The sequence below is a fragment of the Pristiophorus japonicus genome, unplaced genomic scaffold (assembly GCF_044704955.1).
Source record: "Pristiophorus japonicus isolate sPriJap1 unplaced genomic scaffold, sPriJap1.hap1 HAP1_SCAFFOLD_705, whole genome shotgun sequence".
Classification (NCBI taxonomy): Eukaryota; Metazoa; Chordata; class Chondrichthyes; family Pristiophoridae; genus Pristiophorus; species Pristiophorus japonicus.
In genome coordinates, this window is record NW_027254619.1 from 102107 (window position 1) to 174195 (window position 72089).

Consider the following 72089-nt stretch of genomic DNA (forward strand, 5'->3'; position numbering starts at 1 on the left):
AACAACTCTCTGTGGTAGGGAATTCCACAGGTTAAGAAATCTCTGAGTGATCAAGTTTCTCCTCATCTCAGTCCTAAATGGCTTACCCCTTATCCTTAGACTATGTCCCCTGGTTCTGGACATCCCCAACATCGGGAACATTCTTCCTGCATCTAACCTGTCCAGGCCCATCAGAATTTTATATGTTTCTATGAGATCCCCTTCTAAACTCCAGTGAATACTGGCCCTGTCGATCCAGTCTCTCCTCATATGTCAGTCCTGCCATCCCGGGAATCAGTCTGGTGAACCTTCGCTGCAGTTCCTCAAAAGCAAGAACGTCCTTCCTCAGATTAGGAGACCAAAACTGAACACAATATTCCAGGAGAGGCTTCACTAAGGCCTTGTACAACTGCAGTAAGACCTCCCTGCTCCTACACTCAAATCCCCTACCTATGAAGGCCAACATACCATTTGCCTTCTTCACCGCCTGCTGTACCTGCTTGCCAACTTTCAATGACTGATGTACTATGACACCCAGATCTCGTTGCACCGCCCCTTTTCCTAATCTGCCACCATTCAGATAATCTGCCTTGGTGTTTTTGCCACCAAAGTGGATAACCTCACATTTATCCACATTATACTGCATCTGCCACACGTTTGCCCACTCACCTAACCTGTCCAAATTACCCTGCAGCCTTTTAGCATCCTCCTCACACCACCACCCACTTAGTGTCATCTGCAAACTTGGAGATATTACACTCAATTCTCTCGTGCAAATCATTAATGTATATTGTAAGTAGCTGGGGTCCCAGCACTGAGCCCTGCGGCACACCACTAGTCACTGCCTGTCATTCTGAAAAGGACCCATTTATCCCTGCTTCCTGTCTGCCAACCAATTCTCTATCCACATCAGTACATTACCCCCAATACCATGTGCTTTAATTTTGCACACCAATCTCTTGTGTGGGACCTAGTTAAAATCCTTTTGAAAGTCCAAATGCACCACATCCACTGGTTCTCCCTTGTCCACTCTACGAGTTACATCCTCAAAAAATTCTAGAAGATTTGTCAAGCAGGATTTCTCTTTCATAAATCCATGCTGACTTGGACCGATCCCGTCACTGCTTTCCAAATGTGCTGCTATTTCATCTTTAATAATTGATTCCAACATTTTCCCCACTACTGATGTCAGGCTAACCGGTCTATAATTACATGTTTTCTCTCTCCCTCCTTTCTTAAAAAGTGGTGTTACATTAGCTACCCTCCAGTCCATAGGAACCGATCCAGACTCGATAGACTCGTTGGAAAATGAACACCAATGCATCCACTATTTCTAGGGCTACTTCCTTCAGTACTCTGGGATGCAGACTATGAGCTCCCGGGGAATTATCGGCCTTCATTCCCATCAATTTCCCTAAAACAGTTTCCCGCCTAATAAGGATTTCCTTCAGTTCCTCATTCTCACTAGACTCTCGGTCCCCAAGTATTTCCGGAAGGTTATTTGTGTCTTTCTTCGTGAAGACAGAACCAAAGTATTTGTTTAACTGGTCCGCCATTTTTTTTCCCCCCATTATAAATCCACCTGCATCTGACTGCAAGGGACCTATGATTGTTTTCACCAATCTTTTTCTCTTCACATATCTATAGAAGCTTTTGCAGTCAGTTTTTATGTTTCCAGCAAACTTCCTCTCATACTCTATTTTCCCCCTCTTAATTAAAGCCTTTGTCCTCCTCTGCTGTATTACAAAATTCACCCAGTCCTCAGGTTTGCTGCTTTTTCTGGCCAATTTATATGCCTCTTCCTTGGATTTAACACTATCCTTAATTTCCCTTGTTAGCCACGGTTGAGCCACCTTCCCCGTTTTCCTTTTACTCCAGGCCGGGATGTACAGTTGTTGAAGTTCATCCATGTGATCTTTAAATGTTTGCCATTGTCTATCCACCGTCAACCCTTTAAGTATCACTCGCCAGTCTATTCTAGCCAATTCACGTCTCATACCATCGAAGATACCTTTCCTTAAGTTCAGGACCCTAGTCTCTGTGTCACTCTCCATCTTAATAAAGAATTCTACCATATTATGGTCACTCTTCCCCAAGGGGCCTCGCACAACAAGATTGCTAATTAGTCCTTTCTCATTGCACATCACCCAGTCTAGGATGGCCAGTCCTCTAGTTGGTTCCTCGACATATTGGTTTAGAAAACCATCCCTAATACACTCCAGGGGAGGGAAGGAGAGGGGAACCAGTGAATGTAGAACTGAACCCAGCCGGAGTCAGCACCTTCAGGGGAGGGAGAGAGAGGGGAACCAGTGAGTGTAGAACTGAACCCAGCCAGAGTCAGCACCTTGAGGGGAGGGAGGGAGAGGGGAACCAGTGAATGTAGAACTGAACCCAGCCAGAGTCAGCACCTTCAGTGGAGGGGAACCAGTGAGTGTAGAACTTAACCCAGCCAGAGTCAGCACCTTCAGTGGAGGGGAACCAGTGAGTGTAGAACTGAACCCAGCCAGAGTCAGCACCTTCAGTGGAGGGGAACCAGTGAGTGTAGAACTGAACCCAGTCAGAGTCAGCACCTTCAGGGGAGGAGAGGGAGGGGAACCAGTGAGTGTAGAACTGAACCCAGCCAGAGTCAGCACCTTCAGGGGAGGAGAGGGAGGGGAACCAGTGAGTATAGAACTGAACCCAGACAGAGTTGGTGGTGAAATCTGGGAGCGGAGGACAAGCTGTCTTCAGACCTGCGATGTGTTTGAATTTCAGGACCGGGAGGACGGAGCGTGTATGAGATGGGGATTTGCAGCTTTGGAGGAACAAGAGAGGAAAGAATGTTGCATGGAATCTAGAATTGTCTGTTCTGAATTTCTGTCCTGTACTTGCAGTAATGATTTTTGTAAACTTCTTTTCCAGGGTATTACAAGGGCAGGATTTGCAGACGGATACTGAAACCAAACATCACATCAACATCTAATGGAATCATTCGATTTCTCAGGACCTGAATATCATTGGCCTTTGACTGTGGAAGGAGAAATGTTTGCCAATTCTGTCAGTGGGAATAGATTTCAAACATCATTGTGACTGGAAAAGCACCAAGACACACACACCCGAGTGAGAGTGTTCTAGTGAACTGACTGTGAAAAGAGCTTTAACCAGTCACACAGTCTGAAAAAACATCGCATCTTTCACAGCGCGGAGAAACTGTAAATGTGTTGTCTGTGTGGAGGAAGCTTCAACTGATCGTCCAACCTGGAGACGCGAGAACACCCACACCATGGAGAAACTGTGGGAATGTGGGGACTGTGGGAAGGGATTCAGTTTCCCGTCCCACCTGGAATCTCATCGGCGCAGTCACACCGGGGAGAGGCCGTTCACCTGCTCCAAGTGTGGGAAGGGATTCACTCAGTCATCCAACCTGCTGACACACCAGCGAGTTCACACTGGAGAGAGACTGTTCACCTGCTCGAAATGTGGGAAGAGATTCACTCAGTCATCCAACCTGCTGTCACATCAGCAAGTTCACACTGGGGAGAGGCTGTTCACCTGCTCCAAGTGTGGAAAGGGATTCACTCAGTCGACCAACCTGTTGACACACCAGCGAGTTCACACTGGGGAGAGACCGTTCACCTGCTCTGTGTGTGGGAAAGGATTCACTCATTCATCCAACCTGCTGACACACCAGCGAGTTCACACTGGGGAGAGGCCATTCACCTGCTCTGTGTGTGGGAAGGGATTCACTACCTCATCCAACCTGCTGAAACACCAGCGAGTTCACACTGAAGAGAGGCCGTTCACCTGCTCTGTGTGTGGGAAGGGATTCACTCGGTCATCCCACCTGCTGAGACACCAGCGAGTTCACAAGTGATTCCAGAGTTTGGATTCTGCTGTTATTGCTGCTGTTATTCAAATCCTTCTGAACTGTTTGTTTCTGCTGATGTTACTAATCCTTCAACTCGACTGGAGTTTAATATTTTGATATTTCAAATAACAGTGTCGATATTTGATGTCTCCAAGATAAGAGGAGACTAATTGATGTACTGTTTCTGACTGCTCCATTTTTGATCAGGGCCCAGGAGAGGCGAGGGCCCAGGGGCAGCATTGGCCAGCCCACACTGCGAACCGTGGATAGTAGGAGCATGTGTGCACACTAGGTCCGTGCAGCAGAGCTTGGTCTCCAGTCACCTTGGTTAACCCTTGCCATTGGATCAAAACCTAGCTCTGTCAAGCCCGTGTGCAACAGCCACCCGACGTTGAAAGAATCCATGCACAGGCATCTTCCACCCTTTAGTATGTAGTTCGGGACCTCGAATGTCAGGTCCCTCATTGAAACACCTGTGAACATCCCTTTTTGGTGAGGAAGTGGGACATCCTCGATATGAGGGACGGCCTAATACTATACCACTATTTTTTAGCCTTTTCTCCTTTCTGACTCTAGATTAGTTCAATTCTCATACCTTCGGTTATTCAGAGAAATCCCAGCTCCCCATACCTTCCAGAAAGTCTGTTATCTAACTCCTTGAGTGACAGAGAAAGATCGGGACCCTAAGAACATCTAGAATCTGTTATAAATATGTTTCAAATCCTCACTGGGACAACCTGTCTATTTCTTTTCAGTTGAAGTGAATGGAAGATGAGGAGGGGTTGGAGAGTAGGGATGGAAGAGAAGTTAGGGTGGGAGGGGGGGGGAGCGTTGGAGAGGAGTTAGGGTGGGGGGTTGAAGAGTAGGAAAGTAGGGGTGAAGGAGGAGTTGTAATGGAGGAAATGCAGCAGCCAGTTTGTGCACAGCCAGATCCCACAAACAGCAATGTAATGATGACAAGATAATCTGTTCTCAGTGATGTTAGTTGGGGGATACACATTGTGCAGGACACCGGGGGAGAACTCCACCTGTTCTTCCTCAGAATTGTGGCCGTGGGATCGTTTATGTCCAACTTAGGGACTAAACGGGACATCGGTTTAATGTCTGATCTGAAAGACGACACCTCTGACCGTGCAGCACTCCCTCTGTACTGGCACCTGGAATCTCAGCCAAGATTATGTGCTCGGGTCTCTGGATTGGGAATTGAACCCCGACCCCCTGACTCGGGGCCGAGAGTGCTACCACTGAGCCAAGGCTGACATGTTCTGTTCCCTGTTCCCATTACACTAGACTGTGTCTGTGTTATTACACTAACCCCACCCATTCATACTGCAGTGGGCCCTAACTCTGTTATTAGACATTCGGCAAAGCATTTACTACAACAACAAAACAACCAAAACTTACATTAATATAGCGCCTTTAACTCAGTGAAACTTCTCACGGCGCTTAACAAGATCGATATCAATAAAAAAACATTTTTGACACAGAGCCACAGAGAAAGATATCAGGACAGATTCCCAAAAGGTTGATCAAAGAGGTATATTTTAAAAAGAACCTTGAAAGAGGAGGTGGAGGTTTTGGGGAATTCCAGAGCTGAGAGCTTCAGCAGCTGATGGCACGGCCGCCAATGGTGGAGTGATTAAAATCGGGGATGTGCAAGAGGACAGATTTGGAGGAGCGCAGGGAACTCAGAAGGTTGTGGGGCTGGAGGAGATTACAGAGATAGGGAGGGGCGAGGCCATGGAGAGTTTTGAAACCAAGGATGAGAATTTTTAAATTGAGGCGTTGCTTAACTGGGAGCCAATGTAGGTCAGTGAGCACAGGGGTGATGGGTGAATAAGATTATAGCAATAGGCCCTGACTTGCACACACTATTAGATGAGACCCAATCTTTGTTTTGTTGCACTAGATACTGGCTGTGTGACCATCACACTAGATCCAGCATTGTGTTCAGTATAACACTCGAGTCTGCCTCTGTTATTATTGGATCAAACACTGTCTTTGTTACTCTCACAGTGGGCCATGCATTTGCTGTTATTACTCTGGACCCTGTCTCCATTCTTATTGTATGGGCCCGTGTCTCTGGAATTGTTACACTAGACCCGGCCTGTGCTATGATTGGAAAATAACCTGTCACTGTTATTCCAGTTCTAGTGCACACCTCTATTATTATAACTATAGATCTTATCTCTGTTGTATTCAATAGAGTATGTTTCTGATATTGTTAAGTAGACCCGGCTTTTGTTAATGTGACACTATCACCTCTTTCAGTTATTATTGCAAAAAAACTTTAGATTTTTAAAGACTTGTTTCTAGTGTAAAACAAGGCCTTGTTTCAGTTATTAATGCACTATACCCTGTCTCTGTCTCTGTTTCTGTTACACGAGACCCTGTCTCTGTTTATATTACACGAGACTGTCTCTGTTTATATTACACTAGACCCTGTCTCTGTTTATATTACACTAGACCCTGTCTCTGTTTATATTACACTATACCCTGTCTCTGTTTATATTATACTAGACCCTGTCTCTGTTTATATTACACTAGACCCTGTCTCTGTTTATATTACACTAGACCCTGTCTCTGTTTATATTACACTATACCCTGTCTCTGTTTATATTATACTAGACCCTGTCTCTGTTTAAATTACACGAGACCCTGTCTCTGTTTAAATTACACGAGACCCTGTCTCTGTTTAAATTACACGAGACCCTGTCTCTGTTTAAATTACACTAGACCCTGTCTCTCTTTATATTACACTAGACCCTGTCTCTCTTTATATTACACTAGACCCTGTCTCTGTTTAAATTACACTAAGACACTGTCTCTGTTTAAATTACACGAGACCCTGTCTCTGTTTAAATTACACGAGACCTTGTCTCTGTTTATATTACATGAGACCCTGTCTCTGTTTATATTACATGAGACCCTGTCTCTGTTTATATTACACGAGACTGTCTCTGTTTATATTACACTAGACCCTGTCTGTTTAAATTACACTAGACCCTGTCTCTGTTTATATTACACTAGACCCTGTCTCTGTTTATATTACACTAGACCCTGTCTCTGTTTATATTACACTAGACCCTGCCTCTGTTTATATTACACTAGACCCTGTCTCTGTTTATATTACATTAGACCCTGTCTCTGTTTATATTACATGAGACCCTGTCTCTGTTTATATTACACGAGACCCTGTCTCTGTTTATATTACACGAGACCCTGTCTCTGTTTATACTACACTAGACCCTGTCTCTGTTTATACTGCACTAGACCCTATCTCAGTTTACTGAACCTCAACCATGTCTTAGTTATTGCGGCACTAAACAACATCCACAAATATTGGAAGAGGTTGAGGAGGAAACAGTGAAAGTAACAGTCAGAAAATAGAAGACTGGAGACAGAAACAGAGCAAATTTCACTGGATAGTTGCAAGTGTTTCATTCCTTTCCAAACGAAGGACATAACCAGTGAGAGAATGAGATATTTATTTACCTCACGGCAGGTATAGGTACAGTTTCACTGTTGCCATCACTGGCACCAATTATTACACGAGGGTAAATCTCAGGAGCTTCTGTGTGATGGTGAGGTGATCACTGGACAATAAAGCTCCGAGACTGGTGGAGGGCTGCTCATTATCCCCAGTGTGATTTAGTCCCCTTTCCCACTGAATACTGCGGACAGACATGGTCACCTTGGTAACAGAATGGTCAGTGTGACATCACTTTCTAAACAAGACCACACAAGACAATTGGTTATCAATAAATGGTAAAGGTATTAAACACTCTGCAATTACATTGTGAAGAAAATGGAAATAAACTGCTGGAAAATAATTGCTGAAGATAATAATTTATCTGTGGTATTGACTAGCAAACTTTAAGAATGATGTGTTTTGTTTACACACACACAAACATATATATATATATCAAAGGCTCTGTGTGCGCGCTTTTCAGTTGTTCTGCTACACCCGATGTAGAAATTTTCTGTGGACTTTTGGACCCTGCGGCAGCCTATCCGGCGGTGCTTGCTGGGTCAGGATATAAAGATACTGCGCGCTGTTCCTCCTCCCACTGCCTGGGGGAATGGGGCAGATATTTAAAGGGGCAGGGACTCCCCTTTCTCTGCCTATTTATAGTTAAAGGGACAGTCCAGTTTATCTTGGGGTGTCGGAGGACTTCACTAACAGAGCTCCCATTAACAGTTGCTCCCTTCTGTACTGTGCAGTGATTGTAAAGCTGTTTATTTCAGTGACTTGAGCCTTTCTAAAATGTCTCACTGTTTTTGATGTTCCAGTAATGAAGATTTCGGTTAAAGGTGGAGTAAAATTTGTTTCAAAATATTCTGTTCTGACCCTCCCTCAACCCCCCAAATTTTAGAACACTCTGCAGTACTGACTGGGAAGTTCCCAAGTTCGTTCCTTGATCTGGGCTGTTAGTTGATCTCAGCCAAGGTAGCAGTTCAAGGGTTATAATTGTCCTCAGTATCACTGGGCTAAATATGAGTAAAAATCAGCCAGTGTCCCTGCTCTTCGTACCGATCCAGTGACCTCAACTGGGAAGTGTGTGGATGTCATTTGAGGACAGGATTTGAGGCTGTGATGCCTATCACAGTGGAAATCCTGCTGGCACTCATTGAGTCACCTGACGGTGAGGCACTAGAGGTTAACTAATGTCTGTGGAATTGCACACAGCCAGATTCAGCATTTTCTGGAGATAAAAAATCTCAGATGCTGAAAGGAATGTTGATTTTAGACAGTGAGGATGGAGGGAGAGTGTCTAGAATAAGGAGGGACAGGAGGGGACAGAATGTTCTGTCGAATCTAGAATTGTCTGTTCTGAATTTCTATCCTGTATTTAAAGTAACAATGTTTGTAACCACCATTTATTTGCAGGGTATTAGAAGGGAAAGATCTGCAGCTGGGAAACTCAATCCAAACATCACGTCAAGATTCGACAGATTCCCGGATTGATCAGGATCACCTTCTCATCAGCCTTTGTAAAAACACCAATCACAGCGGGGAGAAACAGGACACGTTGTGTGTATGTGGATACACCTTCAATCAATCGTTCAGCCTGTGAGACTCGTGCACCCACCTGACTCAACACTGTAAATGTGGGGACAGTGGGAATGGATGGTGTACATGGAAAGTGATTCAGTCGCTCAACTCAGCAACTGACGTTCGAGGAGTTAGATAACAGACTTTCTCCTGTGAATATAAAGCTGGTTTATTGGGCCGTGATGTGTTTACTTATTCATCTTGTTGACTGTAAACCATCGCCAATTATTTGATGTGATCAGTTTTTATGTACATATATTTAAAAATACATTTGCTGAGTGGATTCAAATACAAATTGAAACCAGGTTTGCAGTTGTGATGCTCCAATCACACAGCGAAGGTGAGAGAGATGCTGTGGGGCACACGCTAAGTCCAGTATCTGAAAGTGAGTAACAGACTGGGTTTTGTGTTTAGTGATCCTGGGCGTGTTACCAACACCTTCCCTGGATACCAAGGCTAGGAGAGGCACTCTGGAAGGTATGGGGAACTGGGACTTGTCCCAGAGAGTAACCGAAGATATGAGAACTGAAATAATCTAGAGTTAAAAAGGAGAAAAGGCCCAAAATGGTGCAGTTGGTAACAGAACATAAATCAGTCTCTTATAGTGGAGACATCAAATATTGACACACTTTGTTATTTGAAATATCAAACTATTAAACTCCAGCCGAGTTATAGGGGTTATTAACATCAGCAGAAACAACCCCCAACTGACAGAATGAACACGATTCAGTCAGGATGCGATTAACAGCAATTACAGTAGAATCCAACTCCTGCAGTCACTTGTGAACTCGTTGGTATCTCAGCAGGTGGGATGACCGAGTGAATCCCTTCCCACATATAGAGCAGGTGAATGGCCTCTCCCCGGTGTGACTGCGACGATGCATTTCCAGTTTATAAGGTTGGGTTCAGTTCTGCACCCACTGTGCGCAGATGAGAATAAAATCAATGAGCTGCTTATTTTCTCTGCTGGATACTGGGCCTTCTGTGCTGGCCCAATGGGGTTAGCCCGGACTGGCCCAATAGGGTGATGTAATGACCAGAACTTAGTGAGTACTCCAGCTGTGTCCTAACTAGTGTTTTACACAGTTCGAGCATAACCTCCAGAGGGAGATGGGAGTCTGGAACTTACTGCCTGAAAGAGCAGCAGAGGCAGAAACCCTCATCGCATTTACAAAAGTACTTGAATATGCACTGGCAGTGAGTTAACCTACAGGGCTACGGACCAAGAACTGGAAAGTGGGATTAGGCTGGATAGCTCTTTTTTGGCTGCACAGAGATGATGGGCCGAATGGCCTCGTTCTGTGTTGTAAACTGCTGTGATTCCATGTCACCAATCCCCTCCTGTCTGATATAATGTTGCGAAGCACAGTGGAAGGCCAGAAGATTGGGAAATTTTTAGAAACCAGCAAAGGACGACTAAAAAAATGATAAAGACAGAGAAGATAGCATATGAGAGCAAACTAGCAAGAAATTTAAAAACAGACAGCAAGAGCTTCTACAGGTATATAAAATGGAAACAAGCGGCTAAAGTAAATGTTGGTCCCTTAGAGGATGAGACTGGAGAATTAATAACGGGAAACACGAAAATGGCAGAGATTTTGAACAAATATTTTGTATTGTTCTTCACGTTAGAGGACACTAAAAACATCCCAACAGTTGATAATCAAGGAGTTATTGCGGTGGTGAGGTGTGAGGGGGGACTTAAAACAGTCACTATCACGAGAGATAAAGTACTCAGCAAACAAATGGGACTAAAGGTGGACAAGTCCCCTGGACCTGATAGCATGCATCCTAGGGTCTTAAAAGAAGTGGCTGCAGAGATAGTGGATGCACTGGTTGTAATCTATCAAAATTCCCTGAGTTCTGGAGAAGTCCCAGCGGACTGGAAAACTGCAAATGTAACACCCCTATTCAAGTCAGGAGGGAGGCACAGAGCAGGAAACCATAGACCAGTTAGCCTACCATCTCAGTAGGAAAATACTGGAGTCCAGCATTAAGGAAGTAGTAGCAGGACAATTAGAAAATCATACTGCAGTCAGGCAGTCAGCATGGTTTTATGAAAGGGAAATCATGTTTTGACAAATTTGCTGGAGTTGTTTGAAGATGTAACAAGCAGAGTGGATAAAGGAGAACCAGTTGATGTTGTATATTTGCATTTCCAGAAAACATTTGAGAAGGTGTCACACAAAAGGTTACTGCACAAGGTAAGAGCTCAAGGGGTTGGGGGCAATATATCAGAATGGATAGAGGATTGGCTACCTAACAGAAAACAGAGTCAGCATAAATGGGTCATTTTTCGGTTGGCAAACTGTAACTAGTGGGGTGCCGCAGGGATCAGTGCTGGGGCTTCAACAACTTACAATTTATATTAATGACTTGGATGAAGGGACCGAGTGTAACATAGCCAAATTTTCTGATGATACAAAGATAGGTTGTTGTGAGGAGGACGCAAAGAATCTACAAAGGGATATAGATAGGCTCAATGAGCGGGCAAAAATCTGGCAGATGGACTATAATGTGGTAAAATGTCAGGTTATCCCCTTTGGTAGCAAAAATAAAAAAGCAAATTATTATTTAAATGGATACAATTACAAAATGCTGTCGTACAGAGGGATCGAGGGGTTCTTGTACATGAAACCAAAAGATTAGCATGCAGGTAAAGCAAGTAATCAGAAGGCAAATGGAATGCTGGCCTTTATTTCAAGGGGGATGGAGTATAAAAGTAGGGAAGTCTTGCTACAATTGTACAGGGCGTTGGTAAGACCACACCTGGAGTACTGCGCACAGTTTTGGTCTGGACTTGTCTCCATTCCCGTGCCAAGGGGATTGCTACACCAGACGGGAGGGGCAACATTTGGGGACAAGGATTCCCCAACAATTCCCATTCCCCTTCTTTCTGGTGGATAATGGAGGGGCCACTGTGTGTAATGTGCAAGTCAGTAAGAATTGTCAGCAAGCTCTTTCTAATTGGAGATTTTATTCAGTGGAAACTTTCACACACTATTGTAGATTTTGTACCAAAAATCAACTTAGGATTAAAGTAAAAGTTCATAATTTTATTGCAAACTGAATTTCTGTTGAGAGTCGCTGAATTAAGGGGAAAGATAACACACAGCGTTTCTTAAATGGACACTGCAGCCCCGAGAACACAATCAGCAATATATCCAGAATATTAAAGTCCAGCCCAGTTATAGGGTTATTATCAGCAGAAACAAACCCCAACTGTCAGAATGAACGTGGTTCAGTCGGGATGGGATTAACAGCAGCAATAACAGCAGATTCCAACTCCTGCTGTCACTTGTGAACTCGCTGGTGTGTCAGCAGGGTGGATGACCGAGTGAATCGCTTCCCACACTCAGAGCAGGTGAATGGCCTCTCCCCAGTGTGAACTCGCTGGTGTGTCAGCAGGGTGGATGACCGAGTGAATCCCTTCCCACACTCAGAGCAGGTGAACGGCCTCTCCCCAGTGTGAACTCGCTGGTGTATCAGCAGGTTGGATGACTGATTGAATCCCTTCCCACACTCAGAGCAGGTGAACGGCCTCTCCCCGGTGTGAACTCGCTGGTGTCTCAGCAGGTGGGATGACCGAGTGAATCGCTTCCCACACTCAGAGCAGGTGAATGGCCTCTCCCCAGTGTGAACTCGCTGGTGTGTCAGCAGGGTGGATGACCGAGTGAATCCCTTCCCACACTCAGAGCAGGTGAACGGCCTCTCCCCAGTGTGAACTCGCTGGTGTTTCACCAGGTCGGATGAAGAAGTGAATCCCTTCCCACACTCAGAGCAGGTGAATGGCCTCTCCCTAATGTGAACTCGCTGGTGTATCAGCAGGTTGGATGACTGATTGAATCCCTTCCCACACTCAGAGCAGGTGAACGGCCTCTCCCCAGTGTGAACTCGCTGGTGTCTCAGCAGGTGGGATGACCGAGTGAATCGCTTCCCACACTCAGAGCAGGTGAATGGCCTCTCCCCGGTGTGAACTCGCTGGTGTCTCAGCAGGGTGGATGATGTAGTGAATCCCTTCCCACATTCAGAGCAGGTGAATGGCCTCTCCCCAGTGTGAACTCGTTGGTGAGCTACAAGGTGGGATGACTGAGTGACTCTCTTTCCACACTCAGAGCAGGTGAACGGCCTCTCCCCAGTGTGAACTCGCTGGTGTATCAGCAGGTTGGATGACTGAGTGAATCCCTTCCCACACTCAGAGCAGGTGAATGGCCTCTCCCCAGTGTGAACTCGCTGGTGAGCTACAAGTTTGGATGACCGTGTGAATCCCTGCCCACACACGGAGCAGGTGAATGGCCTCTTCCCAGTGTGAACTCGCTGGTGTCTCAGCAGGTCGGATGACTGAGTGAATCCCTTCCCACACTCAGAGCAGGTGAACGGCCTCTCCCCGGTGTGAACTCGCTGGTGTGTCAGCAGGTCAGATGACTGAGTGAATCCCTTCCTACACACGGGGCAGGTCAACGGCCTCTCCCCAGTGTGATTGCGTCGATGAATTTCCAGCTCTGATGGTGATCTGAATACCTTCCCACAGTCACCACATTTCCACCGTTTCTCCATGGTGCGGGTGTCCTTGTGACTCTCCATGGTTGGACGATGGGTTGAAGCCTCGTCCACGTACAAAACACATTTACCGTTTCTCCGCGCGGTGAATGGTGCTATGTTTTTTCAGGCTGTGTAACTGGTTAAAGCTCTTTCCACAGGCAGTGGAACACTCACTCGGGTGTGTGTGTGTCTCTGTGCCTTTCCAGTCAAGCTGACATTTGAAATCTTTTCCCACAGGCAGAACAGGCAAACATTTCTCCTTCCACTTTCAAAGGCCAATGATATTCAGGTCCTGAAGAATCGATTGACTCCGTCAGATCTTGATGTGATGTTTGGTTTGTGCTTCCTGTCTGAAAATCTCCCCTTCCAATATTCTGTAAAAGGAGATAATAAAACTCATCGCTGTCAGTACAAGACAGAAATTCAGAATAGACAATCTAGGGACCAAGTTTCGACAGGAGTTGCTCCTATTTTTTTGGAACAACGAGTTTTTTTTTGAGTATCCTAGAAATCGCAATTCTCCCCATTTAGTTTGCTCCAGTTTCAGTCGGTTAGTTCAGTTTTTTTTTAGTTCAGTTTCTTTTTGGTTCAGTTTTTTTTTCCAAAAGAGGGCGTTACCAGCCACTTACGCCTGTTTTGGCCATTTAAGTAAGTTTAGACAGCGCAAAGTTACTCCAAACTAACTTAGGCCTGAGTCAATGTCCACTTTGATATGCTCAGAAAAACCTTGCGGACACTTTAGCAATCAGGTGCAGGTAGCCAGAGTTAAGGGGAGAGGGAAGTGAAGTTAGAGGGAAGTTAGAGGATTTTCCAAAGCATTAAACATTTCACTTTTAAAAATAAAGAACCATCATCAATAATAAATGATCAATAAATCAATCAAAAAATAAAAAAAATAAAAAAATCAATAAATAAAAAATTATAAGTTCCTACCTCACCTACTGCAGCACCTATGCGTTGGGGAGCACCGGGAGCCCTCCAGCAGCACACGGCCCACACTCAGCCCTGCCTGCCTGCCTGATTACATTTTCAAGGGGAAGAGCTCGGATGTGCCCCGCCGTCGAGGAGGTGGTCGGGCAGCCCCATCATGGAGGAGGTATTTAGGCAGGTCGGCGAGGAGGCCTTGAGGTAAGAGCAGTGGTGGCGAGGTGAGGCCCAAGGTTGGGCAGCGGCGAGGGGTGGTGAGGCGAGGCGCGAGGTTGGGCAGCGGCGGGAAGAGGGATGGTGAGGCGAGGGATGGTGAGGCGAGGCCCGGGTTTAGGCAGCAGCGAGGCGAGGGGCGGTGAGACAGGCAGGCCACTTGGCCAGGGATAGGGTCACCCGGAGCCACGATGCGCTGGGAGGGCCAGGAACGACTGCGCATGTGCACAGACTCCACTGCGCATGGGCGCAGCTGCCGGCACTTTTTTCGGCGAAGGGCTGTAGCTCCGCCCCCCACTGCTTCTGCTGCACTGCACCCAGTCCAAAGCAGGCCTGATCATCGTGGAGAATCCCGAGGTAAGTATTAGATGCGCTTTTCCTTCTCGAAAGTCGACGGACCTCTCGGAGGTGCGCCATTCTACGGGTCGGTCAAAACTTGGCCCCCGAGTTTCCATGGAACATTCTTTCCTCTCTTGTTCTTACAAAGCTGTAAATCCCTGTCCCACACATTGTCCCTCCTGCTGTGCTGAAGTCCAAAACCATCGCACATTTCTAGACTGTTTCTCCTCCACTCCTAGTTTTCACCAGCAATACTGGCTGGGTTCAGTTCTACACTCACTGGTTCCCCTCCCTCTCCTCCCCTGAAGGTGCTGACTCTGGCTGGGTTCAGTTCTACACTCACCAGTTTCTCTCCAGTAGTGACCTATGTGCCCAATCTCCCTGTGTGAACCTCAACAGTGAGTGTCGACAGGCTATTCCACTGTCCTCACCTGAGGCCTCACACGTGCATTTTCCAGCAGGGTCACTGGACCCTCCTCCCAATTACTCAGTTTCTAAACGATAAGCGGATAAGGGGTTATGAGGAGTGGGCAGAGAACATAAGAACATAAGAAATAGGAACAGGAGTAGGCCATATGGCCCCACGAGCCTACTCTGCCATTCAATAAGATCATGGCTGATTCGAGCATGGACTCAGCTCTACTTACCCGCCCGCTCCCCATAACCCCTTATCGGTTAAGATACTGTCTATTTCTGTCTTAAATTTATTCAATGGCCCGGCTTCCATAGCTCTCTGAGGCAGCAAATTCCACAGATTTACAACCCTCTGAGAGAAGAAATTTCTCGTCAGTTTTAAATGGGCGGCCCCTTATTCTAAGATTATGCCCTCTAGTTCTAGTCTCCCCCATCAGTAGAAACATCCTCTCTGCATTCACCTTGTCAAGCCCCCTCATAAATCTTATATGTTTCGATAAGGTCACCTCTCATTCTTCTGAATTCCAATGAGTAGAGGCCCAACCTACTCAACCTTTCCTCATAAGTCAACCCCCTCATCCCCGGAATCAACCTTGTGAACCTTCTCTGAACTGCCCCCAAAGCAAGTATATCCTTTCGTAAAATTGGAAATCAAAACTGCACGCAGTATTCTAGGTGTGGCCTCATCAATACCTTATATAGCTGTAGCAAGACTTCCCAGCTTTTATACTCCATCCCCTTTGCAATAAAGGCCAAGATACCATTGGTCTTCCTGATCACTTGCTGTATCTGCATTTCATGCACAAGTACCCCCAGGTCCTGCTGTACTGCGGCACTTTGCAATCTTTCTCCATTTAAATAATAACTTGCTCTTTCATTTTTTTCTGCCAAAGTGCATGACCTCACACTTTCCACATTATACTCCAGCTGCCAAATTTTCGCTCACGCACTTAGCCTGTCTATGTCGTTTTGCAGATTTTGTGTGTCCTCCTCACACATTGCTTTTCCTCTCATCTTTGTATCATCAGCAAATTTCGCTACGTTACAATCAGTCCCTTCTTCCAAGTTATTAGTATAGATTGTAAATAGTTGGGGTCCCAATACTGATCCCTGCGGCACCCCTCTAGTTACTAGTTGCCAACCCAAGAACGAACCATTTATCTCGACTCTCTGTTTTCTGTTAGTTAACCAATCGTCTATCCATGCGAATATATTGCTCCCAACCTCCTCAATATTTCCCCATAAGTTCACACACTCATCTCTGAAATCAACCTCGTGAACCTTCTCTGAACTGCTGCCTCTCTCCTCCCCTTAAGATGCTAACTTTGGCTGGGTTCAGTTCTGCACTCACTGGTTCCCCTCCCTCCCCTGAAGGGGCTGACTCTGGCTGGGTTCAGTTCTGCACTCACTGGTTCCCCTCCCCTCCCCTGAAGATGCTGACTCTGGCTGGTTTTAGTTCTGCACTCACTGGTTAACATAAGAAATAGGAGCAGAAGTAGGCCATACGGCCCCTCGAGCCTGCTCCGCCATTTAATACGATTATTCGTGATCTGATCATGGACTCAGGTCCACTTCCCCGCCCGATCCCCATAACCCTTATCGTTTAAGAAACTGACTATTTCTGTCTTAAATTGATACAAATGTCCCAGCTTCCACAGCTCTCTGAGGCAGCAAATTCCACAGATTTACAACCCTCAGAGAAGAAATTTCTCTTCATCTCAATTTTAAATGGGCGGCCCCTTATTCTAAGATTATGCTGGGTTCAGTTCTACATTCACTGGTTCGCCTCTCTCTCTTCCCTGAAGGTGCTGACTCTGGCTGGGTTCAGTTTGAGACTCACTGGTTCCCCTCCCCTGAAGGTGCTGACTCTGGCTGAGTTCAGTTGTATACTCGCATGTTCCCCTCCCTCCCATCCGCCCCTTCCCTTAAGGCGCTAACTCTGGCTGTGTTCAATTCCACAGTCACTGTTTCCCCTTCCTCCCCTCTCCAGCAGGCAGAGTTTAGGGAGCTAGCAGGGAGATTAAAAAGCAGGATCTCAAAAGGTAGTAATCTCCGCATTATTCCCGGTGCCACGAGCTAGCGAGTACAGAAATAGGAGGATAGAGCAGATGAATGCGTGACTGGAGAGATGGTGCAAGAGGGAAGGCTTTAGCTTCCTGACACATTGGGACCACTTCTGGGGGAGGTGGGACCTGTACAAACCGAATGGGTTGCACCTCAACAGAGCCGGGACCAATATCCTTGTGGGAGGGTGGGGGGGTTTGCTAGTGTTGTTGGGGAGGGTTTAAACTAGCTTGGCAGGAAGATGGGAACCTGACAATAGATTCAGCAGGGAGGGGAGCAAAGCTGGAATTAGAAAGCAAAAATAAAGAAAGTGAGTTTGAAGGAGAGAGGAAACAAGCAGGAAAAAAGGGTAAAAAAACAAACTTAAAGGCACTTTGTCTAAATGCACGTAGCATTTGTAACAAAATAGATATGTTGACGGAACAAATTGAGACAAATGGGTATGATCTGATAGCCATTACAGAGACGTGGTTAAAAGGTGACCAGGACTGGGAATTAAATATTCAGGGGTACTTGACAATCCGGAAGGACAGACAGAAGGAAAAGGAGGTGGGGTAGCTCTATTGATAAAGGATGGAATCACTGCAATAGTAAGAAACGATATTGTCTCAAATGATAAGGATGTTGAAACAGTTTGGGTGGAGATAAGGAACAATAAGGGGAAAAAGTCACTGGTGGGCATAGTCTATAGGCCCCCGAACAGTAGCATCTCTGTTGGTCGGAGCGTAAACCAGGAAATAGTGGGGGCTTGTAAAAAGGGAACAACAATAAACATGGGTGATTTTAATCTCCATATTGATTAGATAAATCAAATTGGTCAGGGCAGCCTTGAGGAGGAGTTCATGGAGTGCATAAGGGACAGGTTCCTTGAGCAGTATGTAATGGAACCAACCAGGGGGCAGGCTATCTTAGATCTGGTCCTGTGTAATGAGACAGGATTAATAAACAATCTCCTAATAAAGGATCTCCTCGGAATGAGTGATCAGAGCATGACTGAATTTCAAATTCAGATGCAGGGTGAGAAAGTTGGATCTCTAACCAGCGTACTAAGCTTAAATAAAGGAGACTATGAAGGTATGAGGGCAGAGTTGGGTAACTTGGACTGGGAAAATAGATTAAAGTGCAGGATGGTTGATGAACAATGGTGTACATTTAAGGAGATATTTCACAACTCTCAAGAAAAATCTATTCCAGTGAGGAGGAAAAGGTGCAAGAGAAAATAGAGCCATCCATGGCTAACTAAAGAAATAAAGGCCGTTATCCATTAAAAACAAGGGCATACAAAGTGACCAAATCTAGTGGGACAACAGAAAACTGGGAAGCTTTTAAAAACCAGCAAAGAATAACTAAAAAATGAGTAAGAAAGGGAAGATAGACTGTGAAAGTAAACTAGCACAAAATATAAAAACAGATAGCAAGAGTTTCTATAGGTATATAAAAAGGAAAAGAATGGCTAAAGTAATTGTTGGTCCTTTAGAGGACGAGACCGGGGAATTAGTAACGGGGAACAGGGAGATGGCAGAAACTCTGAACAAATATTTTGTATCCGTCTTTACGGTAGAGGACACTAATATTCCAACAGTGAATAGTCAAGGGGATACAGGGGGGGAGGAACTTAACACAATCACTAAGGAGGTGGTACTCAGTAAGATAATGGGATTAAAGGCAGATAAAACCCCTGGACTTGATGGCTTGTATCCTAGGGTCTTAAGAGAAGTAGCAGCAGGGATTGTGGATGCATTGGTTGTAATTTACCAAAATTCCCTGGATTCTGGGGAGGTCCCAGCAGATTGGAAAACTGCAAATGTAATGCCACTATTTCAAAAAGGAGGCAGACAAAAAGCAGGAAACTATAGACCAGTTAGCCTAACATCTGTGATTGGGAAAATGTTGGATCCATTATTAAGGAAGCAGTAGCAGGACATTTGCAAAAGCAAAATTCAGTCATGCAGAGTCAGCATAGATTTATGAAGGGGAAGTCATGTTTGACAAATTTGCTGGAATTCTTTGGGGATGTAATGAACCGGGTGAATAAGGAGGAACCAGTGGATGTGGTGTATTTGGACTTCCACAAGGCATTTGACAAGGTGCCACATAAAAGGTTACTGCACAAGATAAAAGTCCACGGGGATGGGGGTAATATATTAGCATGGATAGAGGATTGGCTAACTAACAGAGAACAGAGAATCAGGATAAATGGTTCATTCTCTGGATGGCAACCAGTAACTAGTGGGGTGCCACAGGGATCAGTGCTGGGACCCCAATTATTTACATTCTATATTAACGACTTGGAAGAAGGGACTGAGTGTAATGTAGCCAAGTTTGCCGACGATACAAAGATGGGAGGACAAGTAAAATCTGCAAAAGGACACAGACAGGCTCAGTGAGTAGGCAAAAATTTGGCAGATGGAGTATAATGTTAGAAAGTGTGAGGTCATGTACTTTGGCAGAAAAAAAATCAAAGAGCAAGTTATTATTTAAATGGAGACAGATTGCAAAGTGCCGCAGTACAGTGGGACCTGGGGGTACTTGTGCATGAAACACAAAAGGATAGTATGCAGGTACAGCAAGTGATCAGGAAGGCCAATGGAATGGAGTATAAAAGCAGGGAAGTCTTGCTACAGTTGTACAACGTATTGGTGAGGCCACACCTGGAATACTGCGTGCAGTTTTGGTTTCCATATTTATGAAAGGATATACTTGCTTTGGAGACAGTTCACAGAAGGTTCACTAGGTTGATTCCATGGATGAGGGAGTAAGGTTGAGTAGGTTGGGCCTCTACTCATTGGAATTCAAAAGAATGAGAGGAGATCTAATCAAAATGTATTAGATATAAGGGGGCTTGTAAAGGTGGATGCAGAGAGGATGTTTCCACTGATGGGGGAGACTAGAATTGGAAGGCATGATCTTAGAATAAGAGGCCGTCAATTTAAAAGAGATGAGGAGAAATTTCTACTATCAGACGGTTGTAAATCTGTGGAATTCACTGCCTCGGAGAGCTGTAGAAGCTGGGACATTGAATAAATTTAAGACAGAAATAGACAGTTTCTTAAACGATAAGGGGGGATAAGAGGTTATGGGAATCGGGCAGGGAAGTGGAGCTGAGTCCAAGATCAGATCAGCCATGATCTTATTGAATGGCGGAGCAGGCTCAAGCAGCTGTATGGCCTACTCCTGCTCCTATTTCTTATGTTCTTATAAGGTGCTGACTCTGTCTGGGTTCAGTTCCACACTCACTGGTTCCCCTCCCCTGAAGGTGCTGACTCTGGCTGGGTTCAGTTCCAGACACTGACATCATTCACTTTGTTCCTGCACCAACATGGCCGCGCATGCGCTTTGCTACTCACTGAATATAGATGGCAGACCGTTGAACCTGACTTCCTACACCAAAATGTCCGTCGTTAGCCTGGGCCTGTGACGGGTAGAAAGCTCCGAAGCTGCAACCGCCGATATTCCGGTTATTATTTCGGGCTTGCGGCGGTCACCGGTTGTTTATGAAGCCTCGCCGGCTCCCCGCTGGTTCATTACTCCGCTCAGCACCGATGAAAAGGACACTTCTGAGGAGCCTGCCCAAAACGTACTGCCTCCGCCATTAACCGCACCGTACATGCTCCAAAGCCCCACCCCCCACCCCAGGACCCGCGCCTGCGCACTGAGCTCCTGTAGTCTGGGGGCGGCACATTTTTCCCCGCGGGACATGCTGGGTCCATAAGACCATGAAAACTGGGAGTCGGAATGGGCCACCCGGACCCCCGGGTCTGCTCCCCATTCAATAAGATCATAGCTGATCTGATCATAGAGTCAACTCCACATCCCTGCCCGCTCCCCAGAGCTCTTTACTCACTTATCGCTCAAAAGTTTGTCCATCTCCGCCTTTAATATATTCAATGAACCAGCCTCCACTGCTCTCTAGGGCAGAGAATTCCACAGATTTACAACCCTCTGAGAAAAGAAATTCCTCCTCATCTCAGTTTTAAATGGGCTGAGGAGAAAGGCTGCATTTGTGAATAGAACAGGATTTACTGTGATTGCATTGGACACTGAAACATGTTCATTCTGGCAGCTCTTGTTCATTTCTGATGATCTTAATAACCCTTATACCTGAGCTGGAAATTGATACCTTGTATCAATGTTGAATAAATTATCTGTGTTTCAAACACAGTGTTTCGAATATTTGATTGCTCCGTGATCACAGGAGACCAATTGATGTTTCATTTTAGTGCTTTTTCTTAATCTAACTTATATCACTTCTTACCGAGTTTGCCTTCTATCATATAAATCCCAATCTTGTTCTGTGTGAGGTCCTACAAGACGAATTTATGGAGCTAGGAGCTAAATTATAAAGTAGGACCTCAAAGGTAGTAATCTCAGGATTGCTACCAATGCCACGTGCTGGTCAGAGTCGGAATCACAGGATAGCTCAGAGGAATATGTGACTTGAGGAGTGGTGCAGAAGAGAGGGATTCAAATTCCTGGAATATTGGAACCGGTTCTGGGGGAGGTGGGACCAGTACAATTGATCTCCACCTGGGAAGGACCAGAACCAATGTCCTCGGGGGAGTGTTTGCTAGTTCTGTTGGGGAGGGGTTAGACTAATATGGTTGGGGGATGGGAACCTATGCAGGGAGACAGAGGGAAGTAGAATGCGGGCAGAAGCAAATCCATTGTAAATGTCAACAATTGTATTTAAGTGCTGTTCAGAGGGCAGTGTCATTAATTTAGAATTTTTTTTACATCAACAACAATACCAGGAATCAGAGAGTGTAGATGAATGGAGTAGGATTCAAGAGCAGAAAGAAGAAAAGTAAAAGTGGAGGGCAGAGAAACCCAAGACAAAAAGCAAAAAGGGCCACATTACAGCAAAATTCTTAAGGGGCAAAGTGTGTTGGAAAGACAAGCCTGAAGGCTCTGTGCCTCAATGCGAGGAGTATTCATAATAAAGTGGACGAATTAACTGCACAGATAGCTGTTAACAGATATGATGTAATTGGCATCACGGAGACATGGCTCCAGGGTGACCAAGGCTGGGAACTCAATATTCAGGGGTATTCAACATTCAGGAAGGATAGATAGAATGGAAAAGAAGGTGGGGTGGCGTTGCTGGTTAAAGAGGAAATTAACGCAATAGTAAGGAAGGACATTAGCTTGGATGATGTGGAATCAGTATGGGTGGAGCTACAGAATACAAAAGGGCAGAAAACGCTAGTGGGAGTCATGTACACACCACCAAACAGTAGTAGTGAGGTTGGGGGCAGCATCAAATAAGAAATTAGGGATGCGTGCAATAAAGGTACAGCAGTTATCATGGGCGACTTTAATCTGCATATTGATTGGGCTAACCAACCCGGTAGCAATGCAGTGGAGGCGGATTTCCTGAAGTCTTTTACGGATGGTTCTCTAGACCAATATGCCGAGGAACCAACTAGAGGGTTGGCCATCCTAGGCTGGTTGATGTGTAATAAGAAAGGACTAATTAGCATTCTTGTTTGCGAGGCCCCTTAGGAAAGAGTGACCATAATATGGTAGAATTCTTTATTAAGATGGAGAGTGACACTGTTAATGCAGAGACTAGGGTCCTGAATTTAGGAAAGGTAACTTCGATGGTATGAGACATGAATTGGCTAGAATAGACTGGTGAATGATACTTAAAGGGTTGTCGGTGGCTTGGCAATGGCAAACATTTAAAGATCACATGATGAACTTCAACAATTGTACATCGCTGTCTGGAGTAAAAATAAAACGGGGAAGGTGGCTCAACTGTGGCTAACAAGGGAAATTAAATAGAGTGTTCAATACAAGGAGGAGGCATATCAACTGGTCAGATAAAGCAGCAAATCTGAGGACTGAGAGAATTTTATAATTCAGCAGAGGAGGACAAATGGTTTAATTTGGAGGCGGAAAATAGAGTTTGAGAGGAAGCTTGCTGGGAACATAAAAACTGTCTGCAAAAGATTCTATAGATATGTGAAGAGAAAAAGATTAGTGAAGACAAACGTAGGTCCCTTGCAGTCAGATTCAGGTGAAATTATAATGGGGAACAAAGAAATGGCGGACCAGTTGAACAAATACTTTGGTTCTGTCTTCATGAAGAAAGACACCAATAACCTTCCGGAAATACTAGCGGACCGAGGGTCTAGTGAGAAGGAGGAGCTGAAGAAAATCCTTATTAGACGGGCAATTGTGTGAGGGAAATTGATGGGATTGAAGGCAGATAAATCCCCAGGGCCTGATAGTCTGCATCCCAGAGTACTTAAGGAAGTGGCCCTAGAAATAGTGGATGTATTGGTTATCATTTTCCAACCGTCTATCAACTCTGGATAAGTTCCTATGGGCTGGAGGGTTGCTAATGTAACACCACTTTTTAAAAAAGGCGGGAGAGAGAAAACGGGTAATTATAGACCAGTTAGCCTGACATCAGTAGTGGGAAAAATGTTGGAATTCATTATTAAAGATGGCATAACAGCGCATTTGGAAAGCAGTGAAAGGGTCAGTTCAAGTCAGCATGGATTTATGAAAGGGAAATCATGCTTGACAAATCCTCTAGAATTTTTTGAGGATGTAACTAGTAAAGTGGACAAGGGAGAACCAGTGGATGTGGTGTATTTGGACTTTCAAAAGTCTTTTGACAAGGTCCCACATAAGAGATTGGTGCGCAAAATCAAAACACCTGGTATTGGGGGTAATGTACTGACATGGATAGAGAAATGGTTGGCAGACAGGAAGGAGAGAGTTGGGATAAAGGACTCCTTTTCAGAATGGCAGGCAGTCACTAGTGGGATGCCGCAGGACTCAATGCTGGGATGCCAGCTATTTACAAGATAAATTAATGATTTAGATGAAGGAATTGAGTGTCATATCTCCAAGTTTGCAGATGACATTAAGCTAAGTGGCGGTGTGAGCTGTGAGGAGGACGCTAAGAGGCTGCAGGGCTACTTGGACAGGTTAGGTGAGTGGGCAAACTCATGCCAGATGCAGTATAATGTGGATAAATGTGAGCGAATCCACTTTGGTGGAAAAAGCATGAAGGCTGGGCCTTTATTCACTGGAGTTTAGAAGGATGAGAGGGGATCTCATGGAAACATAAAATTCTGACGGAACTGGACAGGTTAGATGGAGGAAGAATGTTCGCAATGCTGGGGAAGTCCGGAACCAGGGGACCTTATCTAAGGATAAAGGGTAAGCCATTTAGAACTGAGATAAGGAGAAACTTCTTCACTCAGAGTTGTTAACTTGTGGAATTCCCTACCGCAGTGAGTTGTTGATGCCAGTTCATTGGATATATTCAAGAGGGAGTTAGATATGGCCCTTATGGCTGAAGGGATCAAGCGGTATGGAGAGAACGCAGGAAAGAGGTACTGAGGGAATGATCAGCCATGAGCTTATTGAATGGTGGTGCAGGCTTAAAAGGCCGAATGCCCTACTCCTGCACCTATTTTCTATGTTGCTATGTTTCTATGTTTGAGTACATGAGTTGTGGTTGTAGTAGACTTAAATGCAGTGTCTTACTTTAAATTCAGCTGAAATCCTTTGAACCACCCCTTTATTGAACTGTCTTGCATAAGATTTATCATGGGTGACTTTAATATGGATATAGATTGGGCTAACCAAACTGGAAGCAAGATGGTGGAGGAGGATTTCCTGGAGTGCATAACGGATGGTTTTCTAGACCAATATGTCGAGGAACCAACTGGGGGGAGGCCATCTTAGATTGGGTGTTGTGTAATGAGAGAGGATTAATTTGCAATCTCGTTGTGCGAGGCCCCTTGGAGAAGAGTGACCAAAATATGGTGGAATTCTACATTAGGATGGAGAATGAAACAGTTAATTCAGAGACCGTGGTCCAGAACTTAAAGAAGGGTAACTTTGAAAATATGAGGCGTGAATTGGCTAGGATAGATTGACAAATGATATTTACGGGGTTGACTGTGGATGGGCAATGGCAGACATTTAGAGACCGCATGGATGAACTACATCAACTGTACATCCCTGTCTGGCGTAAAAATAAAAAATGGAAGGTGGCTCAACTGTGGCTTCAAGGGAAACAGGGATAGTATTAAAGCCAAGGAAGTGGCATACAAATTGGCCAGAAATAGCAGCGAACCCGGGGACTGGGAGAAATTTAGAACTCAGCAGAGGAGAACAAAGGGTTTGATTAGGGCAGGGAAAATAGAGTACGAGATGAAGCTTGCAGGGAACATTAAGACAGACTGCAAAAGTTTCGATAGATATGTAAAGAGAAAAGGGTTAGTAAAGACAAACGTAGGTCCCCTGCAGTCAGAATCAGGGGATGTCATAACGGGGAACAAAGAAATGGCAGACCACTTGAACAAGTACTTTGGTTCGGTATTCACTAAGGAAGACACAAACAACCTTCCAGATATAAAAGGGGTCAGAGGGTCTAGTAAGAAGGAGGAACTGAGGGAAATCCTTATTGGTCGGGAAATTGTGTTGGGCAAATTGATAGGATTGAAGGCCAATAAATCCCCAGGGCCTGATGGACTGCATTGCAGAGTACTTAAGGAGGTGACCTTGGAAATAGCGGATGCATTGACAGTCATTTTCCAACATTCCATAGACTCTGGATCAGTTCCTATGAAGTGGAGGGTAGCTAATGTAACACCACTTTACAAAAAAGGAGGGAGAGAAAAAACAGGTAATTATAGACCGGTCAGCCTGACATCGGTAGTGGGTAAAATGATGGAATCAATTATTAAGGATGTCATAGCTGCGCATTTGGAAAGAGGTGACATGATGGGTCCAAGTCAGCATGGATTTGTGAAAGGGAAATCATGCTTGACAAATCTTCTGGAATTTTTTGAGGATGTTTCCAGTTGAGTGTGTTAGTGTGAATGTTTTGAAGAATCACTCAACACTCAGAGCCAATGCGGCCTTTATTTTCTCTAGCGGGGAGGAAGCCTCAGTACTGGATCCAGGCACTTCTCTCTGATGAACAAAGAAACTCATCGATATTTATATGTTTTACAAGAGTTCTTTCCAGTTACTCAGCCCACTTCGGCTGGACACAATCCAATCATAACGATTATAGATTATGTATAGGTTTTTTTTAACCCAATAGAATTCTCCTGATATCTCAGGGGCTGTATGTTAGGTTTTTGTCAGCTCGGGCTGATTAATGACCTCGTTATGTGAGGTAGGTTCCCCCCTTATCTCTGTTCCTCGGGACTCGGCTGTGTGAAGTCACTGATTATACCAGTGTACTATAAAGGTTCGTTATAATTATTTTGTATCCAAGGCATTCCTGGTAGTGGGCCTCACTAGGTCATTGCTCGGTCAGCCTCAGTCAGTAGTTCATTACTTGACTAACTGAGTACCCATCATGCTTGGGCAGCCATTTTATATGTGGCCACTTTAAACTTATATGAGTTTAGATATATTCAGCAGATGCCTAATGCCTACAACAAGTGGACAAGGGAGAACCAGTTCATGTGGTGTATTTGGACTTTCATAAGGCTTTCGACAAGGTCCCACACAAGAGATTAATGTGCAAAGTTAAAGCACATGAGATTGTGGGTAGTGTGCTGACGTGGATTGAGAACTGGTTGGCAGACAGGAAGCAAAGAGTAGGAGTAAATGGGTACTTTTCAGAATGGCAGGCAGTGACTAGAGGGGTACCGCAAGGTTCTGTGCTGGGGCCCCAGCTGTTTACATTGTACATTCATGATTTAGACGAGGGGATTAAATGTAGTATCTCCAAATTTGCGGATGACACTAAGTTGGGTGGCAGTGTGAGCTGCGAGGAGGATGCTATGAGGCTGCAGAGTGACTTGGATAGGTTAGGTGAGTGAGCAAATGCATGGCAGATGTGGATAAATGTGAGGTTATCCATTTTGGTGGTAAAAACAGAGAGACAGACTATTATTTGAATGGTGACAGATTAGGAAAAGGGGAGGTGCAACGAGAGCTGGGTGTCACAAATATGATGTGATTGGGATTACGGAGACGTGGCTCCAGGATGATCAGGGCTGGGAACTCAACATTCAGGGGTATTCAACATTCAGGAAGGATAGAATAAAAGGAAAAGGAGGTGGGGTAGCATTGCTGGTTAAAGAGGAGATTAATGCAATAGTTAGGAAAGACATTAGCTTGGATGATGTGGAATCTATATGGGTAGAGCTGCAGAACACCAAAGGGCAAAAAACGTTAGTAGGAGTTGTGTACAGACCTCCAAACAGTAATAGGGATGTTGGGGAGGGCATCAAACAGGAAATTAGGGGTGCATGCAATAAAGGTGTAGCAGTTATAATGGGTGACTTTAATATGCACATAGATTGGGCTAGCCAAACTGGAAGCAATACGGTGGAGGAGGATTTCCTGGAGTGCATAAGGGATGGTTTTCTAGACCAATATGTTGAGGAACCAACTAGGGGGGAGGCCATCTTAGACTGGGTGTTGTGTAATGAGAGAGGATTAATTAGCAATCTCATTGTGCGAGGCCCCTTGGGGAAGAGTGACCATAATATGGTGGAATTCTGCATTAGGATGGAGAATGAAACAGTAATTTCAGAGACCATGGTCCAGAACTTAAAGAAGGGTAACTTTGAAGGTATGAGGCGTGAATTGGCTAGGATAGATTGGCGAATGATACTTAGGGGGTTGACTGTGGATGGGCAATGGCAGACATTTAGAGACCGCATGGATGAAGTACAACAATTGTACATTCCTGTCTGGCGTAAAAATAAAAAGGGGAAGGTGGCTCAACCGTGGCTATCTAGGGAAATCAGGGATAGTATTAAAGCCAAGGAAGTGGCATACAAATTGGCCAGAAATAGCAGCGAACCTGGGGACTGGGAGAAATTTAGAACTCAGCAGAGGAGGACAAAGGGTTTGATTAGGACAGGGAAAATGGAGTACGAGAAGAAGCTTGCAGGGAACATTAAGGCGGATTGCAAAAGTTTCTATAGGTATGTAAAGAGAAAAAGGTTGGTGAAGACAAACGTAGGTCCCCTGCAGTCAGAATCAGGGGAAGTCATAACGGGGAACAAAGAAATGGCGGATCAATTGAACAAGTACTTTGGTTCGGTATTCACTAAGGAGGATACAAACAACCTTCCGGATATAAAAGGGGTCAGAGGGTCTAGTAAGGAAGAGGAACTGAGGGAAATCTTTATTAGTCGGGAAATTGTGTTGGGGAAATTGATGGGATTGAAGGCAGATAAATCCCCAGGGCCTGATGGCCTGCATCCTAGAGTACTTAAGGAGGTGGCCTTGGAAATAGCGGATGCATTGACAGTCATTTTCCAACATTCCATTGACTCTGGATCAGTTCCTATGGAGTGGAGGGTAGCCAATGTAACCCCACTTTTTAAAAAAGGAGGGAGAGAGAAAACAGGGAATTATAGACCGGTCAGCCTGACCTCAGTAGTGGGTAAAATGATGGAATCAATTATTAAGGATGTCATAGCAGTGCATCTGGAAAATGGTGACATGATAGGTCGAAGTCAGCATGGATTTGTGAAAGGGAAATCATGCTTGACAAATCTTCTGGAATTTTTTGAGGATGTTTCCAGTAAAGTGGACAAAGGAGAACCAGTTGATGTGGTATATTTGGACTTTCAGAAGGCTTTCGACAAGGTCCCACACAAGAGATTAATGTGCAAAGTTAAAGCACATGGGATTGGGGGTAGTGTGCTGACGTGGATTGAGAACTGGTTGTCAGACAGGAAGCAAAGAGTAGGAGTAAACGGGTACTTTTCAGAATGGCAGGCAGTGACTAGTGGAGTGCCGCAAGGTTCTGTGCTGGGGCCCCAGCTGTTTACATTGTACATTAATGATTTAGACGAGGGGATTAAATGCAGTATCTCCAAATTTGCGGATGATACTAAGTTGGGTGGCAGTGTGAGCTGCGAGGAGGATGCTATTAGGCTGCAGAGTGACTTGGATAGGTTAGGTGAGTGGGCAAATGCATGGCAGATGAAGTATAATGTGGATAAATGTGAGGTTATCCACTTTGGTGGTAAAAACAGAGAGACAGACTATTATCTGAATGGTGACAGATTAGGAAAAGGGAAGGTGCAACGAGACCTGGGTGTCATGGTACATCAGTCATTGAAGGTTGGCATGCAGGTACAGCAGGCGGTTAAGAAAGCAAATGGCATGTTGGCCTTCATAGCGAGGGGATTTGAATACAGGGGCAGGGAGGTGTTGCTAACGTTGTACAGGGCCTTGGTGAGGCCACACCTGGAGTATTGTGTACAGTTTTGGTCTCCTAACTTGAGGAAGGACATTCTTGCTATTGAGGGAGTGCAGCGAAGGTTCACCAGACTGATTCCCGGGATGGCGGGACTGACCTATCAAGAAAGATTGGATCAATTGGGCTTGTATTCACTGGAGTTCAGAAGAATGAGAGGGGACCTCATAGAAACGTTTAAAATTCTGACGGGTTTAGACAGGTTAGATGCAGAAAGAATGTTCCCAATGTTGGGGAAGTCCAGAACCAGGGGTCACAGTCTGAGGATAAGGGGTAAGCCATTTAGGACCGAGATGAGGAGAAACTTCTTCACCCAGAGAGTGGTGAACCTGTGGAATTCTCTACCACAGAAAGTAGTTGAGGCCAATTCACTAAATATATTCAAAAGGGAGTTAGATGAAGTCCTTACTACTCGGGGGATCAAGGGTTATGGCGAGAAAGCAGGAAGGGGGTACTGAAGTTTCATGTTCAGCCATGAACTCATTGAATGGCGGTGCAGGCTAGAAGGGCTGAATGGCCTGCTCCTGCACCTATTTTCTATGTTTCTATGTTTCTATGTCATGCTACATCAGTCATTGAAGGTTGGCATGCAGGTACAGCAGGCGGTTAAGAAAGCAAATGGCATGTTGGTCTTCATAGTGAGGGGATTTGAGTACAGGGGCAGGGAGGTGTTACTACAGTTGTACAGGGCGTTGGTGAGGCCACACCTGGAGTATTGTGTACAGTTTTGGTCTCCTAACTTGAGGAAGGACAATCTTGCTATTGAGCGAGTGCAGCGAAGGTTCACCAGACTGATTCCTGGGATGGTGGGACTGACATGTCAAGAAAGACTGGATCAAGTGGGCTTGTATTCACTGGAGTTCAGAAGAATGAGAGGGAATCTCAGAGAAACGTTTACAATTTTGACGGGTTGAGACAGGTTAGATGCAGGAAGAATGTTCCCAATGTTGGGGAAGTCGACAACCAGGGGTCACAGTCTAAGGATAAGAAGTAAGCCATTTAGGACCGAGATGAGGAGAAACGTCTTCACTCAGAGAGTGGTGAACCTGTGCAATTCTCTACCACAGAAAGTTGTTGAGGCCAATTCACTAAATATATTCAAAAAGGAGTTAGATGAAGTTCTTACTACTAGGGGGATCAAGGGGTATGGCGAGAAAGCATGAATGGGGTACTGAAGTTGCATGTTCAGCCATGAACTCATTGAATGGTGGTGCAGGCTCGAAGGGCCGAATGGCCTACTCCTGCACCTATTTTCTATGTTTTCTATGTTTCTATGTAAGATTTGAAATCCGTTACTTTCTGTATCAGTTAACCCGGTTTTGGAACCGATTGAATTTAACAAACTCACCCATACATTTTACACGTGATCGACTGTGAAATATCGTGATATTTGCAACTGTTATTGCCATCAAACTCCGTTCCCTAGTCACTGATTCCATCTCTCTCCCCAACTTCTGTCTGACGCTGAACCAGTCTGTTCGCAACCTTGGTGTCATACTTAACCCTGAAATAAGTTTTTGACCACATATCCACATCATAACTAAGATTGCCTATTTCCACTTCTGTAACATCGCCCGTCTCTGCTCTTGCCTCAGCTCATCCACTGCTGAAGTGTGAGGTTATCCACTTTGGTGGTAAAAACAGAGAGACAGACTATTATCTGAATGGTGACAGATTAGGAAAAGGGGAGGTGCAAAGAAACCTGGGTGTCATGGTACATCAGTCATTGAAGGTTGGCATGCAGGTACAGCAGGCGGTTAAGAAAGCAAATGGCATGTTGGCCTTCATAGCGAGGGGATTTGAGTACAGGGGCAGGGAGGTGTTGCTACAATTGTACAGGGCCTTGGTGAGGCCACACCTGGAGTATTGTGTACAGTTTTGGTCTCCTAACCTGAGGAAGGACATTCTTGCTATTGAGGGAGTGCAGCGAAGGTTCACCAGACTGATTCCCGGGATGGCGGGACTGACCTATCAAGAAAGACTGGATCAACTGGGCTTGTATTCACTGGAGTTCAGAAGAATGAGAGGGGACCTCATAGAAACGTTTAAAATTCTGACAGGGTTAGACAGGTTAGATGCAGGAAGAATGTTCCCAATGTTGGGGAAGTCCAGAACCAGGAGACACAGTCTAAGGATAAGGGGGAAGCCATTTAGGACCGAGATGAGGAGGAATTTCTTCACCCAGAGAGTGGTGAACCTGTGGAATTCTCTACCACAGAAAGTTGTTGAGGCCAATTCACTAAATATATTCAAAAAGGAGTTAGATGAAGTCCTTACTACTCGGGGAATCAAGGGCTATGGTGAGAAAGCAGGAATGGGGTACTGAAGTTGCATGTTCAGCCATGAACTCATTGAATGGCGGTGCAGGGTAGAAGGGCCGAATGGCCAACTCCTGCACCTATTTTCTATGTTTCTATGTTTCTATCCATGCCTTTGTTACTTCTGGTCTTGACAATTCCAACGCACTCCTCCCACATTCTACCCTACATAAACTAGAGTTGATCCAAAACTCGGCTGCCCGTGTCCTAACTCACACCAGGTCCTGCTCACCTATCACCCCTCTGCTCGCTGACCTACACTAGCTTTTGTTAAGCAATGCCTTGAGTTCGAAATTCTAATATTTATTTTCAAATTCATCCATGGCCTCGCCCCTCCCTAGCTCTATAAACTCCTCCAGCCCCACATCTGCTCCCCCCACACCCACACCCCGGCCAAAAAGATAGCTGCCTTCCTGAGCATCCCTGATTATAATTGTTCAACCACTGATGGCTTTGTTGGCTGTGCCTTCTGTTGCCCAGGCCCCAAGTTCTGGAATGCCCAGCTTAAACCTTCCTGTATGTAAAGAGAAAAAGGTTGGTGAAGACAAACGTAGGTCCCCTGCAGTCAGAATCAGGGGAAGTCATAACGGGGAACAAAGAAATGGCAGACCAATTGAACAAGTACTTTGGTTCGGTATTCACTAAGGAGGATACAAACAACCTTCCGGATATAAAAGGGGTCAGAGGGTCTAGTAAGGAGGGGGAACTGAGGGAAATCTTTATTAGTCGGGAAATTGTGTTGGGGAAATTGATGGGATTGAAGGCCGATAAATCCCCAGGGCCTGATGGACTGCATCCTAGAGTACTTAAGGAGGTGGCCTTGGAAATAGCGGATGCATTGACAGTCATTTTCCAACATTCCATTGACTCTGGATCAGTTCCTATGGAGTGGAGGGTAGCCAATGTAACCCCACTTTTTAAAAAAGGAGGGAGAGAGAAAACAGGGAATTATAGACCGGTCAGCCTGACCTCAGTCGTGGGTAAAATGATGGAATCAATTATTAAGGATGTCATAGCAGTGCATCTGGAAAATGGTGACATGATAGGTCGAAGTCAGCATGGATTTGTGAAAGGGAAATCATGCTTGACAAATCTTCTGGAATTTTTTGAGGATGTTTCCAGTAAAGTGGACAAAGGAGAACCAGTTGATGTGGTATATTTGGACTTTCAGAAGGCTTTCGACAAGGTCCCACACAAGAGATTAATGTGCAAAGTTAAAGCACATGGGATTGGGGGTAGTGTGCTGACGTGGATTGAGAACTGGTTGGCAGACAGGAAGCAAAGAGTAGGAGTAAACGGGTACTTTTCAGAATGGCAGGCAGTGACTAGTGGAGTGCCGCAAGGTTCTGTGCTGGGGCCCCAGCTGTTTACACTGTACATTAATGATTTAGACGAGGGGATTAAATGCAGTATCTCCAAATTTGCGGATGATACTAAGTTGGGTGGCAGTGTGAGCTGCGAGGAGGATGCTATGAGGCTGCAGAGTGACTTGGATAGGTTAGGTGAGTGGGCAAATGCATGGCAGATGAAGTATAATGTGGATAAATGTGAGGTTATCCACTTTGGTGGTAAAAACAGAGAGACAGACTATTATCTGAATGGTGACAGATTAGGAAAAGGGAAGGTGCAACGAGACCTGGGTGTCATGGTACATCAGTCATTGAAGGTTAGCATGCAGGTACAGCAGGCGGTTAAGAAAGCAAATGGCATGTTGGCCTTCATAGCGAGGGGATTTGAATACAGGGGCAGGGAGGTGTTGCTACAGTTGTACAGGGCCTTGGTGAGGCCACACCTGGAGTATTGTGTACAGTTTTGGTCTCCTAACTTGAGGAAGGACATTCTTGCTATTGAGGGAGTGCAGCGAAGGTTCACCAGACTGATTCCCGGGATGGCGGGACTGACCTATCAAGAAAGATTGGATCAACTGGGCTTGTATTCACTGGAGTTCAGAAGAATGAGAGGGGACCTCATAGAAACGTTTAAAATTCTGACGGGTTTAGACAGGTTAGATGCAGGAAGAATGTTCCCAATGTTGGGGAAGTCCAGAACCAGGGGTCACAGTCTGAGGATAAGGGGTAAGCCATTTAGGACCGAGATGAGGAGAAACTTCTTCACCCAGAGAGTGGTGAACCTGTGGAATTCTCTACCACAGAAAGTAGTTGAGGCCAATTCACTAAATATATTCAAAAGGGAGTTAGATGAAGTCCTTACTACTCGGGGGATCAAGGGTTATGGCGAGAAAGCAGGAAGGGGGTACTGAAGTTTCATGTTCAGCCATGAACTCATTGAATGGCGGTGCAGGCTAGAAGGACTGAATGGCCTGCTCCTGCACCTATTTTCTATGTTTCTCTGTTTCTATGTCTAACCCGTGCTGTAACTACCCTGGCAGTTTTTGATGGGATCGTGTGTAGCAAGCTTTTCTCTGTATCTAGTGGACATAGTCTCCGAAAAAATGGCCGCCCATATAAAACTGAGATGTGGAGGAATTTCTTCTCTCAGAGGGTTGTAAATCTGTGATTTTTCTGCCCCAGAGAGCTGTGGAGGCTGGGTCATTGAATATATTTAAGGTGGAGATAGACAGATTTTTGAGTGATAAGTGAGTAAAGTGTTCTAGGGAGCAAACAGGAAAGTGGAACTGACTCTATGATCAGACCAGCCATGATCTTATTGGATGGGAAGCAGGCTCGGGGTCCGGATGGCCCACTCCTGTTCCTATTTCTCATGGTCTCCACCCACCGAGCCTGTTTTTTTTTCTTGTCTCTAATGGCCGCTGATCATTATCCCACCATTCACACCCTATCCTGACTAATGTTGTTCTAACTCCTGCCAGTACCATTTAAATTCGGCCCATCCTCCCTTTTGTCTCTCTAATCTCTCCTGCCTTCCCCCCCATCACAGACCTTCCCTGTTGTCCTTTCTCCCCCTCCCCCTTTCAGTGCTCCTTCAGGATCTATTCTTTCCCAGCACTCTCCAGTTGTGACGGAGGGCCGCGGCCCCGCCCCCTCTGACGCTGCCCACAGATGCTGCCTGAGCCGCGGACACTTCCAGCATCTTCTGTTTGTGTCGCCAGAGACACTTTCCCTTCAGCATCGCGCGCCCTGGATTGTTCACCGATTGATTGATTGGTGCCGCGGCCCCGCCCCCCCCCCCCCCCCCGCCGCTGATTGGCGCGGAGCAGCACGCGCTGAGTGGGCTGGTGCCCCGCGCCGCCTCGCCATTGGCTGCAGGCTGAGTGCTGCGCGTGGGCAGGCGGTTGGCGGTTTGTTGGCGGGCTCCGCTCGCGGCCTTTGAACTCGGGGGCCCGGGTGAGGCGGGGCGGAGTTGTGCGCAGGCGCGGGCCAGCCTGTTGGCCGCGGACGGACGGACGATGTTTCGCCTCCGCCGCCGTCGCGGAGGATGGAGCAGCGGCCCGAGCAGCGCACCCGGCCTCCCTGCGGACTCACATACTCATGGACACGCGCGGGCAGCGAGATTTGGGTGGCGGCTGCAGGGCACCTTCAGGCGGGGACGGGCCTGGTTACTGTCGGGGAATGAGGGGAATTCGGCTGCCATTTTGGGCAGCGCGGGACCGCCCGCCGCAGGGAGCGACAGGGGCGGGGCTTCCTCGACATCACAATGTTGCCATTGTCCCTCTGCAGGGCAGGGAGCATGCGCGGCGGCCATCTTACTGCAGGGAGGCCATCAGGTGCAGGATGGGACCAGTGACATGAATACGTGAGAACATCAGAAATAGGAGATGCGTCGGCCATTTGCCGCCATTCAATAAGGTGATGGCTGCAGCATCTGGGGTGGTTCTCCTTGGATTAGTGAAGGTGCAGGGCAGGTTTAACAGAGGTGCTCACAATCAGGAAGGCTTTAGGTTGAGTCAGGGAGCAGAGTTGTTCTGCTCACACAATCAGAATGGTTACAGCACGGAAGGCCATTCAGCCCATCGAACCCTTGCTGGCTCCCAGCTAGTCACACTGCCCCGCCCTTTCCTCTGGCCCTGCAAATGTTTTCTTTCAGATAATTATACAACTCCCTTTTGAAAGCCGTGATTGAGTCTGCCTCCACCACCTTTTTCAGGCCGTGCATTCCAAATCGTAACCACTTGCTGCATAAAATAGATTTTAATTACATCACCTTTGGTTCTTCTGCCAATTTGCTCATGTACCAGCAGGTTGGATGAATGAGTGAATCCCTTCCCACACACAGGGCAGTTGAATGGCCTCTCTCCATTGTCACGGCGTCGATGAGTTTCCAGGGGCAATTGAATCCCTTCCCACAATCCCCACATTTCCACGGTTTCTCCATGGTGTGGGTGTCCTTGTGTCTCTCCAGGTTGGACGATCAGTTGAAGACTGATCCACACACAGAACATGTGTATGGTTTCTCCCCACTGTGAATGGTGCGATGTTTTTTCAGGCTGTGTAACTCGTTAAAGCTCTTTTCACAGGCAGTGCACTGGAACACTCTCATTCGTGTGTGTGTGTCTTGTTCATCCCACCTGCTGGTATACGAGCGAATTCACACTGGGGAGAGGCCGTTCAACTGTCCTGTGTGTAGTTTCTTTGTGTGCCTTACCCGCAGTCCACCAAAGAGTGCACCATCGGAGCAGGCCAGGGAGCAGCATAGTGGCCTGGCGCAACAGTCTGCACGGCCCCTGGCCTGCGAGCACCATCGGAGCAGGCCAGGGAGCAGAAAGAGAAGCATGGCGGCCTAGCTCAGCAGACTGAGCAGCCCCCGGCCTGCAAGCACCATCGGAGCAGGCCAGCGAGCGGACGCAGCAGCGTGGTGGCCAAGACCAGCAGTCTGAGCGGCCCCCAGCCTGCGTGCCCCATTGAAACAGGCCAGGGAGTGGAAGGAGCAGTGTGGCGGCATACCACTCCAGGGAGCAGCACGTGCTGCAGCAGGAGAGCAACTGCAGTGAAAAGGGACGTCGCCATGGTCCAGGTCAGTGATTGGAGCATGGACAGGTACAGCAGGAGCGGCGAGGTTGGAGCGAAGGAGCAGCGAGAGATTGTAGAGGGACGTGATCGGGGTCCAGGAGAGGCACGAGTTCAGGGTCCACAAGAGGCGAGGGCCCGGGTGCAGCACAGGCCAGCCCACACTGCGATATGTGTGTGCACTAGGTCCGTATGCAGCAGAGCTGGTCTCCAGTCATCTTGGTTAATCCTTGCTACTGGACCAAGACCTCTGTCAAGCTCGAGTGGTGGCTGGCATGCAACGGTCACCACACGTTAAAAATTCCACGCTCAGGCATCTTCCACCCTTCAAGATTTAGTTCGGACCTGGAATTTTAGGTCCTTCATTGAAACACCTGTGAACTTTTTAACGTGGAAGCAAATCATCCGCGATTCGAGGGACTGCCTATGATGATGATCTTCTGCCAATCACCATAAATCTGTCTCCTCTGGTTCTCAACCCTTTAGCCAGTTGGAACAGTATCTCTCTATCTGATCTTTCTGGGTCCTTCATGATTTTGAACACCTATTAATTCTGCTCTCAACCTTCTCTGCTCAAAGGAGAACAACCCCAGCTTCTCCAGTCTATCCATGTTACTGAATTCCCTCATCTCGTGTGTCATTGTTGTAAATCTTTTCTGCACCCTCTCTAAGGCCTTCACATCCTAATGTGCAGTGCCCATAATTGGACATAATGCTCCAGGAGGCTGAACCAGTGTTTTACAAAGGTTCATCATAACCTCCTTGCATTTGTACGCCACGCCTCTGTGATACCCAGGATCCTGTAAGTTTTTTAACTGGTTTCTCAACCTGTCCTGCCACCTTCAGTGATTTGTGCGCATAAACCCACAGTTCTCACTGTTCATGCAGCCCCTTTAGGATTGTACCCTTTAGTTTATCTTGCCGCTCCTCATTCATTTATTCATGCTTCTCTAATTTTATTTCTTAACTCAGATTCACGGCCTCAATTTACTACTTCCTCTGAGCCCCTCAACTTAATCTGGCAGCATAATGTTGGCGAGTGGTGATTGATTGCCCTGGGAACCAACAGGAAGAGAGCTCAGAGATCGGTGGTGTTATGCTCATAATAAAGTAATGCAACTGAGCACTGTAGACAATGAGTAAGTGTGACGTCAGCTCCTTTATTCAGACTCCAGCGTGGGAGGCCTGCTTATATACAGTGCTCCCAAGGGATGCTGGGATCCATCAGGTAAGCCCTCTGATGGCAGTATTGTACAGGTTGCCTGGAGTTGCAAACATGATATCACTCCCTCCCAAAGTCAATAGTACTCTTATTTACAGGGTGAGACGATATGGGGCTTTTCACTCCCTTGTCGATCGTCTCAGTACAAATGCAGGTGTGGGTGAATTGGTTGGTTCTTCGCTGGGCTGCTGGACAGCTGGCCTTGCTGGGCTGCTGGGGATGGTGCGTTCACTTTCGTGGTCAACCGTGAGGTCGGTTGCCACTTGTGTGTATGTTGGAGGTCGAAGTTGGTGGTGTCCTCATCAGTTTGCTCGTGGCTGTTTGTGAATCGCAATTGGGTTTGGTCCAAATGCTTTCTGCACATTAGTCCATTGGCAAGTTTGACCTGAAGCACCCTACTCCTTTCTTTGGCTATGACAGTGCCAGCAAACCATTTGGGACTATGTCCATAATTGAATACAAATACAGGGTCATTGACTTTGCTTGTTGGTTTCACCAGAGCGAGAAGATTCTTCATGAGGCCATAGGTTGTTGCCCCGCAGACAGTGAGGAGGATCGGCCTTCATTTGGCAGTGTTCTCATCACCTTCCAGCTCGTTGACGATGAAGTATTGGTCGAGTCGCTCCATGAAAGCCTCCCAATTGTCCCTTTCTGAGAATTTCTCCAGGATACCAACAGTTCTCTGCATTTTCGCGTGGTTCTTCATTATCTCATCGCTATTGTGTTCCAACACAGATGAGACTGCACACAGGGAGGTTAAAGTAACAGTGACCTCAGTCTTTATTAAGACACTCCAGAGTGAGGAACAGGCCTTAGGGGCCGGCTTATATACAATGCTCCCAAGAGATGCTGGGATCCATTGGGATGTCAGGGGATGCACTCCCTGGTGGCGGAACATGGGAGTGCATGTTTTACAGGTACACAACATCACTCCCCCCCCCCAAAGTCAAAGTGAAAACTATTTACAAGGAGAGGTGGTCGGGAGCCTTTCTTTCCATGGTGGACCGTCTCGGTACAAATGGCTATACTGGTGTGTTGGCTGTGCCCTCGCTGGGCTGGCGTGTTGTTGGCCCTGCAGGGCTGCTGGGTGAGCCTGGCCTTGCTGGGCTGTTGGGCATGATGGGTTCGATTTCCTGGTCCGGGTTGGTGTCATTGATCCTTTGGGTGTGTGTTGTGGGCTCGAAAAAGGTGGTGTCTGCTGTGGTTTGTTCAGGGCAGTCTGTGAACTACAGCCTCGTTTGGTCCAGGTGCTTTCTGCAAATTTTTCCATTGTCTAGTTTGACTACAAACACCCTACTCCCTTCTTTAGCTATCACCGTGCCCGCGATCCACTTGGGACCATGTCCATAGTTTAGCACATACACAGGGTCATTCAGATCAATTTCCCATGACACAGTGGCACGACTATCGTTTACATTTTGTTGCTGCCGCCTGCTCTCGACCTGATCAGAGTGAACCAGCGATACTGTGGTTTTAAGTGTCCTTTTCATGTGTAGCTCAGCTGGGGTCACCCCTGTGAGCGAGAGGGGTCTCGTGCGGTAGCTGAGCAGTACTCTGGACAGGCAGGTTTGGAGTGAGCCTTCTGAGACTCGTTTAAGGCTCTGTTTGATTGTTTGTACTGCCCACTCTGCCTGCTCATTGGAGGCTGGATTAAACGGGGCCGAGGTGACATGTTTGATCCCATTGCGGGTCATGAATTCTTTAAATTCGGCACTGGTGAAACATGGCCCGTTGTCACTGACTAGTATGTCAGGCAGGCCGTGGGTGGCAAACATGGGCCTCAGGCTTTCAATGGTGGCAGTGGCGGTGCTTCCCAACATTATTTCACATTCAATCCATTTTGGAAAAGCATCCACCACCACCAGGAACATTTTACCGAGAAACGGGCCCACATAGTCGACATGGATTCTTGACCATGGTCTGGAGGGCCAGGACCACAAACTTAGTGGTGCCTCAACTGAGCACACACGCAGCATTGCCGTACACAGGACTCTAAGTCAGAGTCGATACTGGGCCACCACACGTGGGATCTGGCTATTGCTTTCATCATTACTATACCCGGGTGTGTGCTGTGGAGATCCGAGATGAACGTCTCCCTGCCCTTTTTGGGTAGCACTATGCGGTTACCCCACAACAGGCAGTCTGCCTGAATGGACAGCTCGTCCTTTCGCCACTGGAACGGCTTGATTAGCTTTTGCATTTCAACGGGGATGCTGGCCCAGCTCCCATGCAGTACACAGTTTTTTTACTAGGGACAGCAGAGGATCTTGGCTGGTCCAAGTCCTAATCTGGCAGGCTGTGACAGGTGATTTACTATTTTTAATGCTTTTATGACCATCAACAAGTCTGCGGGCTGCGCCACCATCAACAATTTTGCAGGCTGCGCCATTTCCACCCCCGTGGTGGGCAATGGTAGCCGACTGAGAGCATCTGCACTGTTCTCGGTACCTGGCCTGTGGCAGATGGTATAGTTATATGCTGATAGCGCGAGTACCCACCTTTGTATGCGGGCTGAGACATTAGTATTTATCCCCTTGTTTTCAGTGAACAGGGATATGAGGGGCTTGTGATCGGTTTCCAGCTCAAATTTGAGGCCAAACAGATATTGATGCATTTTCTTTACCACGAACACACACACTAATGCCTCTTTCTCAATCATGCTGTAGGCTCTCTCGGCCTTAGACAAGTTACTGGAGGCATAGGCGACAGGTTGCACTTCCCCGCAATGTTAGCTTGTTGTAATACACGCTCGACTCCGTACGACGACGCATCACATGCTAGCACAAGTCTTTTACATGGGTTATACAATAAAAGCAACTTGTTGGAGCATAAAATGTTTCTGGCTTTCTCAAAAGCAATTACTTGTTTTTTTCCCCATACCCAGTTCTCACCTTTATGCAATAACACATGTAGGGGCTCTAAGAGGATGCTTAATCCTGGTAGGAAGTTACCAAAATAGTTGAGGAGTCCCAGGAACGATTGAGGCTCCATGACGTTCTGTGGCCTGGGAGCATTCCTGATAGCCTTTGTCTTGGCATCTGTGGGCCGAATGCCATCCGCCGCGATCTTTCTCCCCAAAAACTCCACTTCTGTTGCCATGGAGACGCACTTCGACCTCTTCAGCTGCAGCCCTATGCGATCCAATCGCTGGAGGACCTCCTCCAGGTTTTGTAGGTGCTCGACAGTGTCCCGACCCATGACCAATATGTTGTTCTGAAAAACCACCGTGCGCGGTATCGACTTGAGTAGGCTCTCCATGTTTCTCTGGAAGATCGCTGCAGCCGACCGAATTCCAAATGGGTATCTGTTGTAGATGAACAGTCACTTGTGCGTGTTGATGCAGGTGAGGCCCCTCGAAGACTCCTCCAGCTCCTGCATCATGTCGGCCGAAGTCAGGTCGAGCTTGGTGAACGTTTTGCCTCCTGCCAGCGTCGCAAATAGGTTGTCTGCCTTAGGTAGCGGGTATTGGTCCTGTAGCAAGAAATGATTAATAGTTACTTTATAATAGCCGCAAATCCTGACCGTGCCATCACTTTTGAGTCCTGGAACAATCGGGCTGGCCCACTCGCTGAATTCCACTGGGGCGATGATGCCCTCACATTGCAGCCTGTCCAGCTCGATTTCCACTCTCTCACTCATCATGTGAGGTACCGCTCGCGCCTTGTGGTGAATGGGTCATGCCAATTGGATCCGCACCTTCTCCCCAGAAAAGTTTCCAATGCCTGCCAAGCAGTGTGGGGCCATCGCCCGGGACAATCCAGAGTGACAATTCATGCACCGTGCCCTCGTAGGTGACCTTGACCATGGCGCAGCCCAGGACAATGACAAGCTCTTTGGTGTACATTCTCAGTTTCGTGTGGATGGGGCTCAGGGCTGGTCTGAGTGCCTTGTTGCACCACAGTTTCTCAAACATCTTTTTACTCATGATGGATTGGCTAGTGCCAGTGTCCAGTTCCATGGCTACAGGTAAGCCATTCAATTTTACATTTAGCTTATAGGTGGACATTTCGTCGAAAATGTGTGCACCGCATGTACTTCAGCATCTGCCTCCTCTCTGAGGCTCAAAATTACTTTGATCCACCATGGACCGATCTTCCTCTGCTATGTGGTGGTTAGCAGGTTTTGCAGAGCTTGCAGCTCGTCTGCAAGCTCATTGGAGGTGCCCCATTGTTCCACAGCTCTTGCAAACATACCCTTTGAAGCGGCATGAATAGGCTGAATGGAAGCCTCCACAACGCCAACAAGTTGTGAATTGCCTTGCATTCATCCTTTGTGGCGGACTCTGAGTCATCTGGGTCACCTGAGGCCTGCTGGCAGTTGCAGACTCTTGGTTTCTGCCCTGTATATTTCTGCTCGCAAACACAGTTCCAGTTAATTTATGAACATTGCTAGCACTTGTGTGCTGAGAGATTTGTTTGGTGTTATCACTGGTGGACAAAAACACCTATGCTGTCTCAATGGCCTTACTGAGGGTCGGTGTCTCTGCAGTCAAAAGTTTTCATAGGATGGTCTCGTGGCCAATGCCCAGTACAAAAAAGTCTCTGAGCATTTGTTCCAGGTAGCCATCAAACTCACATTGTCCTGCAAGTCGCCTTAGCTCGGCAACGTAGCTCGCCACTTCCTGACCTTCAGATCGCTGGCATGTGTAGAACCGATACCTCACCATCAGCACGCGCTCCTCGGGTTAAGATGCTCCCGAACCAGTGTACACAGCTCCTCATATGACTTATCTGTGGGTTTCACCGGAGCCAGAAGATTGTTCATGAGGCTGTAGGTCGGTGCCCCGCAGACCATGAGGAGGACCGCTCTCCTTTTTGCAGTGCTTTCTTCTCCGTCCAGCTCGTTGGCTACAAAGTACTGGTCTAGCCGTTCGACGTAGGCTTCCCAGTCCTCACCCTCCGAGAACTTCTCCAGGATGCCCACAGTTTGCTGCATCTTTGCGTTGGATTTGTGTACTCGTCGCCAGTTATTGTGTTCCAAACACAGATGAGACTGCACACAGGGAGGTTAAAGTAACAGTGACCTCAGTCTTTATTAAGACACTCCAGAGTGAGGAACAGGCCTTAGGAGCCAGCTTAGATACAGTGCTCCCAAGGGATGCTGGGATCCCTTGGGATTTCAGGGGATGCACTCCCTGGTGGCGGAACATGGGAGTGCATGCTTTACAGATACACAACAGTTGCCAACTGTTATGCTCATAAAAAAGTAATGAACTGAGTACTGTAGACAAGGAGTAAGTGCGACCTTAGCTCCTTTATTCAGACTCCAGAGTGCTGGCACAGCGTGGGAGGCCTGCTTATATACAGTACACCCAAGGGATGCTGGGATCCCTTCAGACTCCAACAGGTAAGCCCTCTGGTGGCGGTATTATATAGGTTGCCTGGGGTTGCATACATGACAGGTGGGCCAAGGCATCAGCGTATTCTGCAACCAATTGCAGTGCTTGAGGGTTGGATCCTGAGTCGGCCTGTCAGTTAAATCAAGGTTTGTTTTGTCAACAAAACAGTTTAATATTTGTCAGTATTTTGTTTCTCTGGAGCTCCTATTATGAGTTCCAGGCACTTCATGCCAAGTGGAATAGATGTTGAAAAGAGCGTTCATTTCCCTCTTACCATGTCACTGTTAGTTAAAGGTACAGAGATTGATTTCCCCTCATTATGCATTCGTAGTAGTTAAAGTAACATCCTTCCTATTGGTAGTGAGTCACATTCTGTGCTGGAGGAGATGGCTGGTAGCATCAGCCTTTAAAATACTCCTCCACTTGTGGAAATCCCTCTAAAGTATCAGCTCTGCCTATCTCTGTCATCTCCTCCAGCCCAGCAACCTTCTTAATAGTTTGGGTTTGTTTTCTTTGGAACAGAAGAGGCTGAGGGGAGACCTTATAGAGCTGTATAAAATTATGAGGGGCCTAGATAGAGTGCATAGGAAGGACCTATTTCCGTTCGTAGAGGGGTCAACCACCAGGGGGCATAGATTTAAAGTAATTGGTAGGAGGTTTAGAGGGGATTGAGGGCAAATTTCTTCACCTAGAGGGTGGTGTGGGGTCTGGTACTCACTGCCTGAAAGGTTGGTCGAGGCAGAAACCTTCACCACATTTAAAAAGTACTTGGATGTGTACTTGAAGTACTGTAACCTACAAGGCTACGGACTAAGAGCTGGAAAGTGGAATTAGGCTGGATAGCTCTCTGTCGGCCTGCGCAGACATGATGGGCCTAAATGGCCGCTTTCTGTGCTGTAAATTTCTATGCTTCTATAATGAGAAACAATTTACAGTGTCGGGGGTCCATGTTGCTGTTAGTTAAAGGTACAGAGATTGATTTACCCTCATTATGCATCTTTAGTCATTAAAAACTCTTTCCTGTTAGCAGTGAGTCACATTCTGCACTGGGAGATTCAGCTGGTGGCCTCAACCTCCTCTTGTCCAAATCCCACCAAGGCCTCGCCCCTCACTATCTCTGTAACCTCCTCCAGCCCACCAACTCTCTTAATAAGGAGAAACAATTTTCAGTGTCAGAAGGCTCGGTAACCAGAGGACACCCATTTCAGGTGATTGGCAAATGAACCAGATGCTACACGAGGGGGAAAAATTAAGCAGCCAGATGTTATGGCCTGGAATGCACTGCCTATAAGGGTGATGGAAGCAGATTCACATTACTTTCAAAGGAGATAAATATTTGAGTTGGAAAGATTTGCAGGGTTATGAGGCAAAAGCAGCAGAGTGGCTTGCATCCCAGTGTCTTAAGAGAAGTAGCAGCAGGGATAGTGGATGTACTGGTTGTAATTTACCAAAATTTCTTGGATTCTGGGTAGGTCCCAGCAGATTGGAAAACTGCAAATGTAACGCCCCTATTTAAAAAAGGAGGCAGACAAAAAGCGGGAAACTAGTTAGCCTAATATCTGTGGTTGGGAAAATGTTGGAGTTCATTATTGAAGAAGCAGTAGCAGGACATTTGGAAAAACAAAGTTCGGTCAAGCAGAGTCAGCATCAATTTATGAAGGGGAAGTCATGTTTGATAAATTTGATGGAATTCTTTGAGGATGTAACGAACAGGGTGGATAAAGGGGAACCAATGTATGTTGTGTATTTGGACTTTCAGAAGGCATTTGACAAGGTGCCACATAAAAGGTTACTGCACAAGATAAAAGTTCACAGGGTTGGAGGTAACATATCAGCATGGATAGAGGATTGGCTAACTAACAGAAAACAGAGAGGCAGGATAACTGGTTCATTCTCTGGTTGACCATCAGTAACGAGTGGGGTGCTGCAGGGATCAGTGCTGGGGCCTCAACTATTTACAATTTATATTAATTACTTGGATGAAGGGACCGAGTGTAACGAAGCCAAATTTGCTGATGATACAAAGATGGGTGGGAAAGCAAGTTGTAAGGAGGACACAAATAATCTACAAAGGGATATAGATAGGCTCAATGAGCTGGCAAAAATCTGGCAGATGGACTATAATTTGGTAAAATGTCAGATTATCCCCTTTGGTCGGAAAAATAAATTATTATTTAAATGTGACAATTAAAAAATGCTGTAGTACAGAAGGATCTGGGGGTTCTTGTACATGAAACTCAAAAAGTTAGTATGCAGGTACAGTAAGTAATCAGGAAGGCAAATAGAATGCTGGCCTTTATTGCAAGGGGGATGGAGTATAAAAGTAGGGAAGTCCTGCTACAACTGTACAAGGTGTTGGTAAGACCACACCTGGAGTACTGCGCACAGTTTAGGTCTGGATTGTCTCCATTCCCGTGCCGAGGGGATTGCTACACCAGACGGGAGGGGCAACAATTGAGGACACTGATTCCCCACCAATTCCCATTCCTCTTCTTCCTGGTGGATAATGGAGGGGCCACTGTGTGTAATGTGCAAGTCAGCAAGAATTGTCAGCAAGCTTTTATTGAGTGGAAACTTTGACACTATTGTAGATTTTGTACCAAAGATCAATTTAAAATTAAACTAAAAGTTCATAATTTTATTCCAAACTGAATTTCTGCTGTGAGTCACTGAATTAATGGAAAAAAATAACACACAGCATTTCTTAAATGGACATTGCAGCCTCGAGAACACAATCAGCAATGTATCCAGAATATTAAAGTCCAGCCCAGTTATAGGGTTATTAACATCAGCAGAAACAAACCTCAACTGTCACAATGAACATGGTTCAGTTGGGGTGTGATTAACAGCAGCAATAACAGCAGATTCCAACCCCTGCAATCACTTGTGAACTCGCTGGTGTGTCAGCAGGGTGGATAACTGATTGAATCCCTTCCCACACTCAGAGCAGGTGAACGGCCTCTCCCCAGTGTGAATTCGCTGGTATGTCAGCAGGGTGGATGATCGAGTGAATCCCTTCCCACACTCAGAGCAGGTGAACGGCCTCTCCACAGTGTGAACTCGTTGGTGTCTCAGCAGGGTGGATGACCCAGTGAATCCCTTCCCACACTCAGAGCAGGTGAACGGCCCCTCCCCAGTGTGAACTCGCTGGTGTGTCAGCAGGTTGGATGAATAAGTGAATCCCTTCCCACACTCAGAGCAGGTGAACGGCCTCTCCCCAATGTGAACTCGCTGGTGTTTCAGCAGGGTGGATGACCCAGTGAATCCCTTCCCACACTCAGAGCAGGTGAACGGCCTCTCCCCAGTGTGATTGCGTCGATGTATTTCCAGCTCAGATGGTTTACTGAATCCTTTCCCACAGTCACCACATTTCCACGGTTTCTCCGTGGTGCGGGTATCCTTGTGACTCTCCATGTTTGGACGATCAGTTGAAGCCTCACCCATGCACACAACACGTTTACAGTTTCTCTGCAATTTGAATGGTGCAATGTTCATTGAGGCTGTGCAGCTGGCTAAAGCTCTTTCCACAGTCAATGCACGGGAACACTCACTCGGGTGTATGTGTCTCAATGCTTTTCCAGTCACACTGATGTTTGAAATCTTTACCCACAGACAGAACAGACAATCATTCCTCCTTCCACTTTCAAAGGCTGATGATATTCAGGTCCTGAAGAATCGATTGACTCCGTCAGATCTTGAACGTGATGTTTGGTTTGTGTTTCCTGTCTGAAAATCTAACCTTCTAATACGCTGTAAAAGGAGATAACAAATATCATCACTGTCAGTACAAGACAGAAATTCAGAATCGACACATCTAGTTTCCATGGAACATTCTTTCCTCTCTTGTTCTTCCAAAGCTGTAAGTCCCTGTCCCACACATTGTCCCTCCTGCTGTGCTGAAATCCAAACCCATCGCACTTTTCTAGACTGTTTCTCCTACACTCCCAGTTTTCACCACCAATTCTGGCTGGGTTCAGAAATACACTCACTGGTACACTTCCTTCCCCTCCCCTGAAGGTGCTGACTCTGGCTGGGTTCAGTTCTACACTCACTGGTTCCCTCCCTCTCCTGCCCTGAAGGTACAGACTCTGGCTGGGTTCAATTCCACACACACTGGTTCCATTCCCTCTCCACCCCTGAAAGTGCTGACTCTGGCTGTGGTCAGTTCTACATTCACTGGTTCTCCTCTCCTAAAGGAGCTGACTCTGGCCGTGTTCAGGTTTACACTCATTGGTTCCCCTCCCTCTGCTTCCCCTGATGGTGCTAGCTCTGGCTGTGTTCAGTTTTGCAATCACTGGTTTCACTCCCTCCCATCTACCCTTCCCCTTAAGGTGCTGAGTCTGACTGTGTTCAGTTCCGCACTCAGTGGTTCCCCACCCTATCCCTCCTCTGAAGAAGTTGACTCTGGCTGGGTTCAGTTCTACACTCACTGGTTCCCCTCCCACTCCTTACCTGTCGGTGCTGATTCTGGCTGGGTTCAGATATAGACTCACTGGCTCCCCTCTCCTCCCCTAAATCTGCTGACACTGTCTGGGTTCAGTTCCACACTCACTGGTTCCCCTCCCCTAAAGATGCTGACTGTGTCTGGAATCAATTCTACAATACCGGTTCCCCTCCCCTCCATCTTTCTCCTCCCCTGAAGATGCTGACTCAGGCTGGGTTCAGTTCTACATTCACTGGTTCTCCTCCCTCTCCTCTCTGCAGGGATTGTTCAGAGTGGGGTGGACGAGTTGACTGTGCAGATGGCGGTTGGTGGATGTGGTGTGGTTGGCGTCGCGGGGGCATGGCTCCTGGGTGGCCGGGGCTGGGGGCTCGACATCCGGGGTTGTTCGGCATTTGGGAAGGATTCTGACAGGACGGGGCGGGTTGGGTGCCGGGGGAGTGTTCCCGGTGTTGGGTGGGTCCGGAGCCGGGGGGTGGCATGCTCTTGGGATGGGGGGTGGGCTGTTTGGGGCTGGGATTGGGAGAGACTTCTTCACTCGGGGAGTTGTTGACCTGTGGGGTTCCCTGCCGCAGAGAGTTGTTAATGCCAGTTCATTGGATGTGTTCGGGAGGGAGTTGGATATGGTCCTTGCGGCGAGGGGGGTATGGAGGGGGCGTGAGGGGTGAGGTGCTGGGGTGGGTGATCAGCCATGATCTTGTTGAATGGCGGTGCAGGCTCGAAGGGCCGAATGGCCTACTCCTGCATCTAGTTTCTATGTTTCACTGGTTCCCCTCCCCTGAAGGTGCTGACTCTGGCTGGGTTCAGTTCTACACTCACTGGTTCCCCTCCCCTGAAGCTGCTGACTCTGTCTGGGTTGAGTTCTACACTCACTGGTTCCCCTCCCCTGAAGGTGCTGACTCTGGCTGGGTTCAGTTCTACACTCACTGGTTCCGCTCCCCTGAAGGTGCTGACTCTGACTGAGTTCAGTTCCAGAAACTGACATCTTTCACTTTGTTCCTGCACCAAGATCGCCGCGCATGCGCTGTGCTTCTCACTGAATCAAGATGGCGGAGCGCTGAACCTGACTTCCTTCACAAAGATGGCCGCCGTTAGATGTACCTGTGACCGGGAGAAAGCCCCGAACCTACAACCGCCGATATTCCGGTTATTATTCCGGGCTTCCGGCGAGCAGCGGTTGTTTATGAAGCCTCCCCGGCTCCCCGCTGGTCCATTACTCCGCTCCGTCCCGCTGAAAAGGACACTTCTGAGGAGCCTGTCCAAAATGTGTCTCCTCCGCCATTACACGCACCGCGCATGCTCCAAACCCAGCCAGGGCCCGCGCCTGCGCACTGAGCTCCTGTAGTCTGGGTGTGGCACATTCTCCCATGCGGGGCATGCTGGGTATATAAGACCATGAGAAGTAGGAGCAGGAGTGGGCCACCCGGACCCCCGAGCCTGCTCCCCATTCAATAAGATCATGGCTGGTCTGCTCATTGACTCAGCTCGACTTCCCTGCCCGCTCCACAGAACCCTTTACTCCCTTACCAAACCTGGAGTACCGTGCACAGTTTTGGTCTCCTTATCTAAGGAAGGATGTACTTGCCTGACTTACATACACAGAGTAAAGCTTCCTCAACACTGTCTCACCAGATATTCCAAAGGCAGGCAATAGGAGCGGCGTGGGAGGATGAAGGGTGGCGGCAGCAGCGACTGAGAGCGGCGGCAGTCCGAGGGGCCAATATCGCGAGAGGAGCTACTTGGGAGGATGAAGGGCGGTGGCAGTGACTGAGAGCGGTGGCAGTCCGAGGGGCCAGCATCGCGAGAGGAGCAGCTTGGGAGGATGAAGGGCGGTGGCAGAAACTGAGAGCGGCAGCAGTCCGAGGAACCAGCATCGCGAGAGGAGCAGCGCGGGAGGATGAAGGGTAGTGGCAGTGACTGAGAGCGGCAGCAGTCCGAGGAACGAGCTGGTGCAGAGGCCGAAGGTAAAACAAAGAAGTAGAAAGAAATCAAAGGGTGACGTCACAGCCAAGTGGGTAAGTGATTGGCTGATGGATTGGTGAGTATTTAATCTTTTTTTTCTTCTTTTTATTTCTTTATCAGTAGGTAACCTTTGACATTGTTGCCAAATTAAGTTAATCTAATGGTTAAATCATGGCAGGATAGCCGAGACCCATGTCATGCTCCTCCTGTGCTATGTGGGAAGTCAGGGATGCTTCCAATGTCCCTGATGACTACATGTGCAGGAAGTGTATCCAGCTGCAACTCCTGATGGATCATATTGCAGCACAGGAGCTGCGCATGGATTCGCTCTGGAGCATCTGCGATGCTGAAGCTGTCATGAATAGCACGTTTAGTGAGTTGGTCACACCGCAGGTAAAGGTTATTCAGGCAGATAGGGAATGGGTGACCATCAGGCAGAGCAGCGGAAGGAAGGTAGTGCAGGGGTCCCCTGCGGTCATCCCCCTCCAAAACAGATACACCACCTTGGGTGCTGTTGGGCAGATGACTCATCGCGGGGGGTGGGGGCGGGCGGGTAGCAGCAGCCAAGTTCATGACACCAACGGTGGATCTGCTGCACAGGAGGGCAGGAAAAAGAGGGGAGAGGTATAGTGGTAGGGGATTCTATTGTAAGGGGAATAGCTAGGTATTTTTGCAACCGCAATCGAGACTTCAGGATGGCATATTCCTTCCCTGGTGCAAGGGTCAAGGATGTCCCAGAGCAGCTGCGGCACATTTTGGAAGGGGCGGGTGAACAGCAAGTTCTCATGGTGCATATAGGTACCAACATTATAGGTAAAAAAAAAGGATGAGGTCCGACAAGCTGAATTTAGGGAGCGAGAAGTTAAATTAAAAAGCAGGACCTCAAAGGTAGTAATCTCAGGATTGCTACCAGTGCCACGTGCTAGTCAGAGTAGAAATAGCAGGATAGCTCAGATGAATATGTGGCTTGAGGAGTGGTGCAGGAGGGAGGGATTCAAATTCCTGGGACTCGTGGATGTGCGACCAGTACAAACCGGATGGTCTGCACGTGGCAGGACTGGAACCAATGACCAAGGGGAGTGTTTGCTAGTGCTGTTGGGGGGGAGGGGGGATAAACTAATATGGCAGGGGGATGCGAACCTATGCAGGGAGACCGAGGGAAGTAAAATGGGGGCAGAAGCAAAAGATAGAAGAAGCAAAGTAAAACTGGAGGGCAGAGAAACCCAAGGCAAAAATCAAAAAGGGCCGCATTACAGCAAATTTCTAAAGGAACAAAGTGTGTTAAAAAGACAAGCCTAAAGGCTCTGTGCCTCAATGTGAGTATTCATAATCAGGTGGACGAATTAACTGTGCAGGCAGCTATTAACGAATTTGATATGATTGGGATTATGGAGACATGGCTCCAGGGTGACCAAGGCTGGGAACTCAACATCTAGGGATATTCAACATTCAGGAAGGAATAGACAGAAAGGAAAAGGAGTTGGAGTAGCATTGCTGGTTAAAGAGGAAATTAACGCAATAGTAAGGAAGGACATTAGCTTCGATGATTTGGAATCTGTACGGTTAGAGCTGCAGAATACCAAAGGGCAGAAAACGCTAGTGGGAGTTGTGTACAAACCATCAAACAGTAGTAGTGAGGTTGGGGACAGCACTAAACAAGAAATTAGGGATGCGTGCAATAAAGGTACAGCAGTTATCATGGGCGACATTAATCTATATATAGATTGGGCTAACAAATTGGTAGCAATACGGTGGAGGAGGATTTCCTGGAGTGTATTAGGGATGATTCTAGACCAATATGTCGAGGAACCAACTAGAGGCTGGCCATCCTAGACTGGGTGATGTGTAATGAGAAAGGACTAATTAGCAATCTTGTTGTGCGAGACCCCTGGGGGAAGAGTGACCATAATATGGTAGAACTCTTAATGAAGATGGAGAGTGACACAGTTAATTCGATGGTATGAGATGTGAATTGGCAAGAACAGACTGGCAAATGATACTTAAAGGGTTGACGGTGGATCGGCAATGGCAGACATTTAAAGAGCACGTGGATGAACTTCAACAATTGTACATCCCTGTCTGGAATAAAAAATAAAACTGGGAAGGTGGCTCAAGCATGGCTAACAAAGGAAATTAGGGATAGTGTTAAATCCAAGGAAGAGGCATATAAATTTGCCAGAAAAAGCAGCAAACCTGAGGACTGGGAGAAATTTAGAATTCAGCAGAGGAGGACAAAGGGTTTAATTAGGAGGGGGGAAATAGAGTATGTGAGGAAGCTTGCTGGGAACATAAAAAACTGACTGGAAAAGCTTCCATAGAGATGTGAAGATTAGTGAAGACAAACGTAGGTCCCTTGCAGTCAGAATCAGGTGAAAGAAATGGCAGACCAATTGAACAAAGACTTTGGTTCTGTCTTCACTAAGGAAGACACAAATAACCTTCCGGAAATACTAGGGCACTGAGGGTCTATCGAGAAGGAGGAACTGAAGGAAATCCTTATTAGTCAGGAAATTGTGTTAGGGAATTGATGGGATTGAAGGCCGATAAATCGCCAAGGCCTGATAGTCTGCATCCCAGGGTACTTAAAGAAGTGGCCCTAGAAATAGTGGATCCATTGGTGATTTTTCAACAGTCTATCGACTCTGAATCAGTTCCTATGGACCGGAGAGTAGCTAATGTAACACCACTTTTTTAAAAAAAGGAGGGAGAGAAAACGGGGAATTATAGACTGGTTCGCCTGACATCGGAGGTGGGGAAAATGTTGGAATCAATTATTAGAGATGAAAGAGTAGTGCATTTGGAAAGCAGTGACAGGATCGGTCCAAGTCAGCATGGATTTATGAAAGGGAAATCATGCTTGACAAATCTTATAAAATTTTTTCAGATGTAACCAATAGAGTGGACAAGGGAGAACCAGTGGATGTGGTGTATTTGGACTTTCAAAAGGCTTTTGACAAGGTCCCGCACAAGAGATTGTGTGCAAAATTAAAGCACATGGTATTGGGGGTAATGTATTGATGTGGAGAGAGAACTGGTTGGCAGACAGGAAGCAGAGAGTCGGGATAAACGGGTCCTTTTCAGAATGGCAGGCAGTGACTCGTGGAGTGCTGCAGGGCTCAGTGCTGGGACCCCAGTTCTTTACAATATACATTAACGATTTGGATGAAGGATTAGAGTGTAATATCTCCAAGTTTGCAGATGACACTAAACTGGGTGGCGGTGTGAGCTGTGAGGAGGACGCTAAGAGGCTGCAGGGTGACTTGGACAGATTAGATGAGTGGGCAAATGCATGGCAGTATAATGTGGATAAATGTGAGGTTATCCATTTTGGGGGCAAAAACACGAAGGCAGAATATTATCTGAATGACGGCAGACTAGGAAAATGGGAGGTGCAACGAGACCTGGGTGCCATGGTTCATCAGTCACTGAAAGAGGGCACGCAGGTACAGCAGGCGGTAAAGAAGGCAAATGGTATGTTGGCCTTCATAGCTAGGGGATTTGAATATAGAAGCAGGGAGGTCTTACTGCAGTTCTACAGGACCTTAGTGAGGCCTCACTTGGAATATTGTGTTCAGTTTTGGTCTCCTAGTCTGAGGAAGGACATTCTTGCTATTGAGGGAGTGCAGCGAAGGTTCACCAGACTGATTCCAGGGATGGCTGGACTGTCATATGAGGAGAGACTGGATCAACTGGGCCTTTATTCACTGGAGTTTAGAAGGATGAGAGGGGATCTCATAGAAACATATAAGATTATAAGATTCTGACGGGACTGGACAGGTTAGATGCATGAGGAATGTTCCCGATGTTGGGGAAGTCCAGAACCAGGGGACATAGTCTTAGGATAAGGGGTAGGCCATTTAGGACTGAGATGAGGAGAAACTTCTTCACTCAGAGAGTTGTTGATGCCAGTTCACTGGATATATTCAAGAGGAAGTTAGATATGGCTCTTACGGTTAAGGGGATCAAGGGGTATGGAGAGAAAGCAGGAAAGGGGTACTGAAGGAATGATCAGCCATGATCTTATTGAATGGCGGTGCAGGCTCGAAGGGCCGCATGGCCTACTCCTGCACCTATTTTCTTTGTTTCTATGGAATTGGCTCCACTTCCCTATCCGCTCCCCATAACCCTTTACTTCCTTATCACTCAAAAATGTGTCTAAATCCACCTTAAATATATTCAATGGCACCCAGATTCCACAGCTCTTTTGGGCAGATAATTCCATGGATTTACAACCTCATCTCAGTTTTAAATGGGTGGCCCCTTATTTGAGACTGTGTCCCCGAGTTTTAGTTTCCCCGATGAGTGGAAATATCCTCTCTACATCCATCTTGTCGAACCCCCTCATTATCTTATAAGATTCAATAAGATCACTCATCATTCTTCTGGACTCCAATGTGTCTAGGCCCAACCTATCCTCATAAGTCAACCCCCTCATCTCCGGAATCAACCTGGTGAACCTTCTCTGAACAGCCTCCAATGCAAGTATATCCTTTCTTAAATACGGAGACCAAAACTGTGCGCAGTACTCCTGGTGTGGCCTCACCAATACCCTTTACAGTTGTAGCAGGAATTCTCTGCTTTTATACTCTATCTCCTTTTGCAATAAAGGCCAACATTCCATTTGCCTTCCTGATTACTTGCTGTACCTGCACACTAACTTTTTGTGTTTCATGCACCAGACCCCCAGGTCTCTCTGTACTGCAGCACTTTGCAATTTTTCTCCATTTAAATTATAATTTGCTTTTCTATTATTTCTGCCAAAGTGAATAACCTCACATTTTTCCACATTATACTCCATCTGCCAATTTTTGCCCACTCACTTAGCCTGTCTATCTCTTTGCAGATTTTTTGTATCCTCCTCACAATTTCCTTTCCTACCCATCTTTGTGTAGTCAGCAAACTTGGCTACATTACACTCGGTCCCTTCATCCAAGTCATTAGTATAGATTGTAAATAGTTGGGAACCCAGCACCAATCCCTGCAGCATCCCACTAGTCACTGTTTGCCAACCAGAAAATGACGCATTTATCCCGACTCTATTTTCTGTTAGTTAGCCAATCTTCTATCCATGCTAATATATTACCCCCAACCCTGTGAGCTTTTATCTTGTGCAGTAACCTCTTAAGACGCCCCTTATCGAATGCCTTCTAGAAATCCAAATATACCACATTCACTGGTTCCCCCTTATCTACCCTGCTCATTACATCCTCAAAGAACTCCAGCAAATTTGTCAAACATGATTTCGCTTTCATAAAACCATGCTGAATCTGCTTGATCGAATCATGCTATTCCAAATGATCCGCTACTGCTTCCTTAATAATAGACTGCAGCATTTTCCCAACCACAGATGTTAGGCTTACTAGTCTATAGTTTCCTGCTTTTTGTCTGCCTCCTTTTTTAAACAGGAGCGTTACATCTGCAGTATTCCAATCTGCTGGGTCCGCCCCAGAATCCAGGGAACTTTGGTAGATTACAACCAATGCATCCACTATCTCTGCAGCCACTTCTCTTAAGATCCTAGGATGTAAGGCATCAGGTCCAGGGGCCTTTAGTCCCATTATCTTACTGAGTACCACCTCCTTTGTGATTGTGGTAAGATCCTTCCCCGCCTATAGCCCCTTGGCTATCCACTGTTGGGATATTTTTAATGTCCTCAACCATAAAGACTGATACAAAATATGTGTTCAGATTTTCTGCCATCTCCATGTTCCCCATCACTGATTCCCCGGTTTCGTCCTCGAAGGGACCAACATTTACTTTAGCTACTCTTTTCCTTTTTATATACCTGCAGAAACTATTGCTATTTGTTTTTATATTTCATGCTAGTTTACTTTCAAAGTCTATCTTCCCTTTCTTAATTTTTTTAGTCATTCTTTGCTGGCTTTTAAAAGCTTCCCAATCTTCTGTTCTCCCAGTAGTTTTGGCCACGATGTATGCTCTTGTTTTTAATTGGATACCATCCTTTATTTCGTTAGTTAGCCCTGGATAGCTATCTTTTTTTTTACACCCTTTCCTCCTCACTGGAATATATTTTCCTTGAGAGTTGTGAAATATTTCCTTCAATGTATGCCACTGTTCATCAACGGAAGAAATAGCGGGACATCTAGATAGGAATAGTGCAATCAAGCAGACGCAACATGGATTCATGAAGGGGAAATCATGTTTAACTAATTTACTGGAATTCTTTGAGGATATAACGAGCATGGTGGATAGAGGTGTACAGATGGATGTGGTGTATTTAGATTTCCAAAAGGCATTCGATAAGGTGCCACACAAAAGGTTACTGCAGAAGATAAAGGTACGTGGAGTCAGAGGAAATGTATTAGCATGGATAGAGAATTGGCTGGATAACAGAAAGCAGAGAGTCGGGATAAATGGGTCCTTTTCGGGTTGGAAATCGGTGGTTAGTGGTGTGCCACAGGGATCGGTGCTGGGACCACAACTGTTTACAATATATGTTGTAGGCATTAGGCACCTGCTGAATATATCAAAACACTAGGCATTAGGCACCGGCTGAATATATCTAAACTCATATAAGTTTAAAGTGGACACATATAAAATGGCTGCCCAAGCATGATGGGAACCCCATTAGTCAAGTAATGAACTGGGGCTGACCGAGCAATGACCGAGCAATGACCCTGTGAGGCCCACTACCAGCAATGCCTTGGATACAAGATAATTATAACGAACCATTATAGTACACTGGTATAATCAGTGACTTCACACAGCGGAACCCCGAGGAACAGAACTAAGGGGAGAACCTGCCTCACATAACGAGGTCATTAATCAGCCCGAGCTGACAAAAACCGAACGCACAGCTCCTGAGGTATCAGGGGAATTATATTGGGTTAAAGAAACCTATATGTAATCTATAATCGTTATGATTGGATTGTGTCCAGCCGAAGTGGGCTGAGTAACTGTAAAGAACTATTGTAAAACATATAAATATCGATGAGTTTCTTTGTTCGTTGGAGAGAAGTGCCTGGGTCCAGTCCTGAGGCTTCCTCCCTGCATGCGAAAATAAAGGCCGCATTGGCGTTGGAACCGACTCTGAGTGTTGAGTGATTCTTCTGAGAAAACATTCACGCTAACAGTGGCGTCACAAACAGGATTTCGGGGTCGTTGATGCTCTTGGAGAAACCGGGTGAGTACACCTTAAACAAAATTTTATAACGGGTGCGGAAGGTGGATGCTGGTTGATCGACACGAGGAGACGGTCCAATATCTCAAAAACCTAGCCTGAGCCTGAATTAAGAGGACTTTAGTCCCACGTGACGGCCAGGAACTAAGTAGGTGCCGGGAACAAACTTGGACCGTGGGATCGTGATACCGAAAGACATCTTCCGGACCCAGTAATGTAATTTGAAATATACCCCGGGGTAGAACCAAGCGTTGTACAGCGGCTAACGGAATCCAAACCTGTGAACAGCATCAGACCAACGGGCAGAGCGGTGGTAGGTAGTCGTTAAGGATACGTAGAGCACTGTGGGAATTGCTTAAACGCATTTTAAGAATTGTATAAGTTTGTGTAACAGCAGAACTTGTGACCTGACAGTAGCCAGGAGACGGTCTACTACAAGTTACGCTAGGTAGAAAGCGGACCTCTGAGAGTAGATTCCTAACGGTTCTAGTCCTACCCAGGAATGGCCACGAAAGCAAGTAACCTCGAGTGGGGACCAGAAGGGTCCCTTACACGCCACCTGGCAGAAAAACAAAATAAACTAATCGAGAAAATGATTAGAGCAGGGTGGGATCCTCAGGACCTGCCAGCGAAGCAAAGGGAATGGTGGGAGAAGGAAAAGAAACACAAAGAGGGAAAGGCAGTAGTTTTGATACTGCGAGCCCATGTAAAGTTAACAGAGAAAGTAAACCAGCATGTGCAAACAAAAAGAAAGCAAGTGCCTGTTGAAAACGGACAGACAGTTTTGCCAGTCCTGACCATAAATAGCCCAAGTGCGCCACCTAGTGAGGAAGATTGGGAATGCCTAGGGAATGAAACGGAATGAATGCCACCCCCATATGCCACAATAAACCCGGCCAAGATCGCGCCGCTAAAGGTGGAACGCATACCCGCGGTCCCAGCAGGAGCAAGACATCATGGCAGTCCCGCCCTACCCGCACAAACACGAATAACATAGACATCGTTGTCCCCCGGGGACACGATGTAGTTGTTAGACAAATTGCCACCCCTAATACCCCGCCAAAGCAATGCAACCTTCTGGCAGAAGCTCAAGGAAATGAAAATTTGCCACCAGCTCCACAATCAAGACATTGCTGATATAGTTAGGATTAAAATGCCAGAAAACTACTGGGACAGACTACATAATGATTACCGAAGCCGTGCCTGGTGTACCGACCTATCTGCTACTAGGCAGCAGCAGGAGATGAGCATGACAGCATTCAAAGCGAACGTGACACTCGTCTTAGGCCAGGTTCCCGTAAACTGGAACTCTATAGTGGGAGTAGTGCAAAAGAAGGACGAACGGGCACAAGAGTATGGGGTTAGAAAGTTTGAGGCGTTCTTGACACATAGCGGAGTACTGGATGCAGACCGGCAGAACCCGGCCTTCATACAGTTGTATAAGGACGGACTAAGCTCCGCACACCAAGCCATCCTAAAAACAGGCTTAGTGGTATATAATAATTTTGATGATCTGGAAAGTTGGGTGACCTCGGTAGACAATCAACAAAGGTCCAAAATAGCCGCCAGTACAGCGGAGGTCTGCGTGGCCACCGACAAAAAGACGGCTGAGACATGCTATAATTGCAACAAAACGGGACATCGCCGCGCCGAGTGTAGAGCCCCAAAACGCGACGGACGCAAAAAGTGTAGGAACTGTGACCGATTAGGTCATGAATCAAAGGACTGTTGGGCAAAGGGAGGCAGCAAGGAAGGGAAGGGACCGCAACGGGGACCTAAAACAGGACAAAACCCCAATGAAAGAGCCCTAGACGTTAGTACCCTCAGAAATCAGCAGCTGCTGGACATTATACAGCAGCTGACCCAGAAGCAGACGAATCCCCAATGAATCGCATCGGCCCCCAGCCAAGAACCCGATCCCCGTATGTGGATCAATGCATCGCTAGGCGATGCGGTATGTTGATAGATACAGGGGCATCAGTATCCCTAACCAATCTCGACCTACCCACTACCCGTCGATCCATCATAATCCAAGGGGTAGGTGGAGACAGGACCACGGCATATCAAAGTGATACACAAGTGCTCAAGGTGGGCGGTATAATGGTACTGGTCCAGTTCTGGGTATGTCAAAATTCAGAGGGCACTATATTAGGGATGGACCTACTCTGCGAACTAGGCACCATAGTGGACGCACAGCGAAGGCGGGTAACCTGGAAGACTAAGAAAGGATATAAGGATAAAGTTGCCAGGAGATGGGCCCCAGTAAAAAATATAGCCACATTAGGTAAAATAGGCACCTTGACGAGAGACTGGTCTAAGGATGGGATGTTGGGATTACTGTGTCAGGCCATCCCGGGAGTTTGGGCAAAAAGCAAACAGGACTGTGGACTCATTGATATAACACCGGAGAAGGTCACGGGATCGGTACATCCTCTCCACAAACAATACCCTATTAAACCAGAGGCCATGTGGGCCACTGAGGAAATAATAGAAGCCCTGGTAGACCAAGGCATATTACGACAGACAGTGTCAGTCACGAACTCCCCGATGTGGCCAGTTAAAAAGCCGGATGAGAGTTACCGACTAACGATAGATTATACAGCCCTAAATAAAGTAACGCCCAGGGAACACCCGATTGTGGCCAGCCCAGCGACTATCTTCAACGGTCTGAATCCGGAACACAGGATTTTCACCCTTTTAGATATTGCTAACGGATTTTGGTCAATCGCACTGGACCCTGCATCTCAGGAAAGATTCGCATTTACCTCCAGAGGCAGACAGTACACCTGGACCCAACTCCCTCAGGGATTCCATAATAGTCCGAACATTTTCCACCGAGTCATGAGTAATGCCTTGGAACAGTGTAACTTAACCCCTTACAATAGCACAATCCTTCACTACGTGGATGACATCTTGATAGCCTCGTCAAGCGACCAAGAACATTTAGGGGCCGTAGCCATGGTTTTAAGGACTCTAGACAAGGCAGGTTTTAAAATAAATCCAAAAAAGACGCAGATCGGGCAAGCCACGGTTCGATATCTGGGACACGATATCAGTCAGGGAAAAAAGATCCTTCCGACAGACCGAAAGACAGCCATCGCTGATATGCCCCGACCAACCACGGTGCGGGCAGTGCGACGGGTGATAGACTTGTTCAACTATTGCAGGAATTTCATTCCTCAATTTGCAAATATGGCCGAACCCATTCAGCGACTAGTGAGGGGAGGAAAACCAGGAACAGAACAGGTAGAGTGGGGATTGGAGCAAGAGGAATCCTATGGGAAATTAAAAGCCAAATTATTGGCAGCCCCGGCGCTGAAGCTACCTGACATGACGAAGCCGTTATCGAGGGAGGTTTCTATAGCGCCGTCATAACCCAGGAAAAGGGAGGGGTAATGAGACCAGTAGTGTATTACTCAACACAAGAGTCCCCGGTAGTGAAGGGACTTCATCGGTGTGTGGCTGCCCTCGATTGCGCCGCTTGGGCTGCAAGAATATGCGAACCAGTCACAATGTCGGGGCAGCTAATCCTACACACGAAGCACACCATAGTGGAATTGCTAAACACCGGGAGGTTAAAAACAGTGTCAGATGCGCGACGAGCTACCTGGGAGGCAGTACTATTACCCAAAGACCAGTCCATACAAGTAATCAGGGATATAGGTTTTAATCCCGCGGAGGGAATAGTGACCGAAGGTGAACCCCATAGTTGCAAAACTGAGATAGACCAAGGAACGGAAGGGGGAATAGCCGATGAACCTCTGAGCGACCCTGATTTAACCCTTTACGTTGATGGGTCCCGACGATATATTGACGGGCAATTCCTGCGAGGGGCACTGGAAGGAACAGTGTCCGCCCAAGTGGCGGAGCTTGTAGCATTGACCGAAGCCCTCAAATGGGCAGAGGGGAATGTTTATACTGACAGCCGGTACGCATTCGGGGTACTACACGACTACATGATAGCATGGAGCAGACGTGGATACATAACTTCAGGGGGGGGACACATTAAACACGAGAATATAGTTCGGGAATTGGTAAAAGCCGGTAAAAGACCTGCGACGGCAGCAGTAATAAAGATCAAGCAGCAATCAAAGGGTAGTGAGCAGGGAACAGCGGGGAAACATGCTGGCAGATAAAGCAGCCATCAAAGGGTAGAGACCAGGGAACAGCGGGGAAACATGCTGGCAGATCAAGAAGCCATCAAAGGGTAGAGACCAGGGAACAGCGGGGAAATATACTGGCAGATCAAGCAGCCAGAAGCGCAGCGGAAGAAGATGAGCCCCAGATAATCAAAGTAGCCGTGATAGGACCAGGAGAGCTGAATATCCGTAAGGTACAGGAAGAAAGTAGCTCGGAGGAACGGTCGCTATGGGAAAGCAAGGGGGCCAGCATTGGGGAGGACGGGGTGTGGAGGAAGGGATTACAAGTAGTCGCCCCGTCCTCAATCCAGACCGAACTACTCCGGCTACACCACGAGCCGGACCACACTGGGCGAGACGGAATGCTGAGCCGTCTACTCAAAGACTGGTGGTGGGCCGGGGTAGGGCGAGACGTAGCCAAGCATTGCCAGCGCTGCATTGTATGCGCACAGCATAATCCAGGCAGACCCATAAAGATCAAAATGGCACATCAGACACGTCCCAGGGGCCCGTGGGAGAATCTACAGATTGATTTCACAGGGCCCCTACCCAACAGTCTGGGAAAGAAATACTGTCTGGTCATTATCGATCAGTTTACCAGGTGGGTTGAGGTTTTTCCCACCCGGGATTGTGGAGCATCCATGGTAGCGCAGATTCTCGCATTCGACATAATCCCACGGTGGGGAGTGCCCCTTCAAATTGACTCAGACCAGGGGACACACTTCACGGGACAGGTCATGAAGCGGGCATGTGGTCTGCTCGGAATCCGACACCGGTTCCACATCCCGTACCACCCCCAGAGCTCAGGAATGGTTGAGCGAATGAACCGCACCCTCAAGACAGCAATTGCCAAAGCCATAACTGAAACCGGGAAGGGATGGGTGGATGTTTTACCCTGTATACTAATGAGACTTAGGGCCACCCCTAACCGGACCACAGGCCTGACCCCCTTTGAATTGATGACGGGGAGGGCCAAGAGACTCCCCGAAGGCTTCATAACGGGGGGAGAGGACATGGGGCCTTTACGAGATCGGATTAAACAATATGTAAAACAATTAGATTCACAGCTAAAGGAACTAAGGAAAGAGGTGGTAGAGCAACAGACCATACGGGACTTGGAGACCCAAAACAAAGGAAAGGTCGACGCACAGCTCCCACAGGTAGGCGACAAAGTGTTGGTACAAGTCACCCCCAACAGGACGGGGTTTGCCCCAAGGTGGACCGGGCCGTATGACATCATTTTGACTAGCGACACGTGTGCATGTGTCGACATGAGAGGGAGAGGCTGGTGGAAGCACTGGTCGCAATTAAAAAGGTATAACTCAGAAGGGTAATGGCCGAACCAAGGGTGATACGCCTAGACGAGACAGAATGGTATGCTGCAAAATACCAGGAGTGGTTAGACACCCTTTTGGAAGGGGTGTTCGGAGGAATAGCTTTGGTCTTGGTGATAATAGGAGTTTGGGTAATATTTAAGTGGGTAAAGACACGGGCGCACGCCCTACAGATTCAGCTCGAAATGGTTCGATTATAACCTTGTGCTTCTGATTTCGCAGGGTGACAGGGATACTCGTAGAGCAAAACCTAACCCCTGGTGACGACCAGGCCGTCTGTTTAAAATTACAGATAATACTTACCAGAATGGGGATACGAACGGCGCTACTCATAATATGGATAGCCCTGCGACATGCACGTACCCTGGACAACACCGACGGACAGCACAGCACGCTGGAAATAAACAATCACATGAAGTATGGAGTTTTATTCAATTTGACGGACGGAGTGTGTGTCCCAGCGACTAAAGATTGGAGCAAGGACAGGACTTATTTTAATGCATGGTTACAAGTAAACCCTAATAAGAACCGGGTATGTGTACAGTGCTCCACGGGTATAAGGAGCAGCTGCATTAAATGGAGGGATGTCAAAGGGCCCGATGAATGTACTTTCAGCATAATTTGCGCACCTCCGGGACAGTCCCAGCAATCAGTCATCTGCAAAAGGGGAATGGGGCTGTGTGGGTATTACGAGGAGAGGAGGCGGGGGCGGCTGCAATATCATTGTATGTATGTTTCTCACCCCTTCCGACACCGCGCCCCATAAGAACCACTACATTGCCCGAGGAACTGCCTTGTCCCATAACTACTAAGGGATCAGAGAATGGGATTGTAATGTACAACGAAGGGGAATTATTGTATGATAATGTTAAACATGAAATTGTGCCTATTCAGATGCTGGAATACTGTACAGAACAGTCAAGGAAGATATACAATGTATTAAGTAAAGTTGTAATGCAGCAGGCTGCCGATGCAATGGGTGCCAGTAGATTCCGGGGACAGGGGTCAGCCCCCAGGGTCAAGAGGGAAATAGTTAATGATATTGCCACCGTTTTCAATACAGGGACCTCCGTAGTAAACTCGATAGATATACAAGGGTTAAATGAGAGGGCGGAACAGCTTAGAGGGGTGATGAAGGGGTTATTAGAGAGGGTGGAGCAAAACCAGGAAGACCAAGCCAACCTAGGAAAGGAGGGTGCCGAAATCCAGTTGGATGGCATCTCAGTCCTGGAAGCTCACGCCAAAACCATCAGTCACCTCATTGATAGAGAAAAAGAAGATACAGGAAAGCAAAGACAGGGGCAACTCTGTCACGCTTATGGTCTGTGGATGGTGGGACAGATCCACCACAATCTCGACCAGATCCAACGCGGGGAAGTACCCGATTGGATAGACAGTTCACATTTGGCTCAGTTGGCTAACCAGAGGGGGACACTGGATAATTGTACTCTGAAGGGACTGACCCGAGTATACCCAGCAATTCCAGATTGCCAGATGGGTAGGAATACTGGGATAGGGATAGTCCTGATGACCCCTATAGCCACGCCGGACTTAGGGCCGTTCCCCCTGTACCAACTAGAGAATATCGGAGTAATACGGGAAAATGTCTCCATGCGTTACTATCTGACCACCACCTCCGCCGTTCGTTGAAACAACATACTTACCAGGATTTCCCTAACAGATTGCAAGCAAAGGGGGGAGATCACAATATGCCCTCACCTGGTAGACCGAGGTAAGCTAGACGCGTGCGGGTTTAACCGAACCGACGGGTGTGTACTAGAAATAGTGCCTGCACACAGGCACTTCGCGAGGGCAGGCTGCGGAGGGAAGGGAAGATACTGCGTCTCTACCACAGAGCGTTCATACCAGTATAATGACCTGCAGTGCCCTATACCACAGCCAAACTTTTGCTTTACGCCACTACAACCTGTCATGATCGGGCAAGCGCATATCACCCAGGTTAGGTGCCGGAAGTCCGAAGTTATTGAGGTAACCGATCAGCTCCATGATCATTTGCAGGATTATGACGAGCCAGATCAGGTCCCTATCCCACATCTAACTGAAGTATTACGAGAGTTGAGTCTCAGAGTGGGTCAATCCGTAAAGCTCTACCACCAACTGCAAACTAAAATCAAAGTACTGGAAGAAGATATCGATGTAGACTTACAAAGTCAGAGTTGGTGCAGAAAGGTCTGGGACTGGGGAATAAATGTGAACATCCATCCTTGGATTCGAATAATTTCACACATGCTGGTCGGGATACAATTGATCTTAGCAATAACATGGGGCATAATGGCCTGCCAGGCATGCAAGCACCATGCACAACGAAAAGGGACCCATGACCGGTCCCCCAAATACTAAACAAGCCTGTCTAATAAAGGGGCAGGAGGATTTGGCCTTTGTCAATTTGATTTAAGCAACCGGGGCTCCTGAAACCGCATGACTGGCCAGCACGTTGAGGCAGGGAGCACCGGGCCATGCACAAAATCTAATAAAAGTAGGGCAGTCGGTTAAAGGGGAACTAGGACTAGTCCCTTTACTGAAAGGAGGGAATTGTTGTAGGCATTAGGCACCTGCTAAATATATCAAACACTAGGCATTAGGCACCTGCTGAATATATCAAAACACTAGGCATTAGGCACCTGCTGAATATATCTAAACTCATATAAGTTTAAAGCGGCCACATATAAAATGGCTGCCCAAGCATGATGGGAACCTCGTTAGTCAAGTAATGAACTGGGGCTGACCGAGCAATGACCGAGCAATGACCCTGTGAGGCTCACTACCAGGAATGCCTTGGATACAAGATAATTATAATGAACCAGTGATTTCACACAGCCGAAGCCCGAGGAAGAGAGATAAGGGGAGAACCTGCCTCGCATAACGAGGTCATTAATCAGCCCAAGCTGACAAAAACCGAACATGCAGTTCCTGAGGTATCAGGGGAATTCTATTGGGTTAAAGAAACCTATATGTAATCTATAATCGTTATGATTGGATTGTGTCCAGCCGAAGTGGGCTGAGTAACTGTAAAGAACTATTGTAAAACATATAAATATCGATGAGTTTCTTTGTTCGGCGGAGAGAAGTGCCTGGATCCAGTCCTGAGGCTTCCTCCCCGCTAGCGTAAATAAAGGCCGCATTGGCGTTGGAACCGACTCTCAGTGTTGAGTGATTCCTCTGAGAAAACATTCACGCTAACATGTGCATCCTGGAGAAGTTCTCGGAGGGTGAGGACTGGGAAGCCTATGTCGAACGGCTAGACCAGTACTTTGTAGCCAACGAGCTGGACAGAGAAGGAAGCACTGCAAAAAGGAGAGCGGTCATCCTCACGGTCTGCGGGGCACCGACCGACAGCCTCACGAAGAATCTTCTGGCTCCAGTGAAACCCACAGATAAGTCGTATGAGGAGCTGTGTACACTGGTTCGGGAGCATCTTAACTTGAGGGAGAGCATGCTGGTGGCGAGGTATCGGTTCTACACATGCCAGCGATCTGAAGGTCAGGAAGTGGCGAGCTATGTCGCCGAGCTAAGGCGACTTGCAGGACAATGTGAGTTTGATGGCTACCTGGAGCAAATGCTCAGAGACTTTTTTGTACTGGGCATTGGCCACGAGACCATCCTCCAAAAACTTTTGACTGTAGAGACACCGACCCTCAGTAAGGCCATTGCAATAGCACAGGCGTTTATGTCCACCAGTAATAACTCCAAACAAATCTCTCAGCACACAAGTGCGAGCAATGTTCATAAATTAACTGGAACTGTGTTTGCAAGCAGAAATGTACAGGGCAGAAACCAAGAGTCTGCAACTGCCAGCAGGCCTCAGGTGACCCAGATGACTCGGAGTCCGCAACAAAGGATGAATGCAAGGCAATTCACACCTTGTTGGCATTGTGGAGGCTTCCATTCACCCTATTCAAGCCGCTTCAAAGGTTATGTTTGCAAGAGCTGTGGAACAATGGGGCATTTCCAATGAGTTTGCAGACGAGCTGCAAGCTCTGTGAAACCTGCCAACCACCACATGGCAGAGGAAGATCGGTTCATGGTGGATCAAAGTAATTTTGAGCCTGAGAGAGGAGGCAGATGCTGAAGTACACGGGGTGCACACATTTTCAACGAAATGTCCACCTATAATGCTAAATGTAAAATTGAATGGCTTACCCATAGCCATGGAACTGGACACTGGCACTAGCCAGTCCATCATGAGTAAAAAGATGTTTGAGAGACTGTGGTGCAACAAGGCACTCAGACCAGCCCTGAGCCCCATCCACACGAAACTGAGTATGTACACCAAAGAGCTTGTCACTGTCCTGGGCAGTGCCATGGTCAAGGTCACCTACGAGGGCATGATGCATGAATTGCCACTCTGCATTGTCCCGGGCGATGGCCCCACACTGCTTGGAAGGAGCTGGCTGGGCAAAATCCACTGGAACTGGGATGACATCTGAGCGCTATCACATGTCGATGAGGCCTCATGTACCCAGGTTCTTAACAAATTTCCTTCCCTTTTTGAGCCAGGCATTGGAAACTTTTCCGGGGCGAAGGTGCAGATCCAATTGGCATGACCCATTCACCACAAGGCGCGAGCGGTACCTCACATGATGAGGGAGAGAGTGGAAATCGAGCTGGACAGGCTGCAATGCGAGGGCATCATCACCCCAGTGGAATTCAGCGAGTGGGCCAGCCCGATTGTTCCAGTACTCAAAAGTGATGGCACGGTCAGGATTTGCAGCGATTATAAAGTAACTATTAATTGTTTCCCGCTGCAGGACTAATACCCGCTACCTAAGGCAGACAACCTATTTGCGATGCTGGCAGGAGGCAAGATGTTCACCAAGCTCGACCTGACTTCGGCTCACATGACGCAGGAGCTGGAGAAGTCTTCGAAAGGCCTCACCTGCATCAACACGCACAAGGGACTGTTCATCTACAACAGATACCCGTTTGGAATTCGGTCTGCTGCAGCGATCTTCCAGAGAAACATAGAGAGCCTACTCAAGTCGATACCACGCATGGTGGTTTTTCAGAACAACACATTGGTCATGGGTTGGGACACCGTCAAGCACCTACAAAACCTGGATGAGGTCCTCCAGCGATTGGATTGCATAGGGCTGCAGCTGAAGAGGTCTAAATGCATCTTCATGGCAACAGAAATTGAGTTTTTGGGGAGAAAGATCGCAGCGGATGGCATTCGGCCCACAGACGCCAAGATAGAGGCTATTAGGAATGCTCCCAGGCCACAGAACGTCATGGAGCTGCAATCGTTCCTGGGACTCCTCAACTATTTTGGTAACTTCCTACCACGATTAAGCACCCTCTTAGAGCCCCTACATGTGTTATTGCATAAAGGTGAGAACTGGGTATGGGGAAAAAACAAGTAATTGCTTTTGAGAAAGCCAGAAACATTTTATGCTCCAACAAGCTGCTTGTATTGTATAACCCGTGTAAAAGAATTGTGCTAGCATGTGCTGCATCAGCGTACGGAGTCGCGTGTGCATTACAACAAGCTAACATTGCAGGGAAGTGCAACATGTCGCCTATACCTCCAGGAGCTTTTCTAAGGCCGAGAGATCCTACAGTATGATTGAGAAAGAGGCATTAGCGTGTGTGTTCGTGGTAAAGAAAATGCATCAATATCTGTTTGGCCTCAAATTTGAGCTGGAAACCGATCACAAGCCCCTCATATCCCTGTTCGCTGAAAACAAGGGGATAAATACTAATGCCTCAGCCCACATACAAAGGTGGGTACTCGCACTATCAGCGTATAACTATACCATCCGCCACAGGCCAGGCACCGAGAACTGTGCAGATGCTCTCAGCCAGCTACCATTGCCCACCACGGGGGTGGAAATTGCGCAGCCTGCAAACTTGTTGATCGTGGCACAGCCCGTAGACTTGTTGATGGTCATGAAAGCATTTGAAAATAATAAATCGCCTGTCACAGCCTGCCAGATTAGGACTTGGACCAGCCAAGATCCTCTGCTGTCTCTAGTAAAGAAAACTGTGTACTGCATGGGAGCTGGGCCAGCATTCCCGTTGAAATGCAAGAGCTAATCAAGCCGTTCCAGTGGCAAAAGGACGAGTTGTCCATTTAGGCAGACTGCCTGTTGTGGGGTAACCGCATAGTGCTACCCAAAAAGGGCAGGGAGACGTTCATCTCGGATCTCCACAGCACACACCCGGGTATAGTAATGATGAAAGCAATAGCCAGATCCCACGTGTGGTGGCCCAGTATCGACTCTGACTTAGAGTCCTGTGTACGGCAATGCCGCGTGTGTGCTCAGTTGAGGCACCACTATGTTTGTGGTCCTGGCCCTCCAGACCATGGTCAAGAATCCATGTCGACTATCTGGGCCCGTTTCACGGTACAATATTCCTGGTGGTGGTGGATGATTTTTCAAAATTGATTGAATATGAAATAATGTTGGGAAGCACCGCCACCACCACCATTGAAAGCCTGAGGGCCATGTTTGCCACCCATGGCCTGCCTGACATACTGGTCAGTGACAACGGGCCATGCTTCACCAGTGCCGAATTTAAAGAATTCATGATCTGCAAAGGGATCAAACATGTCACCTCGGCCCCGTTTAAACCAGCCTCCAATGGGCAGGCAGAGGGGTAGTACAAACAATCAAACAGAGCCTTAAACGAGTCACAGAAGGCTCACTCCAAACCCGCCTGTCCCGAGTACTGCTCAGCTACCGCACGAGACCCCATTTGCTCACAGGTGACCCCGGCTGAGCTATTCTTAAGGACACTTAAAACCAGACTCTCGCCGGTTCACCCCAACCTGTATGATCAGGTAGAGAGCAGGCAGCAGCAACAAAATGTAAACAATAGTGGCGCCACAGTGTCATGGGAAATTGATCTGAATGACCCTGTGTATGTGCTAAACTATGGACATGGTCCCAAGTTGATCGCGGGCACGGTGATAGCTAAAGAAGGGAGTAGAGTGTTTGGAGTCAAACTAGACAATGGACAAATTTGTGGAAAGTACCTGGACCAAACGAGGCTGTAGTTCACAGTCTGCCCTGAACAAACCACAGCAGACACCACCTTTTTCGAGCCCACAACACACACCCAAAGGATCAATGACACCACCCTGGACCAGGAAATCGAACCCATCATGCCCAGCAGCCCAGCAAGGCCAGGCTCACCCAGCAGCCCTGCAGGGCCAACAACATGCCAGCACAGCGAGGGCACAGCCAACACACCAGAATAGACATTTGTACTGAGGCGGTCCACCAGGGAAAGAAAGGCTTCCGACCGCCTCTCCTTGTAAATAGTTTTCACTTTGACTTTCAGGGGGAAGTGATGTTGTGTATCTGTAAAGCATGCACTCCCATGTTCCGCCACCAGGGAGTGCATCCCCTGACATCCCAAGGGATCCCAGCATCCCTTGGGAGCACTGTATGTAAGCCGGCCCCTAAGGCCTGTTTCTCACTCTGGAGTGTCTTAATAAAGACTGAGGTCACTGTTACTTTAACCTCCCTGTGTGCAGTCTCATCTGTGTTAGGAACACAATAGCGACGAGATAACGAACAACCACACGAAAATGCAGAGAACTGTTGGCATCCTGGAGAAATTCTCAGAAAGGGACGATTGGGAGGCCTGCATGGAGCAACTCGACCAATACTTTGTTCTCAACGAGCTGGAAGGGGATGAGAACACTGCCAAACGAAGGCTGATCCTCCTCACTGTCTGCGGGGCAACGACCTATGGCCTCATGAAGAATCTTCTCGCTCCAATGAAACCAACAAGCAAATCCTATGAAGAACTGTGTACACTGTTCCGAAAGCACCTAAATCCGAAGGAAAGCGTTCTGATGGCAAGGTATCGATTCCATACGTGTGAGCGGTCTGAAGGCCAGGAAGTGGCGAGCTACATTACCGAACTAAGGCGCCTTGCAGGAGATGAGCTGTGAGAAGGACGCTAAAAGGCTGTATGGTGACTTGGACAGGTCAGGTGAGTGGGCAAACGCGTGGCAGATGCAGTATAATATGGATAAATATGAGGTTATTCACTTTGGTGAAAAAAACACGAAGGCAGAATATTATCTGAATGGCGGCAGATTAGGAAAAGGGGAGGTGCAGTGAGACCTGAGTGTCATGGTACATCAGTTTATGAAAGTTGTCATGCAGGTGCAAAACGCGGTGAAGAAGATAAATGGTATGTTGGCGTTCATAACTAGCCAACATACCATTTGAGTTTAGGAGCAGGGAGGTCTTACTGCAGTTGTACAGGGTCTTAGTGAGGCTTCACCTGGAATATTGTGTACAGTTTTGGTTTCCTAATCTGAGGAAAGACGTTCTTGCTATTGAGGGAGTGCAGTGAAGGTTCACCAGACTGATTCCCGGGATGGCAGGACTGACATATGAGGAGAGACTGGATCGACTGGGCCTGTATTCACTGGAGTTTAGAAGGATGAGGGGGGATCTCATAGAAACATATAAAATTCTGATGGGACTGGACAGGTTAGATGCAGGAAGAATGTTGCCGATGTTAGGGAAGTCCAGAACCAGGGGAGATAGTCTAAGGATAAGGGGTAAGCCATTTAGGACTGAGATGAGGAGAAACTTCTTCACTCAGAGAGTTGTTAACCTGTGGAATTCCCTCCCGCAGAGACTTGTTGATGCCAGTTCATTGGATATATTCAAGAGGGAGTTTGATATGGCCCTTACGGCTAAAGGGATCAAGGGGCATGGAGAGAAAGCAGGAAAGGGGAACTGAGGTGAATGATCATCCATGATCTTACTGAATGGTGGTGCAGGCTTGAAGGGCCGAATGGCCTACTCCTGCACCTATTTTCTATGTTTCTATATTTCTATTGCGAATTCGATGGATTCCTTGAGCAAATGCTTGGCATTGGCCATGAGGTGATCCTGTGCAAACTATTAACTGTTGAAACAGCGAATCTGAGCAAAGCCATAACGATAGCCCAGGCATTTATGTCCACCAGCGATAACACCAAACAAATTTCGCAGCATAACGAGGTTTCGGCAAGTACTGTACACAAAGTAATGTCGTTTTTAGGCAGAAATGCATATGGCAGAACGTACACGCCGGCAGCTGCAAGACCTCAGATGACCCAGAATCCACCATTAATCATTAATGCGATGCATTTAACACCTTGTTGGAGCTGTGGAAGTGATCATCAAGCCCATCAATGCCGCTTCATACACTATCTGTGCAAAGGGTGTGAAACAATGAGACACCTGCAGCGAATGTGCAGACGAGCTGCAAACTCTGCAAACCACCACGTTGCAGAGGAGAACAGATCCATGGCGGAGCAGGCTGAACTACAGACTCGAACCGAGAAAGGCAGAAGTGTATGGGGTACAGACCTTCACCATGAAATGCCAACCGATCATGCTAAAAGTTGAACTGGATGGAATTCCAGTATCTGTGGAACTGGACACGGGTGCGAGTCAGTCGATGATGAGCAAAAAGGCCTTTGACAGGCTGTGGTGCAACAAGGCAAAAAGGCCAAAGCTTAGCTCCATTCATACCAAGCTAAGAACTTACACCAAAGAGCTGATCCCTGTAATTGGCAGCGCAGCAGTAAAAGATCCTATGATGGAGCAGTGCACGAACTCCCACTATGGATTGTACCAGGAGATAGCCCCAAACTGTTTGGCAGAAGCTGGCGAAGAAATATCCGCTGGAACTGGGACGGCATT

The 72089-nt window shown here is 47.1% G+C and overlaps 1 protein-coding gene across 1 annotated transcript; it reads right to left on the reverse strand.

The window, feature by feature from the left end:
• Positions 1 to 11922: 11922 nt before the first annotated feature.
• LOC139256302 (zinc finger protein 420-like) lies at positions 11923 to 46862 on the reverse strand. The gene is made up of 3 exons (XM_070874180.1): positions 46277 to 46862; positions 36249 to 36285; positions 11923 to 13319 (listed from the first exon to the last, which is right to left on the reverse strand). The coding sequence occupies exons 1-3, from the start codon at positions 46834 to 46836 to the stop codon at positions 12177 to 12179; spliced, it is 1740 nt and encodes a 579-aa protein (XP_070730281.1). The 5' UTR covers positions 46837 to 46862; the 3' UTR covers positions 11923 to 12176.
• Between the last annotated feature and the right edge of the window lie 25227 nt (positions 46863 to 72089).

Coding starts and splice junctions, on each gene's coding strand:
- LOC139256302 (XM_070874180.1), bottom strand. CDS start 46,836: ATGGGTGAGGCTTCAACTGATCGTCCAAACATGGAGAGTCACAAGGAT. Junction 36,286..46,276: donor ACACACCAGCGAGTTCACAA/GTGATTGCAGGG, acceptor CACCATTCACAG/TGGGGAGAAACCATACACAT. Junction 13,320..36,248: donor CATGTTCTGTGTGTGGATCA/GTCTTCAACTGA, acceptor GTGTGTAGGAAG/GGATTCACTCAGTCATCTGA.